The sequence below is a fragment of the Euprymna scolopes genome, chromosome 37 (genome assembly GCF_053919585.1).
Source record: "Euprymna scolopes isolate OS-2025 chromosome 37, ASM5391958v1, whole genome shotgun sequence".
In the NCBI taxonomy this organism is placed as follows: domain Eukaryota; kingdom Metazoa; phylum Mollusca; class Cephalopoda; order Sepiida; family Sepiolidae; genus Euprymna; species Euprymna scolopes.
Window position 1 is genome coordinate 36,307,256 of NC_136518.1, and position 72,089 is coordinate 36,379,344.

Below are 72,089 nucleotides of genomic sequence, written 5' to 3' on the forward strand. Positions count from 1 at the left end.
GGTTAAATAGAAACCGACTTGAAAACAACAAATATATTCTATTAAAATTTTTTTCTTCAAAATCTTTGGATTCGGCATTAAATAACCCGAAAAGGGTTGATATGCCGTAAAACAAAAACAACCAACCAACCTACATAACAAAACAAATTAGAAAGATATACTCGAACGCATAGTAGTTAAAAACGTAAAAACCAGGGTATAAAACATCAGTCAACTTTATATCTTTAAAGAGGTAAAACTTTAATTTTTAGCAGAGATGTGAAAAAATAAATACTCAAATATCGAACCTTGATAGAAATGATAATTTCGGAACATGAAAAAGTAGTTGAAAGCACTTCCCTAAATTCCCTAATCTGGACCTTAGTCCTGAATCTACTTTAATCTCATAATCATGACGGAAAAGAAAAGAATTAATACGGAGCAGAAACAAATATATTTTGACAAAGAATTATGAAGACATAGAAAGAAAAGATTGGAGATGATAGTGACGTACTGGAACAAGAAAGCCAAATTACAGAAAGGGAGAAAAAAATGAATATAGAAAGTTGAAAAAAGGGTGATGTTTGAAAAGAAAAAAAGAAAAAAATCAGAACGAGTAGAAGTAAAAAGAAGATAAGCGAACGGAAAGGAAGATAAGGAAAGATTAGAGCCCTAAAAATAAAGAATATATATATATATATATATATATATATATATATATATATATATATGTATGTGTGTGTGTGTGTGTGTGTGTGTGTGGCATCCGTCAGTCGAAACGACTATGGATCAGCGCCGTATTAAGATGTTGCCTGTTTGCATCCTTTTGTGTGACTGTAGAGACCAATTCTTGATTTGCATAGTCTGCCACAGCCTTGACATACGAAGGTTGTTATGCAATTTGCCGCTTCGTCCGGCTGTTCCGCCTGTACACTCGCTCTTCTCCTAGCTCTCTTTGCAGCATTTTCAACATGGAGGGTCCTCTCGCTGATGATAATCCCCTGGCGTATCATTTTCCTCCAGGCAGTTCTGTCAGCTGCAGAGGCTTCCCATGTATTCCTGTCCACCGAGAGAGCCTTCATGTCACGCTTGCAGACATCCCTGTAGCGAAGATGGGGTCGCCATATATATAATGTTTTATTTTTTATTACTGTTTAATCTGCTTAATTACATAGGTTTCGTGTACCAAATCGTATTAACGATCCAGTAACTTCATCAGACATTACAGAAATGGTTATTATGATTGGAAAAACTATGTTAGAAGAACCACAAAAAAAGGTAAAGAAAAAAAAGGGGGCGGAGATCACCAACAGTAAAGTTTTAAGGTTTAATAAACATTAGACGGTTGTAGGGGTTAGAGTTTAAGAAATTCAGCTAACACTGATTGTGGACCTAATTCTGAGACCATCCTGAGGATTGTATAACAAATTCCCACTACCCACTCGGGAATGCTGATCATGTTGTGATAATGATAGACATCATTCTAAATTCTCGATCTCAAGTTGAACAGCCATTACTTAAATAACAAGGTATTACAATATGGCTGACTGGAATGCAATCAGAGATCACATCAGAGATGGCCCATAGGGAAAATATTTTTTCTCTTCCTTCGGAACAGTGTGCAAATGAAACCACTGAATGGTTTAAAGCAGCAATTAAAGCACATGCTCCCACAAGGAACAAACACCACTCTCCCCAATGGTTTACTTCTACTTGCGCAGCTGTTATAGTTCAAAGGGAATATGAACGTTATAGATTTATTCGACATAAGTCTAGTACAAACAGACAAAAGTTTATAGAAGCTAGAAGTAATTGTAAGAAAGAAATAGCGACAACTAAGAGAGAATATACTGAAACTACCAGAAAACGTATTGAAGCCCAGAAATAAGGAACTCGTGATTTCTGGAAAATGTACAACAGTGTAGTAAATAATAGGCAATCAAAAATTTCTTCACTATCCAACAATCATGAGATTATTTGCACGGCAACTGAGAAAGCTTACATGTCTGTCCGTCAGTGTGCCTCAAACTATACTTTGGACCCTACAAACTACCCCCTCCCTTATTTTCCTTTGTGGACAGAAACCATAATAGATGATCTACTCCTGGCCGTACTATTAAAAAAATACTCAGCTGAGGTTGCTCCAGTTCTCTCCAAATTGTTAAATATGGAGAGTAGTTATTTAAATGCTGTTCACCTCAGCATTATGTGACACAAGGTCGAAATGTAGGGAAGCAACAAACTCCCCTAAAGAAGGGGCATTCTTGTAAATCAAATTGCTTCAGCATCCTTGTAGGCATTCCATGGGTAGCAAGGCCTGGGAGGGTGGACCTCCTGGGTATCACGCAGGCGGTTTACATCAGTCCGACAGGTACTGGGCCAATTTCCTCCTAGCACCTTTTAAGATGATTGTCAAGAACTGATTCTTAGTACTTTCTACCCAGTCTCCAAGCCGCCGCAGCCGCTAAGAGACTCATCTCCAAAATATGAGTATGGAGGGTAGATATTTGAATGCTAACCACCACAGCATTGTGTTACGTAAGCTCGGAAGGTGGAGAATCCGCAAGCTACCCTAAAGGAGAGGCACTCTTGCACCGCAAAAATTACCTGAGCATCCCTGTTGGAATTCCCTGGTCGGGGCGCCTCAGTCAGTAAGCAATGAACTTACTCCACCTGAAAGCCAGGTGGCAAGGACTGGGAGCGTAGACCTCCTGCATGTGTCGTACCTTCAGCATAAGTCAACAAGTACTGGGTCGGTTCCCAGACCCGCACCTGTCGAGCTGCGTGTCAAGAACGGGTTCTGTACTAGTACCAAGCCGCGGACGCCGCTGACGCCGCAAGGGGATTCATCCTTAATGTATGAATGTGGAGAGTATGACTCCCAGAATTTATACGATCTTATTTTTAATTACGCATTAGAACAACTAATTATGAAAAGCCTCCGACCTCATTATAAAAATATCGAATTTTGGATTCCAGTTAATTCGTTATCAGTTTCCGTCTTGACACAGCTGAACCACTGCTGATCAAGACTACATTAATTCTTCACCGACTAGATTTACTGCTGCTATTTTTGTTCTACCGAATCACTCGAGATCGTAACTGCATTGATTCTTCGCCGACTGAATTTACTACCGACATTTTTGTTCTACAGAATGGCTCAACACTTAATAGGTTATGCGCCTGGCCATCGACTTTGTTTTGACGGATCGGAATCTAAATTCGAATTGTGGCAGTTAAAATTTCTGGGGTATTTAAAGATACAAAAACAACTTCGGCTCGTGTCGTCTAAAATCCCCGAAAGGCGGTCACATAAAATTCCTGGTATGCTGAAAGCGAATATCGAAGCCGCATATGCCAGAAAGAAAAACAAATAATAGAAGTTCTATTCTACTAAACTTAAATTCACAAATATATTACAGACTTTTTTTTACAATATATTGTTCAGTTCTTAGTAAGTTTTAAAAGTCTCAAATCTCTCTTCTTTGCAGACGGCACAGACGGGTAGGAGTAGGGGGTGTGTTGGTCACATCTTCAGGGAACGGCGAGTTTCCGCACAATCTGTGCCCCTTAGAATCAGACGGGAATCTACTTAATCTCTGAGCGGGTTAACATTATATAGTGGGGAAGGGGTGTTGGAGTGGAAAGTCTCATAAGCAAATCAAATTACAGGACGCAGGTGCGGATTGCGTGTGTGTAGATCGACTTATAGTCGAGAGCTTTGAAATCTGGGGGCCAAAATCAACATTCAATTCCAATGACCTCGAAAGGTCACGTCCCATCATTCAGACAGCGATAGTCTGAAGGATCCTTTAGGTCGACAAGCACAGTCGATTATTCTAACATTCTCACATTTCCTGTTGTCCACCTCTCAAGCAACAATATATCTCCGATTTACAAACAATAAAGCAAAATATATCTATATATTTCAACTAAAATCTTGGGATATCCGCCGTTGCCAGGGATCTATTAAAGCTATATCAGCATAGTTATCCGGCCCTCCTCAGGCCCCTAGGAAGTCTGATCCCCCCCCCGAATGGGGAGCAAAACGCTCCCTTAGGTAAATCAGGTCACATTCGCCCCTCTTAGGCTCCGTTGCTTCGACAGAACCAATGGAGTCTAATTCCTCAATACACCGCTCTGTCCTTTCCACAGCTCACCCTCAGATTTTTTTTCACACCTCCCTCTCTCCTTCGTTGGTTTACCCGTCAAAAAAAGAAAAGATAACATACACAGGTTCTCCCCCTTCTTCCTTTTCTATACAAATGTTCATAAGCGAGCCAGTTCATAAGAAAGTCAGTTCATTGGTCTAAGAAAATGAAAAGTTCATAAGAAATGTAAAAGTTCACGGTTCATCAGGTAATGAAATTTCTTTTTTTTTTCTTCATAATTCGCATTAATAATTCAAAGGTAATCGCCATCTATAAATGTCACTCAATAAAATACAAAAATTCACATTATTGTTATTCTTTTTTTCAATTCATAAGAGTAATTTCCCTGTTTAACAAAAGTTTTGCCTCTATTTTTTCAACAAAAGAAGGTTACTCGATTTTTTTCAAGGGTTTTTATAAGAGTTATTCTCCTTTTCCATTTTTTTTTCTTCAGAAATTCAATCATGGTTCAAATTTTTGTCTCTCACACAGATTCAGTCATAATCACTGACTACAGGGCCTATGCAGGGCGAAGGCATCGCCATTGATATCAGGTCACTCCCGACCGGATCCCAAACCGAGAACCACCCGACAATCATTACAACGGCATACGCCCCCCTCCTCGCCGTCAGCCCCTACTTTTAAAAATGCATAATGTTTAGCGGCCCTCGCAAAGCCGAGTAAAAAAAAAATGAATTAAGTCGCTTTTCGTGTTGAGTACACTCCACATAATTTATTAGTTCGATTAGTGATACTTATAATTATTTTCAATCTCATTCAAATAGCGACCCTTTATCCTTTATTTCACAATTAAGACATCCTTCCTGACTGAGGTAAAATTCTATTTCTTCCCAAAAGTCCATTAATCGCCGTAATTAATGTTTTTAATTATTCTTCAACTGAACTCCCACTAAATCTGTTCAGGTTGAATACGAAATCCTTCCAGACTGAGGTAAAAAAATAAGTTTATTTAAAAAAAAATAATTCAACTCTCAAAAATGAATATTTCCAATTATTCTCGTTGAAAACATAAAAAATACAACTCTCAAAAGTTAATTCTCAACAGCAACAATTAATTCACTAATTAATTCAGCCAAAATGTTTCATTCAATTCACGAACTGATTAAAATGATATTCATTCCCCCTCTTCCTTTCCTTCAAACCTTTCTTCAATTAAAGTCTGTCCCATTTCATATAAAAAGTCTTTCTCGATTGAGGAAGAAGAGAAGAGAAAAGAAAAAAAATAGTTATTTTTCAAAAAATCAATTCAATTCTTAAATTAATGTCTCTACGAACTCTGTTAGGATAATACTGTTACAGAGAGAGAGAGAGAGAGAGAGAGAGAGAGAGAGAGAGAGAGAGAGAGAGAGAGAGAGAGATGGAGACAGAGAGAGAGAGAGATAGAGGTGAGTGAACGTGGAGTGTAGACACGTTTACAAGAACCGAAGGTCAGCTGACCAGATTACGTATGAGTGACGTGGTTGGCTAGATCTGTGAGATTTGATTTGGGCTTTGAAGAAGACGGACGGTTTTCCGTTGTCTCCCCTCTTAACTGGGGAGGGAGGAGACGAACGCTGACGTTTGTAGAAGAAGAACCCCCACACAGGCCGATTTCACTTCCACTTCTGCAGGACCTCTGGGGAAAGTGAAATAAAAACTATAAAACCCATTCATCGTCTTGGAGTGATAAATCTTCGTCAAACAGGTATCAAGTCTCCCTCCAGGATGAGAAATTTCCAGATGGTCCGACATCGAAGAAGCAGAGGTAGGTTCTGAAATTACATGTCACACACACGAGTCCCTTTATGATAATCAAACACACAACCATTTATATTAGAGACAATCATACGCACACGGAATCTTTTGATGTTATATACACATCCTTAAATGGTGCCCTCAAAGATAACTATATGTAACAAATGTTCAATTTGGCGCTCCTCAATGATAACCCTAGTGAGAAGACATCGATGATACCAATATATAACAATACTCTCATTCTTTTTCAATCTCTTTCCGTTCAATTATTATTAGATCTATCCATTTCCCCTCTCTTTTCACTTAGATTGACTCATCTAAACTTGGCATGTGTAATTTTACAATAAAAATGATCGTTTCATATCCTTAAAAAAAAACAAACGAAGTCGATCTAATTCATAATTCAAAATAAAATGTTAACAGTTCCCCCCCCCCCTTTCTCCCTAAACTTTACACCCTAGTCAATTTCTATGAGCGAACGGCAATTCGCTTCACTGGGGTATTACACGTGTTATTTTAGGGGTTCAACGTCTCCCTTTCGTTCTCTCTCCTTCTGGCCGCTCCCCCCTCAATCTGTCTTTTAGGGGCGTTTCTTTGCCTCCCTCCCTCGTTTGCGGTGTCAACCGTTCTTTCAATACGGATAGAGGTATTTGGTCTTCTTCCTCCCAGGTTCCACTCGAGCTCTCCGACAGGATTTCACTGTCCGCATTCGACTCCTCTCTAGGGTAATCTCCAATGCCGACACCCTCTGTAGTTCTCGGTTCGGAAATCCGCCCAGATTGGCGCCGATTTCCGGCCGCTTACAATTCCCGGGGGTTTGGGATCGCCATTTTATTATCCCGATTTCTCAGCGTTCTCATAACATCTACGTCGAGTTGAATGCACATTCCCTCTTCATTGGAAGTTTCCATTTCCTGGGGTGCAACCAAGGTAGCCTTACGTTGGCATCTCCCCGATTTTCGCGGGACAAGTTTTACATCATATTCCAAGACTGCCAACTTCAGATCATCGGCGTGTACCCTTTTTATTTTCCCCGCAACCTGGTCCCAGATTATAAAGGAAAAAGGGCCAGTCTGCTCCACTATTCGATAGTAAGGAGTCCAACATTTATCCAGCTTCCTCTCTCGAGTTTGTACCTTATAATAAACAGGGTCTCCTACCCTGAAATCCACTTCTCTTCTATCTTTATTCACTCGAACGTTCCGTTTCTTCTGTGCTCGTTTAATACGGTCCCTTGCCTGGAAAAATTTCTTATGTTGCTGTTCCAACAATAATTGGTGATGCTCCTCCCCCAAATATTTCCTACGCGGTCTCAAAAGATTATCAATCAGGAGAACCACATCCTTTCCAAACATTAATTCAAATGGTGAAAATTCCGATGTTTCATTCATCGTGAACTTTACCGCCGCTAAGGCTTGTGTGAGGAACCGATCCCATTCCACCAGATTATCAGTGACAAGCTTTCCCAGCGTCTTGTGGAATCGCTCGACCTTGGAGTTACTCTGGGGGTGATAAGGGGAGGTCAACACATGCTGGACACCAAGCTCGTCGAGCACCTCCTTCATAATCCTATTCACATTCTCTGCGCCATTGTCGGTAACTAATTGCTCTGGGGATCCATACCTCGGATAAATCTCACCAAAGATTATACCGGCCACCGACTGAGCGGTATTATCTGGAACTGCGTAAGCCTCTGGCCAGTTAGTGATCCAGTCCACTATGCCCACGATATATTGATTACCACGCTCTGTCAAGGGGAAGGGTCCGGAGATGTCCAAACTCACTTTCTGGAAGGGATATTGTGGAACATCTGTTTCCGCCAGTGGAGCAAGCGGGTCGTATCTAATGTGAGTCTGACATGTTACGCATCTATTTACCCATTCTACATCATCCTTGACCGGTCCCGGACAATAATAATTTCTAAATATCAACTGATACGTCTTTCCAATTCCCAAGGGTTCCCGCTTTCTTATGGGCTTGATCCAGGACTTCTCTCTGGAGTCGGGTTGGTACCACCATCTATATCCCGTTTCTCCGTCTCGACCAGCAATATAATACAGCCTGTCGTGGTGGAGAGTGTATTTTTGGGTTCGACCCTTCTTCACTCAAGCACTTGGCGCACGGTTTTCGGCTCAGGTAGAGACCTGATAACATCCACCTCGTCGGTGTCTGGTCTTATTCCAGCCTTATCAATCACAAACCCCAAATACTTGGTCTCCTTCTTAAGAAACTGACACTTGGGTAACTTTATTTTCAGTTGATGTTGGCGCAACCTCTCAAATACCTCCGTCAAATGTGCAAAGGGCTCCTCAGGCGTTCATGAGAAGATTAAAATATTGTCCAAGTATGCCACCGTAAACTCCTCCAACCTCCGTAAAAATATCGACATCAATTGAGAAAAGACCCCTGGTGTATTACAGAGGCGAAACGGCATAACTCTGAAATTAAACAGTCCTTCATGACATGCAACGCCGCTTTCTCTTGATCCTCCCCATCGAGGGCTACCTGCCAGTAATCTGATCTGAAGTCCAGGTTGGGAAAGCATCTCGCTTTACCCAACAAAGCCAGTATGTCATCTATTAGGGGCAGAGGCACCGCTAAGGGTTTGGTAATGGCATTCAGCTTCCGGAAATCCACACAAAATCTGTGCCCCCCGTCTTTCTTTTCCATGATCACCACGGGGAAACTCCACGGTGAGATGGAGTGTTCAATTATCTCCGCCTCCAACATCTCAGACACCGCCTCCTCTACAATTTTTCTTTTATGAATCGGGGTTCGGTAGGGTTTCAGCCTCACAGGTGGGTGGTCTCCTGCATAAATCTTCATCGTCACTGTGTCTGTGCATCCCAATTCCCGATCGCTGGAAGCGATAATATCGCGATTATGCTCCAGCAGTTTTATTACCTCCCTTTGTACTCAGGCGGTGCTATCACTTCCTCTGTCTTTATTCTGGATGATTCCCCCCATTTCCACGTCTCCTCTCTATCCCAGATCCCTATTCTTCGAACTCTCTTGACCGGGTGAGCTGTTCCCACCTGGGTTCCGAGTTTAACCCGTACCGTCTTACAGGAATTATTTGTTAAGACCACCGGGAAGCTTCCAGGTCCACTTACTATAGCATCACTAATCGCCACTTCAACATCCCCGTCTCCCTCTTCTTCTAGGGATGTCACTTGGTATCCATCAGGGCTTCCCTTCCTTCGCCCCTCGATCTTTCCCGTTGTGGACACTATTGTTTGGAGAGGAATTTCCGTATCCTCTGAGGTCACCACCCGGAGGTCCTTTAGCTGTGTTCGGACACATAGGGGAATACCTCTCCCCTTCAACCACAGGGTCGATGGAGCAAAGGTGACCGCTGCTCCCATTTTTTCTAATCAATCATATCTTAATATTAATTCCTCACACAAATCGGGTGCCACATAAGCCTGCAATTGCCCCCTTATTCTCTATACCTCATAGCGGAGCCTGGTCAGTCCTTCCAGGCGTAGTCCGCCTGTGTCAATTCCAGGTCAACCGTATACAACCGTCCTCGGCCGACCATTTTCCGATAAATACTGGATTTAATCAGTGTCACCGAGGCGCCTGTATCGATCAGGGCTGCCATCTTCACGCCCCCATCACCATCTGGCATTTAACATCTCGACTTTCTTTCAAGATACAGCGAGTTTCCACTCCCGTTGACCTTTTTCTTCCTCCTGGGTTAACCTTAGGCAGCTGCTTCTCTCTCTGCTTCTTCATCAAGGAGTCTCCCCCTTTTCGGGAGCACTCTCTTCTCGTACGGTCTGGCTCCTGACAACGCCAGCATTTCCTTTACGGGCAGCCTCGCGCCATATGACCGAACAGCAACTCAGACGCCCTCTCGCCCCTCGGCTGGCCTGGCTTCCTGGTCTATAAGAGTCATCAGGTCCTAAGCCGCTCCTGGGCAGGCGGGAGGCGATCTCCACTCTGGCCGCCTGACCTGCTATTTCTTTTGTCTGGTGGGGAAGGGGGTGGCCTTCCTTTATCCTTTCTTCTTCCTAACCTACAGTCCGCGGAATCCTTACATCGACCAGCCATATGGCTATAGTGACCCCGTTTCTCACAGATCGGTTTACTCTCTACCCTTTTTTTCCCATCTATAGGTCAAACGAGCCATTCCTCTCCTTCTCTGAGGGGGCATAGGGCCTCCCTGGCATTCTCTTCTTCTCTGATACCCGTTGGGGGCCCCTCCTCCCCGAAGGGGAGTTTTCTTGACCCACCTCGGTCGATACTCTCGGTTAGGACTACATCTCTCCGTATCATCTTCCTGTAACCGAGGATAACGAATTCGTGTCCATACCTGCTCCCTACTCCGGGATGATTCAACCGCTTCTTGCAGTCCGACCGAATCGTTCTTAATAACATCGGCTCGGAATCTCTATCCATTAAAGCCTCTTCCAATATAGCAGCCAATAGCATCTGCACTGTTCCGTTTTCTCTCAGCTTCTCATCCGGGAAGGCCCTTCCAGCCAAACCGGATATCCGGTCACCGAGGTCAGCTGTGCTCTCTCCGGGTTGATGTCGGATTTGAATCATCTTCCTCATTTCATCAAGGGGACTCCGCTCCCCGGAGTACTCCCCTTATAAAGCTGTTCACAATTGCTCCCATTTCAACTGGGGGTAATCGGTTATTTGCTTACAAATAAACCTCGACGCTGACCCTGTTGTGTGTTCGCATGCTAATGAGATCACCTCTGTGTCATCAAGACCATAAACTATCCTTTTTTCAAGAGAGCATGTATCCAATCATCCAATTCACCCGGATCCCCTCTAAACTCGGGCAATTCTAGCCTTCCCACCAGAGCTCGAGAAACTTCTGTTGACTCCCACCGTTCCCTGGTAACATCTTCTGACCGACCACGCCCCATGGCCCACTCAACTAGGGCTTCCGCCTCCCGTATGTCAGTAGCAGCCTTCCGTTCGCTATCTAAATTCTGATCGGTGTCAAACTCTCCTTGTTGCAGGAGCGATTCCCTCTTGACGTCATCAGTCGACATTCTCGCAATTCAGTTATTTATTTCATCAATATGATTGATTATCTCTCTACGCCCAAATGATACTCAAAACAGCTAAATATACACAATATCAATTAACTCCAACAAGAGAAACAAAAACACATCAACAGCAAAAAAATAAATAAAAACAAACATAATAATATGTACAGATCACAAAGAAAGATTTCGCAATTATAAGTTACGTTCACTTTTTCTCTTTGTTTTCTCTTCCTCCTCAGCCTTAAACTCAATATAAGCAAAAATATAGGATTCGTCTAAGCGTCAACAATTTGTCAGTTTACTTTCAGTTTAAAAAAAATAAGCCTTCGCTTCACGTCTGCAACAAAATCACCTCTCTTTCTCTCTTAAACGTACTGCTATGACTACTCGTGCTGATTATTCCGTTTGCACAGCCATTTGCACACACACTTATAACCTGTCTTACATTTTCTCTCTCTTTTGCTATAATGAGACTGATTTGCACAAATGACAAGCAGAGGGAAGAAAAATGTCAGCCTACCGTGATTTCTTCTTTTCTTCTTCTCTCCTCCGTCGTTGACGTCGCGCGCACTTGCAGCCCAAAGGAGAGAGAAAGGAAAAAAAGTTCGTTGTCTGTATATCAGACTCTTTCTTTCCTCTTTCTTTTTCCAAAGTTTTTTAAAAATGTGTTCTTCACGGGTATGGGGTTTCTTTTTTTTTTCTTAACGTTTTTTTTCAAACGGGCGTTTTTTTAAAATGTTTTTCACTCTTCTTTTCTCTCTTAAGGGTTTTCTTTCAAATGTCTCCGAGTTTTTTTTTTCTTTTTTTTTCTTTTCTTTGAGTTTGGCCTTCCTTTTTTCTTTTTTTTGTTTCTTTTTAAAGTTTTTTTTTGAGTTCGCTTTACGGTTTCCTTTTCTTACTTAAAGCTTTTTTTTTCACCCGTCACCGCGCATCTGTCTATCTGTTGACCTCTCTTATTACGTCTTTTCTTTTCCTGCTTCGTCGTGGAAATATTTTTTTGTTGTTTTCCGTGGTAACCGAACAGGGTCGCCAAGGTCAACGGCACTACCTGTAACACCCTTTTTGGTGAAGTTACGTAAGGACCCCTGAATTTTTACACTATTAAACCCCAAAGGACTTTTTCCTTATATCAAAAAATGTTTTTGCTGAATGTGGAGTGTATGACTTCAGAAATTAGACGATGTTATTTATAACTTCGCATTAGTACAATCGACCAATGAGAAGCATCCGACCTCATTATAAAAAATTCGACTTTTGAATTCCAGTCAGTTCGCTATCAGTCTCCGTCTTGATACACTGAACCACTGCTGATCGAGACTACATTGATTTTTTGCCAACTAGATCTACTGCCGCCATTTTGTTCTACAGAATCACTCAACATTTGAGATCGTAACTGCATTGATTTTTGCCGCCTTGATTTACTACCGCCATCTTTGTTCTAGAGAATGGTTAAACACTTAAGACTTTTCAACATATGCCTTAGCGAATCTTGCTTCTCTGACTGTTGGAAAACTGCTTCTGTAGTACCAGTTTACAAGAATTCTGGCGAAAGAACTGACACATTAAATTATCGTTCCATTAGCCTCCTCCCTCTTTTCGCAAAAATAATTGAGTCCATAATTAAACAAGGTCTAGTTCATCACCTTACAGTTACTAAACCCCTGCCCGACCATCAATATGGATTTAGGCAAGCCCGTTCTACTGCAGATATCCTAACTGTCATCATTTCTGACCGTATATACCATGCACTGGATAAGGCAGGGAAGGGGAGGGCAGCATCCCTAGATATATCTAAGGCGTTTGGCAGAGTATGTTACGATGGTCTTCTCATAAAAATCAGATCCTATAGTATTACTGGACGAATACCTACATACTTTGATTCTTCTTCAATAAGAGAAAAATCTAGGTTCTCCTCAACGGTCGTACATCCAAACAATATAATATAAATGCAGGTGTACATCAGGGGTCGATAATTGAATTTTATTATTCATGATATTCATAAATGTCCTTCCTGATAACATTGTCTTTGAGATGGAAGACGCCACGCTTATAACAGGCACGAATGAGCATATATCAAAGGCAATGGCGGAAACCGTAAAGTAAAACCCCCAGTCTGTCGTGGAATGGGGACAAAATGGATGGTAACGTTTAATGCTGCCAAGATTAAGCTGGTTTCTATTAATAATTGCAAGAAACCTTCTCAACCACCAATAGCTATTGCTAAAGATACATTACCTGAAAGTACTTCGTTCAAACTTCTCGGCTTAACGTCCACAGGGAACATGAATGCAAACAGATACATGGAGGGCACTTTTTTTTTACAAGGTGGTCACCACTTATCAAGGCACAGAAGCCACTCAGGGATAAGGGTTATTGTAAGTATAGCACGTTAGTGTGGAGATTTAATACAGTGTCTACTTAAGGGGACGGTTCATCAAGAATTTGTTTACGTTGGACTTGAAGACATCCAGGTTGTAGTAAGGTGGGAACAGGCAGATATAACAGAGTTCCACAGGTGTGCAGTTCTAAGAAAGAAGCTTTGTTCATGGAATCTACGTTTTGACTTAGGCATAGATAAAGAGTGGGGATAGTTTTAGACAGTATATTCAGCTAGACAAGTGTTTTTCGTAAAAGATTGGCGAGGGGGGACCAGAGATTGGAGTTCAGACGAGCACCTGCCATGGAAATAACGATAAAACAAAAATAGGCTTGCAACGTCTCTTCTGTGGGAGGGAGATTGCAGGGAAGAGTAAAGGGCATCACCCACTAAGCCACGAAGTCTATTTTGTTTTCTGTCAAGGCAGGATAGGCTGTTTTTAGCATCTCCTGTCCAGATATGGCAGCAGTATTCCATCCTTGAATGTACTTGGCTTTTTATAGATAGAGAATTGCATGAGATATCTTCTGAAGCGATGGAAGGATCCCACCATCTTTCCAGCGACCTTGGCAACAGACTTGATGTACGTGTTCCATTTCAGATCAGGAGTGAAGGTCAAGCCCAGAAGCTTGTCAAAACATGTGGCTTCTCCTAGACGAGAGCCATCCATTTCAATTGATTCCAGATGGGGATCAGAGCGTTAATGATGTAAAGATAGGAGTTTGGTTTTAGATGCATTAAAGGTAACCAGCCACGTCTTCCCCGACTGAACCACGCGCTCGAGATCAGAGGAGAGAGAATCAGAGAGAGCTTTGTCATTTACAGCCTTTGATGTGTTGCCGTAGATAGCCGTGTCATCAGCATAGATGTCAACGAATGATTTAAGTATGTGTTTAGGGAGATCATTGATGTATATCAGGAAGAGAGTTTGGCCCAGGATGGACCCTTGAGGGACTCCAGCATTAATACTGCAAGCCCCTGATTTTTGTCCATCAACCACTACTCTTATGAGCCTATCAGAGAGAAATGATTTAATGATAGAGAGAACATTTCCAGTTATACCGTAGCTGGAAATCTTGTGAAGTAGGCCTTTATGCCATACCTTGTCGGAGGCCTTTGATATGTCAAGAGCAATTGCCCTAGAAAGGAAGCCTTTGTCAAGAGATTCACTGATCTTATGAGATATAACCGTTATCACATCTGCTGTAGATCTTGCAGAACGGAAACCATATTGCGTGTCACTAAGAAGGTTATTTCTGCTGAGGTGGTTGACTATTTCTTTATTTAATATGGATTCCAGCAACTTACTTATTGGTCTGTACCGAGAGGGAGATGACTTATCACCTGAGTTCTTAAATACAGGGCATACTGATGAGGTTTTCTAGGGTGTTGGAAAGCACTTCTCCTTAAGGCAACGCTTAAACAGTTACTACGTATGGGAGCAAGTTCTGGTTGAAGCTTTTTTAACACTATAATTGGGGTGCCGTCAGGGCCAGTTGCTTTACTGGAATCAAGGTTCTTGATTAGCTTGGCGATCTCATGCACAGATATTTGTATGTTACCTAGCGTGTTCTGTGTTACAGGAGGAAATATGGTGAGTTGATGGCCTTCGTCGCATAGGGTAGAATTTGCTGCAAAGTTCTTTGCAAATAGTTTGGCCTTGTCTGAAGCTGACGAGATGACCTCTGGTCCATTGATAATGGTTGGGATAGAACGCACACTTCTGTTCAGGATCCTATTTGTTATTTGCCAAAACTGGTGGGAACCAAGCCGCTGATCAGCTACTTTGGATTTAACAGACTGGGCATATAGCTCTCTTGCATTTTTTTTATTACTGTTTTACAGTGGTTGCTGGCGTTCCTGAAAGCAGCTTTAGTCTCAGTGCATCTATTACGTTGGTAGCTATAGAAAAAGTGATTTCTGCTCGCGAACAATCTGAGTGAGGTCATAAGCAATGTCAAAATCATGACAGCACCTCCCCTCATCATCCGTCTTATTTGAGTAGGTCAGCCATTCCACGTTATTGACGTGGAAATCACCACAGATTTGGATGTTAGCCGAGGGATGTGCAGACAGGATGTGGTCTATTTTCTCAGATATGCTCTTAAAGATAGCAACTCCGCTGTTATGGGGGCGATAGAGGGCAAATATAAATGCAGTGGTGTAAGCAAGTGCAACCCGGAAGCACATATATGGTAAATTAGGATCTTCTCTAGAGATATCCCTGCCACATGGGAAGTCATCTTTAATGTAGGCACATATTCCATGCTCATGGCGATCTTGGGGGTCAGATTTAGATGTTAAGTTAGAGTATCTGTCAATTATGAACTCATCTAGGGAAGTGGTCGGTCCTATTCCAGTTTCGCTTAGAAAGAATATGTCCGGTTTTGTCTGCTGTAATTGGGTTCCAACCTCTGGAAGGTTGGAACGTAGACCCCTGATGTTGGAGAAGGAGACATGGTAGTAGGAGTCTACGTTAGAAGATGAGGTTCTAGGTTTATCCGAGTTTTTTTTCTGGAGATGTTTCATGTTGAGGTTTTGGGATTCGTGGAACAGGTCGGCATACTTGGTTAGAGCAGGATAAAGAGGGAAAATAAGAGAGAAAAAAACAGGATTTTTTTTTACTTACGCCTGAACGTATCATATACTTCTACAAGGCCAAAATTCGCCATGTATGAAGTATTGTTGTCACATTTGAGCTTGTGCATCTGTTACTAGTCTCACGCTTGGGATAGGGCTAAAAAAAGAGTCGCCAACCTGATAGGTCCTGAACTGTCATCTAAGCTTTCACCTCTGTTCCATCGACGAAATGCCTGTTCTACAAGTATTTTAATGGTGGATGCTCCAACGAACTACGAGCTCTTGTACCCCCTCGACTCACAAACCTTAGAAGCAGAAAAGTCCCACGCTTACACAGATGTCAGAAAGTGTTTCTTCCCCAGAACTGCTAAACTTTGGAATTTTCTTCCGGGTTGCGTCTTCCCCAACTGTACTGTCATGCAGAAGTTGTAAACAGACATTTTGCTGCTCAACTCTTTACATAGTATCCCTGCAAATGATAGTAACCCCCATTATCGAAATGGCACTGTGCCTTGTGTGAGGTGCAAATGTAATAAAAATGTATTTTTATTCTTATTGCCACGTCTTTTCGTCAATATAGATCAAGCGAGGAGAGAAAGAGAGAGAGAGAGAGAGAGAGATAAATAGATAGACAGAGAGATAAATATATATAGAAAGAGATAGATAGATAGATAGATAGAGGGAGAGAGAGAAAGATAGAGAGAGAGAGTAGGAGGCATAGCGTAAGCGACGACAAAAGGAGGACGATGGTTTCTGACTTTTAATAGCTATATATATGTAGAGAGATACAGAGAAAGAAGAAAGAGAATGAGAGAGATAGGGAGAGAGCTAGAGCAATAAAAAACGTATAAAATAAGAGCGTGTGTCAAGCATTCTCCCACTATAAGTCTAGCACTATCATTCTCTCCTACAGTGTCTATACACTGCGAGAGAGAATGATAGTGATAGACAAACATTTTATAAGAAATGAGTCACTTGCTTTCAAATTTTTGAGATGATGATTAATAATTTGTATTATTCAGATCATTGGGAATACTAGTCCTATCTTAGATATTATTTTCAGAAAGGATTTGAAGCTCAACAGATATGAGTGCTAAGTTATAATCAGTTTTCAGTGACAGTTTTATGGGTGTTGAATCGTCAATAGTGGCCATACTAAGAATATAATTATGAATTATTTAAGCTTTCTACGCGATCATGATTAACTGAAGTGGAGAAAGCTACTACGTGGATTAAATGGAGGTTTTCGTTCGAAATTCCATACAGATTCCCGACTTCGACATAAAAATTGCTAATTTCGACAATACATATCTGAAGCAGGTTGAAGGTTGCATCAACGGAAACATTATGAGAATGACATCCAAGATGAGACCAGTAGAAGAAATAATACGAATTAGACAGATGGATCGATTGATAATTTCAATTACGCCTAATTAGAACTAGTAAAATCTAAGTTTTGTCCCAAACTCGACTTTATAATTAAGGGATACTTTAACGTGTATCTTATGTGATTATAATGCATAAGAAAAACCCTCTAGGGAAACAAACGTTGATTAACCCAGCTTACTTGTATTAATAGATAAACTAAGCAGTTATAGAATAAGGAAGATAATCTTAACTTAATGGGTGGGCTTCCGGTTTGGCAATCAGTTAGACATAAAAGAGACCCAAGTTGATGGAATGGGAATGGAATGCTGAAGCTTGATAAGAAGATAAGTGACGGTCATGATGAACGACTATTTGATCGATAGGAAATTACCGTTGCTCAACTTGCCGAAGTAGGCAAATCGTTTTTGTCAGGCGAAAGTGCTTTGAACGGAGAGACTTGGACAGAAAGTAAATACCCTTTATTTGTTTCCAAAGACAAATGAGGCATCCGTACTTTATTTATATGTGTCCATAGAAGTCTCTATATCTCGGTAGATAGGTTGGAAGTTTGTCACACTTCAATTTGAAATAGCATTTTGATGGTGTCACTCTCAAATCTAGACCTTTAAGTGGAGTGTCACACTTACGTTTAAAATAGCATTTTCAGTGGCGTGTCATGTTCAAGTTTGAGGCTTTCGGTGGCGTGTCATGTTCAAGTTTGAGGCTTTCGGTGGTGTGTCACGCTTATGTTTGAAAAAAAAAGCAAGCTTCTCTTTTTTTAGTTGTTTCTCACGCCAAAGTTTGTTATTTTAGGTGGTGTGCTTCGCTAAAGCTTGACAAGGCATATTCGTTGGTGTATAACTTATTGAAATGTATTTTAGTCAGTCTCTCACGCTTAAATATAGATTGTTAAATAAATATACGAATCTTAACAAGAAAATATGACTGTCAATCGATTGGTGTGTTATACTCAAGCGTGAAATAGAATTATTACATAATGTATTTGAAAGGAATATTTTGAGTGAGACTTTTAAGAGTCAGAGGTGACCTTCGACGGAAGACGTGAAATCACGTGATTTCTTGACGGGGATTTTCTATCTTTTTGTTAGACCATACTTCTATCAAGAAAGACGTGTATAGGGCGTTGTCCCTAGTAGGACACAATGGGCACAGTGTGACTGGTATAGCAAAACGATATACCCATCTACCTATATAATAGCGTCCAAAACTAAGGGACACCATTTTAAAACCTTATATTTGTTAGAAATAACAACTGTGAAAAGCTGAAATTTTGATAACTGGTAATCGTTATCATCCATAAAAACATACTAAAATTTGAATCATTTGAAAAGGATGGAAAATAAAATTTTAACAATTATTTATTTATTTTCAAAATAGGAACGTCCAAAAGTAAGGGACAAAATTGAGAAAAACAATGTAAACAGAAAAAAAAAACAAAAATAAAAACAATAAAAATACATGTACAATCAATATTTAGTAAATGCACCCTTGCTCTCAATGACAGCTGCACATCTTCGACTACAAGAACGAATCAGTTCTTGACACTCCTCGATACTAATTTTAGACCATTCTTCTTGAAGCTTCACCCACAAACCCTCCGTGTTAGTATGATTTCTTTCCATAACTTTTACTCCTAAGGTTTTCCAAATATTTTCTTTGGATTTAAGTCAGGACTTTGCGGTGCCCAATTCATAATTTCGAAATCTTGAACGCTAAGGTAACTCATTACCACCTTCGTCTTGGGAAATGGCGCATTATCTTGCATAAAGGTAGCCCTATCGAAGCCTGAATTCTGTATTATTGGTACAACATGATCTTGAACAATATTTTTTATAGATCTGCGCGTTTACACGAGTTTGTAACTGGACAAGAGGCGTTGTACCTTGGCTAGAAAACATTCCAAATACCATGACGTTTCCGCCCCCAAACTCGACAGTTTTCTTAGTACACTTTGCACTTAATCTCTCACCAATACGTCTCTTTACATAGTTTTTTTCCAACATTTCCAAATAAATTAAACTTGCTTTCATCACTAAAAAATACTTTTGCCCAATTTTCATGTGTCCAAATTAGATACCTGTTTGCAAACTCAAATCTCTTCTTATTCTTCGAACTAACAAGTGGTTTCTTCTCTGGGGTTCGATTAAACATCCCTATTTCTTGCAGTCGTATAGAAACAGTCTGTCTTAACACATTAACACATGAGATACTATTCATAACCCTTTTAATTTCTGTTCAAGACTTAAAACGGTTCTTTTAATGACATATGCTGCATTATTCGATCTTCTCTCGCCGAAGTATTGCAGGGTTTACCGGTTTTAAAAGCACTAACTATTTTGCCAGTATCACTGTATGATTTAACAACCCTGCTTGCAACACTCTTGGAATGTTTCCCTTTCTCTGAAATCTCTCTAATTTTTGTTTTATTTTACTTCAGTCGAAGTTCTCAGAAATCAAGGGGCCCACAACCAGGGGCTAACACTTGAACTCTATATGAGATACATAGATATTCGAATGTTCCATTTAAGTTCTTTATCTCTCAAGCACTGAGTAAGTACAGAAATTGAGAAAAAGTTTCCTCTCCCCAATTAACAATTTTTATACGTTGAAGTATATCTTTCATGTTGGTCTCTTGGTCTTACTGGATTCCAGGACAAGAATTTATCTAGTCTGGTGGAGTATCCAACTTCGTGCTATTACTTGAGGTAATATCACTTGGAGAAGGTGCACCATTCCTCGGAAAAAGCTGTGGAGTAGCCGTAGGGAGGAGATCTTATTTGGGCTGCGAATACTATGTGATTTTGAATATTTGGTCAGGGTTTACTTCTATGGAAAAAGTATCGTCATGCCAGATTGTTCTGACAAACCCCTGTACAGAGAGACCTTAGACACTCGAGGACAGTGTCTAGTAGGCATTCAAGTTCTTGGTGTGCTTTTTCTTGTGTAACTTCACAATAGCTTGTCTCACAGAGTAATTAAGTTTTTGGCGTTTCGCCATGGTACCAGCTGATGCAACGTTTACAAATGACTAAGTAAGACTTATTCTTTAGAGGAAATCCAAAAATTTGAATATAGCACCCAGTTTACATTGCTTTTCTCAATTTTGTCCCTTACTTTTGAACGTTCCTATTTCGAAAATAAACAAATAATTTTGTCCCTTAGATTTGGACGCTACTGTATGCTTGTATGTCAGACTTTTTTTCTTACGCGTACTAATCTGACCAGTCCTATTGTTTAATATGACTGATATTCTCTGCATAATAGGCTTTTTTGATTGATCAATAAATTTAAGTTCGCCACAACGGCACGAATGTATAACGGTTTGTACACGCTTTGAGAAGAATTTTCGGCCTTATCTTACACTTAGTTTGATCCAACGTATTAAGACGAGTCTACGCACCGCTATAAGAGTCACTGTCCATCATTCTGTCATGCTTCACTTTATTATAGCATTTTTTTATCGCTAAACGTACAGATTGAATAGACGCATCTTAAGAATATGAATTTATGTTGAATGTTTTATTCCTATCTTGTTTCAATAATAATAGATAATAATTTGAAAATTGCGTAATGCAATTTAATGTTTATTATAGCGACGAACAACATGGATGTGGCTTGTAAAGTTTGGTTTGACGGCGTCTCTCCTTAAAAATCTAACACAAATCAGGTAATTTTCACCGAACGAACTTTATGAAGATATATTTTAATATTCGATATATATATATATATATATATATATATATATATATATATATATGTATATATATATATATATATATATATATATATATATATATATGTATATATATATGTACTTTTTTGCATGCTTCTTTATCTATTTAAAATAAAAAGTTGAACCTACACATATGCTTCCTACGGAGAGAGGAGGGAGAATGTAGAAAAAAAACAAAAAACAAATACAACAGCAAGCGTTAAAATTCTGAAAACGAAAACCTAAATTTTAATGTGTTTAATTTTTAAATTGTGAAATTTGTTTAACATGTTATAATTACGAGTATTTGTATCTTTCAGGTTGAAATTTAAAATATATATATATGTATGTTTATAATTTTCTTTTTGAAAGTACAATATTTTTGCTAATATACCATTAAATAGATACTGCCTTAACGAATCGATACCCCCTTCAAAAAAAAGAAAAAGAAAAACATTTACAACCATAGAAGTTTAAAATTACAATAATTGTTTAATATTTGTTTTTTTTATGAGATTCCCTGCAGTATCATGGCAAGTAGACGTTACAATTTTCTCGTCAACACTCATTAAAAGAAAAACCGCTCAAAGTCATAACATTGTCGTCTTCGTGTTTGTTGACATCAAGTAACTCGAATCAATCATGAAATGATAGTACGAAGGCAAGCATTCAAAGTTAAACAAAAGCGATTATTTCTTTTCTGGTGGCAACTGCATAAGCAATCTATTTTATTGATAAGCTCTATTTATTTCTTTATTTATTTTATTCCTAGCTAAAAATATCAATAAAATATAAAATAAAATATAAACATATAAAATATATATAAAAATAAAAATAAAATGTGTAAACAAATATAAAAATTAAATATAAAAAGCGAGAAATAAAATAAATCAATAGAGTTTATTGATAAAATAGATATATAATGAAGTTGCCATCAGAAAAGAAAAAAAAAACATAAAAACTTAAGATAGGGAAATAACGGCAAAAAGGGTATAATATTACTTCCAATCAAAGCGAAAACTTAGGCTAATAAACGACCGTCAAGTTAAAATAATACCAATACCTTCCCGCGTCTAAAGCTTTACACATAGGATCGTACTTTCCCCTCTCCCTTGACCCTCAACCTACTGCCTTTCTTTACCATACCTCCCTCCAAAACCATTACTGCTCACATTCAGAAAGTATATACCCCACTTTCTTCCAGAGCTTAAACAACACCCGAATATCTTATAAAAAACGAATGTAATCTTGATTCTCCTTTCAATATAGCTCATTTGTTGGTGTGATGAAATGGTCTCTTTGAATTGGGGGTTCACTGAAACATGTATGCACACATGTAACCAATAGTTTGTATAAATAACAGACTATATACCATGAGATTGTTTTTTTTTTAACTGTGCATAGCCCTATATATATATATAAAATACGCATCAAGTGCGTTTGAAAGACAAATCACAACAACGTAATATTAGGAAAATAAACAAATATTTTCCTTGTGTGAAATTTATAACATAAATATATTTCAAAGCTATACTCCATATTAATTACGTTGTTTAATTTCATTTTTTTCTTTTATTTTTACATATTTTCTTTTTCCTGACAATATAATTTTAATGGAAATACTTTTTAAAATTTTGCATTTGAATGTTGATTTCGTGATATGTCGTTTCTTTTATTTTATATAATTTTTACATTTTGTCGAAAAACATCGATAAAAACATAAGTCAAAAGTTAAGCATACAAGTGATAAATGTTTACATGAACTGCAATCTTTTGGATTTAATCTTTATTTTTCCTTATTGTTCTTAACGCCACTGGATGAGTGCAAAGAAAACTGGAACCTTGAGGAGGCTGTTGTTGCTCAAATTCACGTGAAAACCAATGGTTGCTACAAACGAGAAATCAATAATAAACGGTTGTTGTGATAACGCAAATTAATTTGTCAAATGGTATTGGAAGAGATGGAGAGTACTGGAAATCTGGGGAGTTTTCGTCACTCAAACTCTAGGGAACACCACAAGTTGTTCTCCAAGAAAATTCTTTGATGATGGCCTGTGTGAAAACTTCTAGTGAGTGTACAATAATAATAATAACAAACAAAACACAATATGTCAAGGTGTGAGTTATTTTGCCCGGGTTACGTTGATACGTTGATAGCTTAACAATACGTGTTGGGTCAATCTGACTGCTCGTCTAGTTGCTCTAGTTGACGTAAGTTGACATGGGTTCATGGCACGTAACTTACGTCCAACAACTATCAAAGGACTAGAATACTTATACCAATCAACCAAATTTTAACTGCGGCTATATACAATATACAGTCGGCCTGTCTGTCAGACTTCTGCTGATTGAATTAATATTTTTACAAATAAACTCATAGATGGACGAATGTTATCTTAGATTATTCCAAAAATCTCCATTAGAATATACGAATAACGTCAGGTTTGAAATTCTTTGTTTCAAATATAATTTTTGTCGGTCTGTCACACTTACGTTTGACGCTATTTTAATCGCTAAACACGCAGATTGAATGATGCGTCCACTCATCTTTATAAAATGCTATGGCCGTCACTTTTTCTACCACACTAGTTTAAAATAGAATTTTTGTCCATCTTTCACGCTTAAATAGGAAATAGCATTTTCATCGGTCGGTTACACAAGTTTAAAATAACGTTTTCTAAGTTTAAACTAACATCTTTGTTTATATTTCATGCTTAAGTTTTAAATAGTATTTCCTTTGGTTGATCACACTCAAGTTGGAGATAATATTTTCGTTGGTTTCTCACACGTTTTAATAGTATTTTTGTTAGTCTGTCAGTTTTAAATAATATTTCGTTGATCCGTTACGTTTAAGTTTTAAATTGTATTTCATTTATCTGTCACGCTTAAGTTTTAAATAGTATTATCGTTGGTCGACCACGCTTACATTTAAAATGCTATCTTTATTGATAAATGCCGAAATTGAATGGAAACATCTTACTATCGCATTCGATTTCTTCCAATAATTGCATTACTCAACATTTGTCAGTCCGTTCATTCTCAGTTCAAGTTCATCCTTATTGAGATGTCTGGCTCTTCTCAGAGTTGAAATCGACATTGTCTGCAAGATTTCAAAACAGGGCCGTGATTACAAAGAATGCACTTCCTCACTGATATAATCATCGAAATAGACATTTATAAGACAATGGCAAAGATATGATATTGTATATCTGATTATTCGGATATACAATAAAACTACGTCAATTTTTATATCTTCTTCATGTAAATTCGTCTGCAACAATTTCTCTTCAACGATTCATTAAATATATATTTCTTATTCCTTTTCCTCTTTATTTTGGTCATTTATTTATTTGCATAACTCTCAACACTCAAATTATTTCTCTCCGGTAGTTCTATTAAAGTAGTTCTTGACGGGCATGAGTGTGAAACTCATAATATCAATGCCGGCGAGTCTTAATGAAATGAATGAGCTTTTAGACATTTTGTTACGTGCAGTTCACTGTTATGTGTGTGTGTTCTTATCTTTACACCGTTTCTTGCCTTGGAAGATCTCGAGACATGTATGTGCCATGTATAATGCGTACATACCTGGTTGCTTTGGTCAGCGGATACTATCTTCTGGTCGCTGGTCTGTCATCTCGTTGGGTCACTGCAGACAGATGCATCGATAGACAACAAGATGGATTTGAAGCTTCAATCTTTTATTTCAAGGCAAGCCTATCATCTCGAACTCTGGTTGTCGGAGAGCCGAAATATCCCGTCTGCATTCTCTGCTGCACAAAACCTACTCCCAGCCTATGTGGTCGTCAACCGGAAGCCTACGACCACAATTCCCGTGTCCCCCCTAATTCCCGGTGCATGTCACCCCTAATTTCCGGTGCATTCTCTCGGGGTTGATACCTGTCAAACCTAACCTTTTTTGACCCTGCCAACTCGCTGATAGGAAACCCAAAATATGCTTATATAACTTCTATTTCTAAAACTACCTATATAGCAATTAAGCTGGGATTCCTAATACTACACTTAATTAAATGTGAGAAATCGGGAGACATATTACATGATAAACACAAGCAAAATAATGAGTAGAAATTTATAATAAGATAGTTTATATCTGCTTAAAATGGAAATTTACAGCAATATGAAAAGCATAGAATGTTCGTCAATATTTTAGAGTAAACCAAGAGATAATCTTTAGCTGAGATATCGAAGAAATCAAAATTTTAAGGGCCGTAAATCAAAACTTCTGTTTCATTATACAAATTATATTTGATTAATAGTTTTTAATGAGAGTCTATACAAATTTGTTTTCATATTAAAAAGTTCAATGAGATGGTTAGGAATATTGCAATGAATAAGTCAATTTAATTCTCTGTGTGTGTGTTCATTAATGTTTGCATGCGTGTGCTTATGACTGAATGCGTCAGTTGTGACATAGCAACACCCTTAATGCCCCCCCCCAAAGTGAAGTGGAATCGAAGCGATAACGACCTGTTATAGTTTTCAGTTCAACTAGATTGTTGAAGTAAAACCAGGAAAAGAAAAATCTGAAGTCGATGTGGCTTCAGAAGTGCCATTTCGAATAAATTCAAAAAGTCCTCTGATTGGTGCAAAATATTATTTATTTTTTTTTATTCAGATGAGTGTATACGTCAAGATGCATGCGCAGAAAGGAATTAAAACCTTTTCCATTTTAGACGCCAAAAGTAAAAAATGACCCCAGATGAAGCCGCCTGATTTTCTGTGCATGTTTCTTTGGTTGACGAGATTTCAAACAATAAAGTCGTGTACAGAGCTCTGTCTCTAATGGGAGGGCTGGGTGCACAGTTTGACTAGGGATAGCGTGACCAGCTAGTCACATATCCGTTACTCTGATGTTTTCTGCGACTGTTTCTTTTTTTTTTTTTTTAAATAAACCTTTCTATAAATCAACTTCTGCGTTCGAGTAGTCAAGCAAGACGCTGCATTAGACAACACGGGTGTATAAGACATATACATATAACACTATATGAAACATGCATAACAAAGCAGGATTATTAGGGCGTTAATATTATACTATACACTTTCAACTACCCGTAACTCTTCGAGTCTACGACGTAACAGGTCACAGGTCGTCTAGTCTATGCTTGCATTTACCTTCGATGATATCATCTATTTTCGAGTAATTTTATGTATTTCTTTCTGATAAGAAATAACTTATTTTTTATGCGCAGTCCTATTTCCATTTACTTCTATCGCTCACATCTCTTCATGCCATTATCTACTCTGAGTCAAAAGCAGATAATTTATGACGTCATAAATGTTCTCTTCATATATATATGTGCGTGTGTGTATGTGTGTGTGTGTGTGTGCGCGTCTGTGTGTGTGTGTGTGTGTGTGTGTGTGAATAAACATGAAACGAATGTTTTTGCATTTTTCTTATCATGTTTTTTTTTTTGCGGAACATTCATCCACTATTTCAAAGACTTCTGTAAAGGCCCGTGATGTGTAAAAGCGTATCTTCTTACGCGTCCATTCAAGCATGCATACACATTACTATGAAATCATATATATTTATCTAAATCTATAAACACCCATGTATGTAAACGAAATGAAAAGATTAATTTACGTTGTGAAATCTTACGCAATAAATCATTACAGATAAATGATTGGGCGTATGTTCATAACGAGCAAATAACACAAAAATATATGATTTTATTCTCGCAATAATTATATATAAATATGTATATATATGTATATATATATATAGATATGTATATATATATGCATACATTTTATATTTATATACAAGTGAACATGAAAGAATTAGATTTATTTTTGATGTCTCATAGTTTGTATATTCGTAAATGCGACTATGTACCCAAGTTTGCGTAAAACCAAAAATATATTAGTCCTCGCGCGAAAGAGCAGGACACAAAATGTTTTAAATAATAATAATAATAATAATAATAATAATAATAATAATAATAATAATAACAAAGACTTTCGCTGGCGAGGACTACTATTGACCGTAACCAGTTATACACTCCCTTTGAAATTTTCATCTCTATTTTTCTCGTTATGTACTGAATATTTGTTAATGAAACCTATATGAAATATGTTCCTTATTAAATTTGAAAGATTTTCTAATCTGAAAGAAGTTAAAAAAATTTAATCTAAAAAAAGTTATTTTAAAGTTTTTGTTAAAAACTTCAGATTTTCTCATGATTCAGACCTGTATTACAAAGAGGAGGTTGCAAAAACTGAGCTGTGGTGTGAGGAGAAATACAAACTGAAACAGAGAGAACATTCAGACCTGTAATAATACAAAGAAGGGGTTGCAAAAATGAGTTGTAATGTGAGGAGAAATACAAACTGAAATAGAGAGAAGGAGAGTTTTAAAATATAATCTTAAAAAGATAAGATACAAGTTAGAAAAACATTTCATCCAAGGCATGAGAATTGTTAAACAAAATGTTTTTACTATAGGCTTTAAAAATAAAGGTACAAGATTCAATTTGAAATTTATTTATCTTCAAAGTGCACTTTTATAAATTTTATATAAGGTATAAAAATTTAATTTAAATTGAATCAAAAAATTACCTTGGATTTATTTTATGTAATGTACAGTTTGGAGCACTTTAAAAACATTATCTTTCATCCAGAAATTAATGATATAGATATAAAATTTTCAAAGATTGAACTTTACAATCAAAATTTATTGTTCGACTGAATACTCCAAAAACAATTTACAACGTCATTATTCCGCGGAGTATCAAAGAATGCTATTCTTGCTATTCTTCTTATCAGAGGAGAGAAAGAAATCAAAAGACAGAAAGAAATTTTGATTGTATAGTTCAACTTACAGTTTTAATCTTCTTAATATATATATGTATATATTCAGGCAAACATTATTAAAAACAACAGAGATACCTTGCTTAATGATTCTTTTTTCATTTTTTCGACCTTTCGTAAGATTTTTTTAACTTCAAGATGGAAGGTATTTACAAATGTTCCATGGTTCACACGAGCGCTTTCGATTCTTTCTTGAATCATCATCAGGTGGAGATAAAATATTAAAAATAGAAGTGAAATATATAGTTACGAATGATAAAAAAAGTACTAGCTAAATATACCAGCATTTAACAAATCAACATAGTTGTCCCCCTTCTAATCTTAGAAAGGTCCTCGTGGACAACACAAGGATTTTGCAACGAGAAAGTAATTGTAAAAAATTAAAAATACTTGAAGCACTATATATAAAAACCCAGCACCCATCTATAAATAGCATTAATTTTGAAAGTAGCAATAATGTGCTGAAATGTTTAGCATAACCAATATATGACTGGTTTTACTAACATTGCCTTTTATCATCCTAATTTTTAATCGAGTTTTTTATCACTCGTAAATGTATATTTTAATCGACTTTTCATTGACTCTTTTTATCATTCGTAACTATATATTTCACTTCTATTTTTAATATTTTATCTCCACCTGATGATGATTCAAGAAAGAATCGAAAGCGCTCGTGTGAACCATGGAACATTTGTAAATACCTTCCATCTTGAAGTTAAAAAATCTTACGAAAGATCGAAAAAATGAAAAAAAAAAGAATCATTAAGCAAGGTATCTCTGTTGTTTTTAATACTGTTTGCCTGAATGAAGGAATGCTGCCTAAATGCACTAATATATATATATATATATATATATATATATATATATATTGCTATACATTTAAAAAAATATATAATAATAATTTTTATTGATTTTCAAACTGAGAGAAAATATATTTGCGCTATCTTTTATTTTTATTATTTTTGCTCTCCAAAAAGCCGATTGTCGTCTGCCCTTTCAGGAAGAAAAAAAGGAAAAGACCTGTGACCAGGAGGAGTAGGGAGAGAGAGAGAGAGAGAGAGAGAGAGAGAGAGAGAGAGAGAGAGAGAGAGAGAGAGAGAGAGAGAGAGACTATGAACGAAGAACGGAAGAGGAAAGACAAAATAAAGCTTATAGAGGGGGAGGAGAGAAACGATAGAGATCATCTATAAACCGTAGAGAGGAATAGAGAAAGATAGACCGTGTATATATATATATATGAGAGAGAGAGAGAGAGAAAGAGAGAGAGAGAGAGAGGGGAGGGACTACAAGAGTTGTCAACACTCCGTCGGAGCTTTGCGCTGAGAAGCGAAGGTTGGGATGGCGAAGACAGCGAAAAACGACAACGTCCTGAAACCGACTATAGGCGAAGACAGCGGCGGCGGCGAAAACTACAATAGCTAATGTGGGAGGACCAACTTTCGCGCGTGTGCGCCTAATGAAAACATGAGTGAGGAGGGGTGAAGACGATAGGAAAAGTGAGAGGAATCACAACGTACGTGCGCGTGTGATTGATGAAGTCTTGGATGGTGGGAAATACAAATCATTGAGCTATTAAGCAAGACAAAAATAAACCCAACGATGGTATAGCTGGGCGAAAATAGAAAGAATGCGAAATACAAACGACAGACCAGTGATTTCATATGACCTTCAGAAACAAGGATTTGGAGCAAACAACGTGTGCCGTAACGAATGTAAGCAACGAAGGAAGGCGATTAAATGTAAGCAAACTAAAGACAAGAAATCTGAAAACCAAAGAAAAGAAAAAATTTTAAAAGAAAATCAGTGAGTTAGCCATCCAAAACTTTTCGTCTATCTCTCTTGCATCTCTCTCATAAGTCTTATGATCCATCTCAAACAGAGAAGACGAACCTTTTCTTTGATTCATATCAATGGACTGTTTCATGTTGGCTATATATTTTTCTCTCGTTAAAATTTTAACGACATAAGACTATTTCACTTATATATATATATATATATATATATATATTTTTTTTTTTTTATTTTTTTAATTGAATTTTATTTATTTTTATATAAATAACATTTTTAAAAAAAATTATTTATCGGTATTTGTCTTCGTTCTTCCTATGTAGTTCGTTGTCCAGTTTATTTTATTTTATTGTTGTCTTGGAGACGGATTTCCCTTTTCCATGCCAACGCATTGCTAAGGAACCTAGGAATTTTTTGCTTATATTTTGTTACGTCATTCATATCTACCGCTTCCGGTAGGGCTGAGTTACGGCGTAACAATATATATTTAGTTATGAACAAATATATGACAGTTTTCATAACGTACTACTCACTCATCTCTCGTATAGAGAATTTTTGAAATGAATACTGAAAACTAATACATGTTGTGTCTCTATATACAATTTTATATGGATACAACAACAACAACAACAACAACAATAATAATAATAATAATGATAATAATAATAATTTCTATATATATGTACATGTAATTTCTCTCTCTCTCTCTCTCTCTCTCTATATATATATATATATATAGAGAGAGAGAGAGAGAGAGAGAGAGAATAATGTGTGTATGTATATATATATGTTTCATGGTATGATACATTTTCCTCTTACTATATGAAGAAATTATGATTTATTACACAAAAGATAATATTAATTATCCACGTAATAACATATAGTAAAAATAAAATATAATAAAAATAATTATTAATATAATTAATAATTATAACAAAAGTAACAATGCTTAAAATATTTTCCTTACTATTTTTAATTTTACTTTTCTTTTTCTTTGTAAATAAAAATTTGTTTTTCTTTTCAAATTATTATTTTAAGATATTTTATTTTTTAATGATATGTTTGCGGTGTCCGATACTCATAGACTAAGGATTAAACCGTACCAATATGTGTATGTCTTTTTCTTCAATAATTGCATATGCGAAGTGTCTTTAATAAGTTCCCAAACTTTTTTTGCATAGGCACCTTTATTTTTATTTTTTATTACATTTTCACCCCAAACAAGGCACATTGCCACTTTGATGTAGGAGGTTACTATCAGGGACATAAGCTACAGGGGTACTATGTGGCGAGTTGAGCAGCAAGGTGTCGGTTCACGTTACACTTGAACTTCTGCATGTCAGTACAGTTGGGGAAGCAGGAACCAAGAAGGGAATTCCAAAGTCTATCGGTTCTGGGGAAGAAACTGCTGGAGTAGAAGGCTCTCTTACATCTAGGGATCTCAACTGTGAAGGGGTGGGATTTTGCTGCTTGTCAGGTTTATCGGGGGTATTTACGTCGAGGGGGTACAAGTGCTTGCAGTTCGTCAGTACATTCACAGTTAAAGTACTTGTAGAACAGGCAGAGGGATGCTACATTTCGTCGATGGGACAGAGGCTGAAGCTGATATGACAGTTCAGGACCTATTAGGTTGGCGACTCTCTTTTGAACCTTGTGTAGGCGTGAGAGACTAGTAGCAGATGCACCAGCCCAAATATGACAACAATACTCCATACATGGGCGAATGGTGGCCTTCTAGAGGTACAGGATACTTTCGGGCGTTAGTAGCTTTCTAGCACGGTAGAGAGAGCCTACCTTTTTCGCAGCGCTCTCAATGTAATTTTTCCAACTCACGTTTCTTGTGAACGTTAGGCCGAGGAGTTTAAAAGATGTACTTACAAATAAAGAGTCTTTGGCCATTGTTGTTGATGGTAGAGAAGGTTTCTTGTAGTTATTGAAGGAAACAAGTTTAGTCTTGGCAGCATTGAATGCTACCATCCATTTTTGTCTACATTCCACTAAAGATTGGAGGTCGTCCTCTAGTGTTTCTGTCATTTCTTTAGATATGTGTTCATTTGTTTTCCTGTCCTGTCTGTTATAGAGCGTGGTGTCATCAGCATATATACTCATCTCACAGACAATTTTGTCAGGGAGGTCATTTATGAATATTAGGAATAATAGAGGTCTAAGGATAGACGCCTGAGGCACTCCCGCATTTGTATCATATTGTTTAGATGTACGACCATCGAGGACAACCTGGAATTTTCTCTTATCTAAGAAGGATTTAATTATGTTAAGTATTCTTCCAGTAATAACGTATGATCTGACTTTCTTGAGAAGACCTTCATGCCATACTCTGTCAAAAGCCTTAGATATATTTAAAGCTACCGCTCTACCCACCCCTGTTTTGTCAACTGAATAGTATATATGTTCAGAGATTACAGTTAGGATGTCTGTCGTGGAACGTGTTTGCTTAAATCCATATTGTTGGTCGGTCAGAAGTTTAGCATCTATAAGGTGATGGACTAGAGTTTGGTTAATTATAGACTCAAATATTTTAGCGAAAAGTGGGAGGAGGCTAATGGGTGGTAATTTTCTAGGTCAGTTTTTTCGCCAAAATTCTTGAAAACTGGTACCACAGAAGCAGTTTTCCAGCAGGCTGGAAAGCAAGCTTCATTAATGCATTTGTTGTAAAGTTTTTAGAGAACCGGAGCTACTTCGGCGGAGCACTTGTTTAATAGCACAGGCGTGATGAGATCAGGTCCACATCTTTTGAAGTGTCAAAATTTTTTATGATAGCATGCACCTGAGAAGGGGTGATTTTCAGATCGTCTAGTGTAGCGTCTGTCCGCAAAGGAAAATCCGGGAGGGGGTGGTTAGCAGGGTCCAGTGTGGAGTTTGAGGCAAACCGACTGGCAAGCATGTTAGCCTTCTCGGTTGCTGAGCAAACAACCTCATGATTGTTAGATAGTGGGAGGATTGTTGATTGCCCATTATTTACTTTACTGTTGTAGATTTTGCAGAAATCACGGGTTCCTAATCTCTGTGCTTCGATGTGTTTTTTTGGTGGTTTCAGTAAATTCTCTCTTAGCTGTTGCTATTTCTTTCTTACAGTTATTTCTGGCTTCTATATACTTCTGTCTGCTTGAACTGGACCTATATCGGTTAAATCTGCGGAACGCATGCTGCTTTTGCACGATGGCAGCTGCACAAGTAGAAGAAAACCATTGGGGAGAGTGAGGATTGCTAAAAAACTTCCGCGTGGGAACATGTGCTTATATTGCTGTCTTGAACCATTCAGGGGTGTAATTTGCGCACTGTTCGGCAGGAAGTGAAAAGATATTTCGTCATGGAGCGTCTCTGATGAGATCCCTGATGGCTTCTCAGTCAGCTTTTTTTTATGATATCTCGTTGTTTTGAGCAATGGCTCAAAACTTCATGTCAAAAAAACGACATTAGTTTTGCACCAACCTAATATTAACGAATTCTTTCTAGAAGTATATCAGGTACTTACAGGAAGGATCCTGTGAAGGTAACCGTCTTTAAGTGACAGTGTTCCTGCAGAATGAACTGGATTCAAATTTAGCACACTCAGGTTTCAATCCGTCATCTTCCTGCAGTTACCATTCTTACATCGTCATCATGGTTGCCTTTATTATTCTTCAATAATTGCATATATAAATATATCATACATATACGGAAATACTAACTTTATTTTAAAGCATCGTACACACACACACACATGTATGTATATACTTATTCCGTTGTAAAGTTTATCAATTCTATATTCTATCAATGTTATTCATTAGCAATTTTCCTCTTGTATGTTCTCATTGGAAAAATGCTTTTTGTTTTTTTTCGATAATCTTACGAGCGCGGATCGATAAACAGAATTTGTTTCTTAGCTTTAGTTGGTTCTGATCGATAATGTTTAATCGGATCTCGATAATTGAGGCGGGTGGGCGAGTAACGTCATATAAAAAGTCGCTTGCTAAATAAGGATTGAACTTGTGCATAGATTAAAAGTTACAAACTAATAAAATAATGAGAGATGAAAAAGGAGAATTTGTGGAAAGTGAAATTCATGAAAAAGCAAGGGAGGGAAAAAGATAGATAGATAGATAGATAGATAGAGAGAGAGAGAGAGAGAGAGAGAAAGAAAGTAACAACAAAAAGGGTGTGTGTGTAAGAAAGAGAGGTAATTGTGAGAAAAAGATGAGAACAAATACTATGTGCGTTTGATAAAAAAAAATAAGAGATAAAGCACGCGAAAGAAAGTTTCAGTGAGAGAAAGAGAGAGGAAGAGAGATGTAAAGAAAAAATGACAAATTATATATATATATATATATATATATATATATATATATATATATATATATATATATATATTAAGTTATGAAAATAAAAACTATTTTTGTGTTATATTTATTGGCACTTTTCTAACTCATTTTGTTATTATTTTTCTCCAATTGATATTTTCTTTTTTTTTTTTTAATTATCATCTTTAAGTTTCCACAGCAACTACAAAGTAGTTTTAAGTTGTTTTTATTGAAACCTTTCTGTTAGGGTTTTGTTACAGGAAAGTGATTTTCGATGAGATCTAGAAATTTCTTGCCAAGTTTAGTTGTTGGTATCTTATTATAAAGACGATGTATATCAAATTATGTTTATTTTTCTTCCATTTTAGTCTTATAACTATTGGTATTGTTTAAATTTAATTTCGATATCATAGAAACTTCTACTTTTTAGAGCTGTGCTGTAAATGTTGTGTAACTTATAAATACTTTTTTTGCTAGGATTATTGCTAAGTATACTTCCGATAGAGTTATGAATCTGTTTTATAATTTAGGAGGTTAATTAGACTTTGGATTCATCTAAATTATATTGATCTTATATTTAAAGTATGACGCGTAAATATTTTTATTGAAATTTACAGTGACATCTAACAAATTAGTTATTTTTATATTAGACGGTATGTCTACTCTTAGGCCTAACTTTTTATTTCCATGTATATAATTGTCCGAAAATATCACCCCTGACTTTGTTAGAATCTTTTATTATAGCTAATCCATCGAACTGATATCCAATATCTGTGATTCAAATATATTTGTGAGGATGAATAAATGAATAGCAGACAGAGTCAAGCCTTCCATAGCCAGATCAAAGGAGCTTTTCTCTTTTGGTCGTTATCATTGGTCTTTTGATTTTTTTTTAATGATGTGATTTAATATTTGGAGGTATCTCTGAAAACCCCACGACCGTGTTGAAGAGTTCTTCAGATATGGATGGATAAAAAATCACAATGTCAAATTTTAAGAAGGTTCATTAATTTTTGTTTTCGATGCTTCTAAGCCAATTAATTGCTTTAGCAATATTCGCCCACTAGTTAAATTCTAGGCTTCATTTGATTTGATTAATTTACCCTCAAATAGTTTTACTAATTCTACCTATCTCTAGAATAATCAGATTAATCAAGTGAATTCTAAGGTTATTTTTAACATTACATTTATGGTTTTTAAATAAAATGTAGGGTTCTATAGGTTTTAGCTTACTAATTTTGTCGCTAATTTTTAGTCTATCGGTGATTTGTTCAACATTTAGTATATCCATATTATTCTATTAATATTTATTGTTGTCTTCAGTAATGTTTTCTGCGATTAATTTGTTATACTCTTGTTTATTTACTATATGAAAATTATTAGATTTATCAGCTTTTACGAAAGCTCTCTTTCTCTCTCTCTTTCTCTCTTTCTCTCTCTATCTTTCTTTTTCTCTATCTCTCTCTATATATATAAAAAGAGAGAGAGACAGAGAGAAAGAGAGAGGGGAAATAGATGGTGGGCGAGCGAATAACAAAGATAGATAAAAGTAGACAGGTGAGTAGAGAAAACCGAGCCAAATATATATATATATATATATATATATATATATAGAAAGAGAGAGTGAGTGAGAGAGAGAGAGAGAGAGAGAGAGAGAGAGAGAGAGAGAGAGAGAGAGAGAGAGAGAAATAGACAGCATGACTGAGAGAGAAAGAGATACAGGAAAACAGAGCGAGAAAATGAAAACTACTCAATGATTCAAAATAACAGTTATATTATTTATACACTTCATTGCTGGACTTCTCTTGACTATTAAGAAAATGTTTCTGCGAACATTATTTTTTCTAACCAATTTTCCTGAAAAAATTTCTTTTCAACAAATAGTATCGATTCTATTAGTTACATTTTTCAACATTTTCAAACTTATGCAAACTTGTAATTGTAAACTGTTATTTTGCTAGTTGTTTCTTCTGTAGAGAATAATCAATTTTTGAAAGTAAGGAATAAAAAATATTATATTTCTGTTTGAACATTTGATAAACTAATAAACAATGTAAATTTTATTTTTCACCATTTGACTTTTTTTCATATCTATATCTGTATCCCTCTCTTTCTCTCTCTCTCTGTATATATATATATATATATATATATATATATATATATATATATATATATATATATATATATATCTGTCTTGTTGAATATAAGCTCTAAGCTCTTCATATTCTTTATTTGACCATTTTTTTTCAATATGACGGGCTAACATCTTCGCGTTTTCCATGAGAGAAGAAAAGAAATTTGCCGAACGTACTCACATTGGTCGTCTTTAGGAACTGTGTTATAGTGAATGTTCAGATAATGCGCCTATAAACATTTGAGTACGCCGTCTCCATCCCCAAACCCGGTCTGATATTTGATGTTCGTTTTCTATGGGGGAGGTCGAATGAGCAATGCTTTAAGGATAAGTCGGCACTAATAAAAATAACCCTATGTCGGGGGAAAAATTACTTTGCACTTGTAATGCCGTATATAAGTTTAAATGCTGATTAGGAGAACGTGTCTTCAAAGAAAGCACATATATCGTAATGATGCGTACCACTATTTTCCGCCGTGTCTCATGCCACCTGTTCTCTCCTCTAAGCGCAATCTATTAACACTTAACAACACACAAAAACCCAAGACGTAACCCTTTACAGAAAGCACGACCATCCTGTCCATCTCATATTGCAACCAGCGCCTACTCCCAAAACTTAGTCATCAAAACTTCTAAGATAAGATAAAAATTCATTCATCTTTTTATTTTTTTGTATTTTTATGGAGCGAAATTAATTTTTCATTGAATAGAAACAAATAGAACGAAAATGACGAGATTTTGTGCATCTATCAGATCATCCGATATGTTTGTCCGAATTTTTACGCCCCAACATTTAATAGTAAAGACCACCTTAAGTTCCGGCTGAAATACAATAAAATAACAATGTGATCTTGTTCTTAAATCTCCCAAATCTATTGTCTAGCAACGATAATGCTCACGTGGTTTTGTAGAGTCAAGAAAAAACGAACAAAAAACCGTTCATGAAGGAAATATAAAATACAATTGCTCCACGATTTTCCGAGTCTAAGGAAAGCGAGATGGCGCGAAAGAAAATCAAAACTGCGCGAAATAAAATCAAAACTGCACGTGGGCTCTATCTTCTCCGTCCAGTTAGCCAGAGCGAAACAATAGCGATTGATTGACACAATACTGTGTGATAACCGGTGGGATTTGGACCCAATAAATAAACATAAGAAATGGCTTTTGTTATTTATGAACTTTAGGCAAGATCATGAGAGTTCGTTTGATACAGGAAGCTTTGAGGAAAACAAAGCAAGAATAATTTGTCCATCCCAACTGCGCATTTACGTGATAAAAATTGTATTTAAAAAAGGAACTAATCTACGTACTATACTTCTTTTTATACTTAAGCGTGACAGACTGAGGAAAATGCGGTTTCGAAACCATATGACAGACACACATAAATATGCTTTTAAAATTAAGCATGAAAGGTTGACGTAAATGTAGTTTTAAAATTAAGTGTGTCAGGCAGACATAAATGTGATTTTATAATTAAACGTCACTGACTGATGATAATGTGATTTTGAAACTAAACGTCACTGACTGATGATAATGTGATTTTATAATTAAACGTCACTGACTGATGATAATGTGATTTTGAAACTAAACGTCACTGACTGATGATAATGTGATTTTATAATTAAACGTCACTGACTGATGATAATGTGATTTTGAAACTAAACGTCACTGACTGATGATAATGTGATTTTATAATTAAGCGTGACAAAATGATGTGTTTTTACACATGAACGTGTTAGAAAGATAAATATGCAAAAAGCGTTACATCGACTCCGGAAAACCTAGAGCAAACACCAAAAGGCAATAGTCGAAAACTTGTCATAGTGTGCACACCATATATAAAGGGTCTTTCCGAAAAAAAAAATGCGATCCAACAATATTCAGGAATGATTCGACTCTTAAAAAACACCTCGTACGAATGATGTCCCCGACCTAAAATCTCATGACAAAAACTGTGTATCTGAGATTTAAGGCAAAGCGGAAAACTCTACAAGGGTGAGACCGGTGACCCCCTAAAGATAAGGCTAGAAGAACACCGTAAAGCTGTGACAGGGGGAAAGGTCGAAAAGTCAAGACTAGCTGATCACATATGGAAAGAAAAAGGAATACTCTTCCCTTTGTGGAATGAGGTCAAAACAATACTAAACAGACCAAGCCTAGAGTTTAATAGCATTTGGGAGCCTCTAATTCTACAAAAAACAAAAATTGTATACTCTTAAAATTTTGACGATGCAAGGGACATAATCCCCTGTCGATCCTTATTAGAGTTTCCCTCCTCCTTGTCAACCAATTATTTCACACATACGAAACCATAATCATAAAAAAGAGACTAACTCAAGGAATACAAAACTATCTACGGAGCCAGTAACTTTTTTCCATTTTTTTCCAAACAACAACCAACATGTGTGAAGCCGGTGAAGACTAAACCAAATCAACACGTTGCACAAACAATACTCAAGATAAGAACAATAATCCAACCAATACAAGTAATATAAACAATCAGTCCTCATCTAAAAAAATCAGAACTTAAAGATAAATATGCAGTTTATAAATTAAATAAGAAACCGACGACATACATTTAAAATTTTACGTGGCATACCGACGAAAATGCAATTTCACAATCAAGCGCCCTAGACTTTCAAGTCATCTTTTCAGACTAGGGAATTGCCATATGTCATCAATTTTCTCATACGCCGAAACAGAACTAACTCAAGACAAGAGATTTACTGTTCTGGACCTTTTATTTCAAATCACTGATCTGTAGGGTTTCGATAGGCAGAGTGAGACTGGTAATAACAGAACATTTTTCAAACGTCATGTTCATAATTCTCGTGCTTTCAAGGAACAGACACAATCACTGGCTCACTCTCCCTCGTTCAGTAATTTGACGCCACATCTGTTTCTATCAATTCCAACAATCAATTAAAGCTAACCTCGATGTTACCAAGCTAACTCTAACTGAATTTCATTTCCTCTTATCTTTAACTAACCAAATTAGATATTAGCGGTTCTACTCGCCTCATATTTAACGGGAGATCCTTGACACATTGCTAAAACACACATAATGGATTACATCAAAACGGTATTCAAAAGATTCCTTAGCAAAGTATTCACCAAATACTGAACACCTCTAAGTGATATTAAATCGAAACCTTGGAAATAAGACTTAGAAATGATCTTTTAACGCAGAACTTTGGAGACTACAATATAAAAAAGGTATACACCACTTGAAATAATGTTCGTGAATTGACCGCCTGAAAGTCTAAATGGATTTTTACATTCAAACAATACGTAAGGGGGTATCGGCGAGTAGATATTAGTATTTTATCATATTGTAAGTCTATTTTGTATAAGACCAATAATATTGCTCTGGTTGTTCGATTATTGCCATCTTTTGTCTAAACTGAGTTATGCGAATGACGTAGCTGTAACTATTATCTTGGTTTGTAGTTATTTCTGAATAATCTTGTGAAGTGCTTGACATAGTTGATCTTGCTATCAACACGCTCAAAACTAAATGCATGAAAACTAAAAACCAAAACAAGCTGTCTTCATCTCATGACAGCAAACACCTGTAAATTACAGAATCGGTTTAGGTTATGCTGATTTCACAAGAAACCAAATTACCCGAATATCTAAATGCATATCATACGAAAATAAAAGCTAAAATCTACATACACAAATGTCCTTCCTGTAATCTTCATCTGACTCATAGTGAAAAAGGATGTTGTGTTTGTTCGCACGTGTTTTTCCACAACACGAAACGTCTACATTTATTGAAACGTATGCACGAAAACAAAATCTTACCGAAAAGATACAATACATGTTTCTTTACGGTTCATAAGTTTATTCATATTGTATCTCTGGCCAGAATATCGAAAAAGCGTATTTGTTAATCGGCATTTTAGCCAATAATAGCTTTTGTTGGGAATGATATATATATATATATATATATATATATATATATATATATATAGAGAGAGAGAGAGAGAGAGAGAGAGAAAGAGAGAAAGAGAGAAAGAGAGAATCGCTTCATCTTGACAAATAAACGTGTGCTTTAGAGACTCACTGACTGCTTGATAAAAAGGACGTTCCGGTACATGTCACTCTCACTGTGATGTTTCTTACGAGAAAGAAACGAAAAAAGAAAAGTTGTAACAATGCGGAAGCATACCTGATTGTACGAAACAAAAACTAAAGATTGAATAATCGATCTTAAGCAAAAACTAAGCTTTCTCCATCGATAATTAAATTTTAATATTACGCCGGAATTTCAACATGTTTTAGAGATCCTTTTGGCAAATATTTCCATTTCCCAGGTTTTCTCTGATATGCATGCTCCAAGAAAACTACAATACCCTTTTAAATAATTAATATTTTAAATGAATATGACGTTTAAATGGGTATCTTTTCATCTTTTCATGTTTATGTATATATACATATATATATATATATATATATATATATATATATATATATATATATATATATATATATATGTATATATATACATATATATGCACATCTATATCTTTCTATATGCATGTATATAAATTATGTGGTTGGCATTTTACTGCATAATATGCTTAGAAGCTGCACACGCAAGTTTAAATCGTGTAAGCAAAATGGTTTCTCCTTTTTGTGACGAAAGAAGAAAACATTGAACGTATATATCGAACGCGTCGACGAGATATGTTTAATCCCCCCGTCGCAACCACAAAATTATAGCTTCAAGATAAACAGTGATACTTGAGAAATCTCTAAATGAAACCTAACGCATTCTAAAGCAACAACGGCTAAAATACTCAAATCGAATTACATTTCGATTTCATTATTGTTTCTTTTTGTTGATTTCTTTTCTTTGATCTGTTTGTTTCATTTTTAGATCCTTCAAGTTTCTTCTTTGAGTATTTATCTCGTTCTTGTATTCTTCAGCTTCTAAGAAACACGTGCCTGTAAATAAACATTGCAAGCATATCTACATACATGCATACAAACACACAAACACACGCACATATGTATATCTGAATATACACTGGTGAGTAAATAGATATAGGTAATACACATTTTTGGAGTTATTGATTTATCAGAGATGCATATAGTTATGTATGATGGCATCATATATTTTATATTCTTCAGAATCAGCTACAGTATAACAACACCAACATGTAAGATCCCCGATGTTTAGCGACATTCAACATGGCCAGTACAAAGTGCTGTATATTGAAGGGCTCTGTGCTAATCTTGGAATTGTGTCTAGATATCTTTGACTTCTCTTTGCTACTAGATTCAAGTAATGCCAGTTCAGGAGAGGCGTGCTTTTTGTTGCGCAACCCATGCCTCAGAGTAGACACCTTTAAAGTCGTTATTACTGCTATCAAGATTTTATCTTCGATAAGCATACACACCTCATCTTCGTAAGTTGAGTACGCTAGTAAGGGAGATCATCGGTTGTCATTAGCGATAATGCAGTGCTCTTCGAAAAATCATAATAGCAATCCAGGCAGCTTGTAATGAGTATGTAATCGTTAAGTTTTTCCATGTTTAACTTGAAACAGTTTCTCGTCAAACCACGCTAGTCTTCTCAGTTTTGAGTAGGATTACTCACTTTATTTTATGTGCCCTTCCCCTTCTTTTACCCTCAAATTGCATGTGTTCGTAGGTGACTTTTCAGGTCAGTTAAACTGCGACAAATTTCGCAACAGAATTGGTTCACTCGATCAGTTTTGTTTGTAGTGAAATTAATGGCATGCAAGATAGGTTTTGCACATTTAAGCAAATGGCTTTTGAGGCCAGCAAGTGATAGGCACGCTTTTCTATGTGTGTCACAGCGTGGTGACTTTGCGAACTCAGTGCTGGACCCTGTTTGACTTTGCGAATCAAACATTTGTAGGTGCTGTACTGCATACGGCTATTTTCACCATTTACTTTTATCTAAAGCCATTTTTCCTATTTGTCCACGGATAATCCAGATTGTTACAAATAAGAACGTGTCCTTTAGCCTCTTCGGTTTTGATGCACTTGCCACATTTTCCCATAGAATAATTGCCTTGACAGATGACCGTCATTCATACGCACAATGTGACCAACCCATCAAAGGCAACTTTTTGTTACCATCGACCGAATGCTTGGTAGTCTTGCTTTCCCTAATACTTCTGTATCTGAGACATAAAACTGCAATTGGTAATATAATATATATATATATATATATATATTGGTATAGTTTAATGGTATTAAACACAGTTGATAGAAACCCTCAAGTTTTAGTTGGCGTTTATAGAGTGTCCATGTTTTGTTTATTTACAGGAGGGTTGTCAAAACAATGATTTTCGTAACTTAATACCATGCTGGGACCAAACACATTTTATGTGCTGAAGGAAACCAATGAGCCCTTTCAATGCGAACGAAGTTTTCTCTGTCGAATCTGGATCATTCAGAGAAGACACTGCCTAGATACAGAGTGCACTGCATCTAACTTATTACATTCATCGAAGATTGTTGGTTTCGTATAAGGGATCCGGGTGCTGGGTCATACATGACGTCTGTCTATTTTAGGTTAGTCATTAAACTGAACGAGTTAGATGCAGGTAGCAAATGGTTCATTAAGCATTGCAACTAATCTTTAGAATATAAAATGATATAATATTCATCCGCAGAGAGCAGCTCCCTCATCAATACAAAAGAGGCCTTTGTTTAAGAAAGTAGTCTACAGACATTATATACATATAAATGTCCGATATCTGATATAAATACTGTTGAGTGTCCATAGAAGGCCACCAGAAAGACAATAGCAAAGTAAATACTTAAAAAATGAGGGGAGAAATGTAACTGTTTGACCCAATTGGTGATAGGCATTTCCTACGATGGAGCACAGTTGTAACTAGCCTTCATTACATCGCAAAGACAACGAATCAGAACCACAAATCTCTCAGGGCAGCCCAATTCAGTAAGATCTTCCAAAGAGTTGATCTGTTTATGGAATCAAAAGCTTTTGATAAGTCAATAAAACATTGATACAACGGAGATTTTGTTATTTGCACTCCTGCAATTGCCGAGCACTGAAAATCATGTCCACAGTGCCACAGTTTGCACGAAAACGTAGTATGCCATTGACAATTGTGTAGACTTATCTATTTAGAATAATTTTTGAAAATACCCCTCGAAAAAAAGACAGCTAAGATATGCCCCTAAAACTCCGCAGTCCGACTGCAACACGACTGGTAAGAGTTCGCTATAATGTTAAGACCATTGCTTCTTTATATCTTCTGGTTGTCTTAAGGTATTACCGTCTTTTCATTTGAGAGGAGCAGAAGTTAATTGCCGCGGTCAACAGAGCTCTTTGATTATTTTAGAAAACAATCTCCAGTTTTTGCTGCTTGTTGCGAGTTGTGCTTCTTTTGCTTTTCTGGGCCCACACAGATTTTGAATTTCGCACATACTCGTTTGTGCAACTTTTTGGAAATCATTGTATGCTTTTGTAGCTTCCATTTTTGCTCTGATGAAGCCTTTTGTATGACAAGGTTTTTCGAAAAAGATTGCATTTTGTTTCAAAGAATGCATCAATTTGCTAATAATTTTCAGCAAACCTGTCTTGGAACTTCTTTTTTCAGAAAGTGTTATCACTTGAAAATCATTCCATGCATTTATTTCATCCAGTTCAGTAGAAGTACGTACGTTTTAAAAGATCTTTTTTAAAGAAGATCAACAGATTTTGAGACATCAAGCGTTTTTGCACGTGGTGTGGTGTCATTCGCCAAAAATTGAGCGCCTCTCATAACTAAACCATGGTGCAGATCTTGTTGATCACGGCGGCGAACAATAACATATCATATACCACTATCTAGAGCCTGGTTGCTACCATGTGCCTTCGTATTTGTTTTTTTTACGTGTTTACAACCACGAGATTGTGCCCTTTGCGAAATTATAAAAGGCCATTGCTGTTTGCAGTTTCTAATCTATATGAACGTAAACATTTCTAAATTTTAAAATTCCTCCTCACACTCGCATTCAAATCGCCAAGTAGAATACTCTTATAATCATCAGGGATATTGAGAAATGGTTGTCTTACTTCATCATAAAAAGAGAGTATGTTTGTTCATGATTGGGGCATAAACATACACGATTGTGAAAAATGTTTTTGTCTCGAAGAGAGACGTAAAAAATAATACGTTCTGATTTACCACTGGCAGTTCTGTCGAGATTTTAAGAGAAAGGATTTGATCGCAAAACCTACACAGTGTTCTTTCGCTTCATCAGCAGGTGGTCCCTTCTAAAATAAAGTATAACCACAGCTTTTTTCTTGAGTTGATAGTGATAAGCAAGACATGTGTTAGAAAGACCAGAAATGTCATTGTCATACAGAGAAAGTTCATTGGCTAACAGAGCAGTTCTGTGGTGTAGGCATTTCAAAAAACTCATTTTCAAATAATGTTCGTACATTCCAGCATGCAACATCCATGCTGACGGAGGTGGAAAACCGATTTATATAATCATCATTTTTGATAAAGCTGGTTTATTGCCATTAATGTTATTACTATTAAATGAACATTTCGTCAGTCGCGGTTACTTGCTAGATTTTGAGGTAAAGCATTTTTTGGAACCCCTTTTCTAATCTCCACTCGAAGCAAACAATGCTCTCCTAGAAAGCCCCTAACTCCACCGAATCATGACTTTCGTGTCGATTGGACAATTGAAACGATGTAAAGATAAGTTAAAGGGACAGTACTGTGCATAGTTCGAACTACATACTTCTAGTTTATTAAACTTGTATGCGTCGTCAAAACGTAAATCGCCAGTGGACTTTAAGTTGAGAGATGCATGTAAAAATTCATTACAAGTAAAACAAGTAAAGAAAGATCAAGGAGGTACTTGTGCGTGGATTTAAGTATAGTGAGTTGAACTTGCACAGGCAGTTCTATATATATATATATATATATATATATATATATATATATATATATATATATATATATAGTAATTTATAAAATATATATGGCGATAAACTACACTGAATATTCCGCGTTTCATCCACTCTAGGACTCCCCAGGCTTATGCGCCTAAGGAGTCCTAGAGTGGATGAAACGCGGAATATTCAGTGTAGCTTTATAAATTACTAACTAGCTCTACCTACGTATTGAGCACTTTTGAAGTAAATACTTAAAGTTTACACATAAATCTATACTTTCGTATATTAATTTTATGTGAGTAAATTAAGTAGTTATATATGTATGTATATATATATAAAATCGGACAGCTCATTTTTTACCCAGATTTTCTGATTATCAATTTTCGATACTTATCAGATGCACTCCGGTGCAAAACCTATCCAATAACACTTCCGGCCTCATAAAATACCCATACGTGAAATCTAAAAACAATCGTCTGTTTCGGAGACCATAGAGAAGAAATTCACACACACAGAAACAATGCACACATAGAGATAACGTGCTTTATATATATATATATATATATATATATATATATATATATATATATATATATATATATATATATATATATATATAGTGTGTGCGGTAAATAGTTCGGTTGGTAGATTCGATTGATTCCTGACAGCCGGTCACCCCAATGAGACGTAGTATGGCGAAACATTTATGCGTAGATAACTATTGTATATATATTGATGAATCGGTAGGTGATCGGTAATCAACCCTATCGGCTATTTTAGGCTCAATCTATTGGGTTGGAGCATATAAACGCTATTGCTTCCTCGGTATTTCGCTTCCTCGGCATTTTGCATCAGGAGAGTAGAAAGCAGTTTCTGATGAAATATATTACGCTGCGAAATGCCTAGGTAAAAAAAGTGTTACAACTCTTTTGTTGATGTTTCTTCTCATAGAACTCACAAATAAAATCTTATATACTTGTATTTACTTTATCTTGAAGGAATAACAAGGTTTTTTCTTTATTTTGATATTGGAATCTTAAACTTTTCTTTACTTTACTGTTTGGCTGGTTGAGAGTAGAAGGAGATTTTTTATTTTTAAAAATCAACAACAAGAACAGCTACGTTGGTCAGAAAGAACAGGGCTTGTTTTTGATTTTATTCATTTAGATATTGGGTCTTGGACTTTTCTAAACTTTACTGTTTGCCGATTGAGAGTAGAACCATCTGTCCATGGTTTGGTTGCCGGCGACTAAACCGGCATCGCCATTAAGCTTGTTGATGAGGAGGGTGGCTAGACACCCAGCAGGACTAAAAATAAATCCTATTTTAGGACGGATGAGCACCAAGTGCCATCTAGAAAACTCCACGAGGTATGTGTTAAATACCCTTGACAACCGGCAGGCCAAGCGTGGCGAATATGGCAAACCCCCAGGAATATGATGTACAAGAATAAGAAACGACCCTCAGTCCCCAGCAGTTCTAGAGCCAACGTTTCCGGCAGCAAGCGGCAGAGCAACAGGAAAGAGGGTGCTAAAAATCTCTGGAGTCAGGCTGCTATTGGAAATTGGACATTGGAACGTACAACACGAGGTCACTGTCTATTGATGTTAGAGCCACCGAATTAGAGGATGAACTACTGAAGATCAAATGTGATGTTATAGGAGTGTGTGAAACCAGACGCAATGGTGTTTCAAACAGTGGCAAAGCTCACCATACAGATCAACAAGGGATACCTCATTAACGTCATCCAGGTTTACCTTCCAACAACAGGCTATACTGATGAAGAGGTGTAGATTCTCTATGAAGATGTTGATAAACTTCTTTTTACCAGCAAATCCAATCACACCAACTTAATGGGGGATTTCAATTCCAAAGTTGGAATAGAAATACATTTGAATCAAATACTGGTCCATACGGTTATGGAACAACGAATAGCAGAGGTGACATCCTTGTTAATTTTGCAGAACACCACCAGTAAAAGATCATAGACATGTTCTTCAAGAAAAAAAACAAACAGACGCTGGGCTTGGATATCCCCTAATGGCACCATAAAGAATGAAATTGACTTCTTCCTTACCAACAGGCCACACAATGTGACTGATGTTTCTGTCATAAAAAGGTTAAACACAGGGAGTAACCACCAAATGATCAGAATGTCTCTAACCATAGACAACAAGCCAGAGAGGACAAAGCTTATCAAGTGACACAAGAAACCAAACACCCAGGGTCTATCAGACAGGTCATCACATTTCCAGCTGCTACTATCCAACATATTTGAGGCGCTGACAACACCAGAAGGTCCAACACTGACTACAACAAAGTGATATCAGAGATCAGCTTGGCCGCACTGGAAACAGCTGGTTAATACAAACTACAGAAACCAGACAAACTGTCTACAATTACAAAACAGCTGAGAGAGAAACGACAACAGATGAAAAGAGATGATACAAGTGTACATCGAATACATTGAGATAGGCAAGACTTTGAAACACATAATTGTAAAAGAAATTTGAAACTTTAATGAACAACAAATACTACAAGCCCATGAAATAAACAAAAACATTAAGTCCATCAAAAAAAGGCAGCGTCTCAGCAGAAACATCACCTATCTCAAAGAAGATGGCACTCTCATTCATAACCTAGACAGAATTGTTTCAAGGTGCGACGAGTTCTATGCTTACCTCTATGCCACCAGACTGCCAGGACACACTCCAACTCTTCATACACTGAACAAATCTGAGGAACATCCTCCACCCATCCCCCATCGGAAGTGAGAGCAGTTATTAAGCAGCTGAAGTCAAGCAAGCCTGCAGGAGAGGATGGTTTTGCTAAACCCATCGTTGAGATGTTTACAAGACTACCTCTCTAGTGGAAAAGTTCCAGATGAATGTAGGAATGCATCAGTGGTCATCATTCATAAGAAAGGAGCCACTGCAGATATTAAGAACTATCGGCTAATCAGCCTTCTCCCAGTGACATACAAGATATTCTCTCAAGTCTTGCTACGGACACTAGACAACGAGAACAAGCAGGTTTCAGAACAATTTCACTCCACCATCGACTATATCAAGGCCGTCAGTCAACCGCAAGAGAAAACCAACGAATACAAAGTTCCACTGTGCTTTGCCCTGATGGGTTATGAAAAGGCTTTCGACTTAATAGAGTTTGATCCATTGTTCAATGCCTTAAGAATCAAGAAGTTTACTATATATACATCACTTTGTTGAAAGACCTGTATAGTGATGCAACAAGATCAAGTTGAAGAGTGAAGCAAGACAAGGTGACAACATCTTACCAAAACTCTTCACAGCCTGTCTTCAGGATACGATAATCAGTCGGATTAAGTGGGAGGGCAGGGGAGTCAGCATTGATGGCGAATACCTGTCCCATGTCATCTTTCCTAATGATATAGTACTTATGGCACACTCTCCTCATGAACTAATTGACATTCTAAACGATATCCACTCTAAGAGCAAATAGGTTGGCCTCATCATGCATCTTGGGAAGATCAAGGTGATGTTAAACCAACACGCTGCCAAGTCGTCAATAAATGTTGATGGAAAGACCATTGAGGAAGTTGAAAGCTACATCTAATGGAAAATATTGAAGCATTAATTTATCAGTATATACGTCTTGCAAACACTTCTGACCCGCACAGTATATATATATATATATATATATATATATATATATATATATATATATATTATATATATATATATTTTTTCCACAAAAGCTGTCTACGCTCCATATGTGGTCTTAGCCTCCGCGACAAGGTATCAAATGCCGAATTATTCACAAAATGCAAAATATCTGGCATTGAATTATTCTTATTCAATCGCAATTGCGGTGAGCTGGTCATGTATTGAGGATTCCCGATGACAGAATTCCAAAAATTGCGATGTACAGTCAATTTGAGGGTGGTAAAAGAATTGTCGGACGTCCTTGGCTTAGGTACAAGGACAAGTTGAAGAGTAACTTGTCTGCAGTGAACATACCATACAGGAGTCTTGAAGATGAGGTGAATCTCTATGAGGTGAAAAGGATGGAGATCAAGGTGTTTTAAAGGTCTCCAGAGGTTTCAATCTGAAAGCTTAAGGCAACTGAAAGAAAACAGAGTAAGAGCAAAACGACTACCAGCCGAACCAATATCTGCAGCATTAAATCCACATTAATGTTCTATTTGTGGCCTTGTCTGCAAGTCCCTTGCTGGACTAAAAAGTCATCAGAGGCAAAAGCATAAATGAGTTTTAGAAATATGGGGTGTCTGAACCTCATACGTCGAAATCGACGGGAAAGTCCATCATATATATATTGTTTTTATAAACAAAAATATCTGACACATTTGCCAAAATTAACCAAAAAATATTTTAAACAAATTCTAGTAAACACAAAATCTCATCGTCAGAGTATTGTGGTCATCAGATAAACATACATTAAGTGAAAATCGACTAAAACTATATAAAATAACTGTTCTTTATATTATCACACATACACACATATGGGTGTGTGTGTTTGTATGTGTGTGTAATTTTTGGTTACGGTTACGCAAGAACATTTATCGAGGTATTTATCACAACTATATGAAATAACTTTTCTTTATATAATTACATACACCACACACACACACACACACACACACACAATATATATATATATATATATATATATATATATATATATATATATATATATATATATAATGTTCAATGCCGATTACACAAAAGCGTATATCGAGGTACCTAATATTTGATAACATATACATAAGGATTTTATATCATTTATGGTTTGCGTGATTGCAAGCAATACTATTTGAAGCTTTTCGACGGTCGTTTCAAATGTCGATTGAAATCAATCTTCCTGCTGGTTCCATTCTCGATAATATGCGTAGCATCAAATAAATCCGTAGCGAAAACAAATATGCCTTTCAATGTGTCTTTGTAGGAACTTTAAAATCCTCGGACTACGAACAATTGGATTTATTCTTGACCTTGGACAGGAAGGCTCCTAAAGAGGGAGATAAGGAATTCAAATGGATGCTCTAAATAATGGATTTGGCTTTTACCCTGAAAAACTGAAGCGGATAACATTTCTGCGGGGTATCAGGAATATCCATTATTAAACAGAATTGAAGGCAAAAGTAAAAATATAAACAGCTAGCATTTCAGCCCGGTGTTGCCCGGGTGTTTGGAGGTGTATGTTGAGCAAAAAAAAAGCGGTCACTTTTTTTTAATTTGACCCTATTATGTCCCCTTAACATTTATTATTTTGGGCTCAAATCAAGTTATTAAGGTAGATCCATGTCCACGGAACCTATATCTAAAATTTCAAGTGTTAAGAACCTTATTTTACATAAAACTGATATTTCTTTCAGATATAGTTTGTATGTCATACATGCAAAAATCCAACATATTATATGCGTATAATATCTAACTGTTAGATGCAGCATATTATATGCATAGAATATCTAATCGTTACATGAACATAAAGGTTCAGAAATTGTAGTCATCGTTTTATATCTAGAAATTATCCTTGTGCGTGTCCATGTGTGATCTTTCTCGACTGAGACCTTGTGTCTCATAAATTTAAACATATTTCTATTTTCAAAAAGCTTAATCAAGATCAAAGGAGATGGAACACACGGGAGGATTATTCGACGAGTTCTTTTTCAAATCACTGACCAAAGAGAGAAACTCACATAGAGAGAGAGAGAGAGAGAGAGAGAGAGAGAGAGAGAGAGAGAGAGAGAGAGAGAGAGGGGAGATATAGAGAAAAACAGAGACAGAGACAGAAACAGAGACAGAGAGAAAAAGAGGGGGAAAGAAAGAGAGAAAGACCACTGTTTAACTATATCTCGCTTTCCATGTCTTTTTTACATGAAGGTCACCACTTATCAAGGCCCAGAAGCTATTCGTGGATAAGGGTTATTTTGTGTACAGTAATCAATGAGATAGTGTTGCAGTATTCATTAGTATTAGAGATTTGATAAAGTGTCATTAATTAGGAGGGCGGTTCATTAGGAATTTGTTTATGTTGGATTTGAAGACATCCATGTTGAAGTCAGGAGGGAAACAGACAAGCAGTAAAGAGTTCCACAGGCGTAAAGTTCTAAGAAAGAAGCTTTGTTCATGGAATCTACGTTTTGATTTAGCAATAGATAAAGAGTGGGGAAATTTTTTGACAGTGGTTTCAGCTAGACGGGTGTTTATCGTGAAAGATTGGCGAGGGGGACCAGAGACTGGAGCTCAGACGAGCACCTGCCATGGTAATAACGATAAAACAATGATGGGCTCGCAACGTCTCTTCTGTGGGAGAGAGGTTGCATGGAAGAGAAAAGGGCATTCCCCACTAAGCCACGAAGTCTATTTTGTACTCGGTCAATGCAGGATAGGCTGTTTTTAGCAGCTCCTGCCCATATGTGGCAGCAGTATTCCATCCTTGGACGTACTTGGCTTTTATATAGATAGAGAATTGCATCAGTAATGAGATATCTTCTGGAGCGGTAGAAGGATCCTACCATCTTTCCAGCGACCAGGAGTAAAGGACAAGCCTAGAAGCTTGTAAAAACACGGGGCCTCCCCTAGACGAGAGTCATCCATTTCAATTGATGCCAAATGGAGATCAGAGCGTTGATGATGTAAGGATAGGTGCTTGGTTTTAGATGCATTAAAGGTAACCAGCCACCCCTTCCCCCACTGTACCACGCGCTCAAGATCAGAGGAGAGAGAATCAGAGAGAACTTTGTCATTTACAGCCTTTGATGTGTTGTCGTAGATGGTCGTGTCATCAGGATAGATGTCAACGAATGATTTAAGTATGTGTTTTGGGAGAGCACACTCCTTCTTTGAGCCATGTAATGTCACGCTCGTGTAAGTAATTATCATCGCAATATAGTTGCTGGGGGAAGGGGTGGCTGGTTACCTTTAATGCATCTAAAACCAATAATATAAAAAGTATTACTTAAGAATTTGAATGTAACACTTTTTTTTTGGAGATGTTCAAAACATGGAACAAAAAAAAAACATTCTAAAACGTTTGTTCCAGAACCTTATCTAGCGATAACTATACATAGCGAACGATCGTTATTTTTAACTCAGTTATAACACGAGGTTGGGACGCAATGAGAGCCGACCACCTATTATAACTCCGACCGAAGAAAAACACAAAAAACTCGAGTCATTAAACTAACAGATTAACCAAACAAGATACAGAGAAAAATCATTCATCAAAAATTGGTAAATATAGATTTTTCTGAATTATATTTGACCAAAAAGCATTTATGTCTAAAAAGATAAAAACAAACATTGCTATAAAAACATTTGCTCCTAATAAAAGAGAAATAACTAAAAAACAGTTATCTCCCTTACACTATGGATTATAAACAGCTTATTAGACATTTCATTTTCTTTACTATTTTGATTTTGTTTTTCTTTTTCTGTGTTAATAAAAATTTGTTTTTCTTTTCAAATTATCTTTTTTTACTCTTTATTTTTTCATTGATATGTTTGCGGTGTTTCGATATCCCTAGACTAGGAACAAATCCGTGACATTTACACAAACAGACAACAAAACAAAAATGAAACATAGTTACAAACTAGACTAAAATCTTTAGCGTATGTAAAAATGTTTTCATGATTAGAAATGGATGGTGTTTCTTTGAAAACATGTTTAATGAATGTTTCTTTTAAAGTCATAACAATATTACGAATTAGTCATATTCATTATAAAAAAGTATTGGATATTTAATTTTTCTCTATTATTTTAACGTAAAACGACAATATCTTAGTCATATGATTCAATGATGAGATATATATCAAATGTTTGCATTGTCAATTGTTAGGAGCTCAAACTGTGTCGAAATCCACGATTTATTTTTTACAAATAGTAATTTACTAGTCAACAGTCTTCCTTTGAATTGGTCCATGAAATCGTTCCATTGGTGTACGGATAGGCCTATTCTTTGTGTTGTTTCCTTCTTATGATATGAGCAAGCAATACTAAAATGACAAGGCATTTACATCTTTAAAATATCTTAACTCGTAGGGGTGGGGGGTGAGCGGACGCTCGGCGTTGCCCGGTCGTAAAATACGCTTAAATATACGAGTACAGCAACTTCATTTTAATTTATCCAGATTTCGTATATGTTATAATAGAGTAAATTCTCTATCGATTATTTCATGCTATTAAAACCAATATATTGTCCCGATTTCAAAAGTAAAAAAAAATGTGACTTGTGTGCCATTAGCCAAAATCAAAGCCGAAAGCAAAATTTTAAAGCAAAAATGGAAACAGACATAGTGATATTTATAAATGATTACAATAAATTAATTTGCTATATTGCCATTTTCATTGTATATATTATTAATGTTTATACTCTAATTTACGTGACTAAAGTATTTTTAAATGTGTTTATATTTTTATGTTTATTAAAATATCTTAGCTCCGTAAAATAGTGTGTTATCCCCCTCCAAAAATATGGCTTTTAAATCGTAAACTGCTTCGAGAGGGTTCGGATTTTTTTAGTGAGTTAAAATATATTAATAAATATGTAAAAATATAAAAAATATTTGAAAGTATTTTACTAATGCAAATTGGAGTACAAACAAATGAATATACTTAGATATTTGTACAACCAGTTTACAAAGAATCTTGTTTAAGAAGTTCTCATAAAAAAATTGGAAAATCTTATGAATTGTAACTTTAAAGTGTTTTACGATCGAACGATACTTTTGCAGAAATTAATTCCTATTTGAATCACATAAATTCTTCCGAGTTGAGAACAAATGGCGTCTAAGTTCTGTTTTCGTTTTTCCCACCAAGAAACAAATAAGTTTTCGTGATCGAACGATATTTTTTAGGAATTTATTTTCTATTTTAGTCACGTAAATTCTTTCCAGTTGAGATTGTATCCAATTTATAGAAGTAATTAAAAAAAATATATAAATAAATTTATAGAAGTGATTTAAAAAATATATAAATACATTTATAGAAGTGATTTCAAAAATATATAAATAAACTTATAGAAGTGATTTCAAAAATATATAAATAAATTTATAGAAGTGATTAAAAAAATTTATAAATACATTTATAGAAGTGATTAAAAATATATAAATAAACTTATAGAAGTGATTAAAAATATATAAATAAACTTATAGAAGTGATTTGAACAATATATACATGAATTTATAGAAATGATTTCAAAAATATATAAATACATTTATAGAAGTGATTAAAAAATATAGAAATAAATTTATAGAAGTGATTTAAAAATATATAAATAAATTTATAGAAGTGATTTCAAAAATATATAAATAAATTTATAGAAGTGATTAAAAAAATATATAAATAAACTTATAGAAGTGATTTCAAAAATATATAAATAAATTTATAGAAGTGATTTCATAAATATATAAATAAATTTATAGAAGTGATTAAAAAATATATGAATAAATTTATAGAAGTGATTAAAAATATATATAAATAAACTTATAGAAGTGATTTCAAAAATATATAAATAAATTTATAGAAGTGATTTCAAAAATATATAAATAAACTTATAGAAGTGATTAAACAAATATATAAATAAATTTATAGAAGTGATTAAAAAATATATAAATAAATTTATAGAAGTGATTTCAAAAATATATAAATAAACTTATAGAAGTGATTTCAAAAATATATAAATAAACTTATAGAAGTGATTTCAAAAATATATAAAAAAATTAATAGAAGTGATTTAAAAAATATATAAATAAACTTATAGAAGTGATTAAAAATATATAAATAAACTTATAGAAGTCATTTCAAAAATATATAAATAAATTTATAGAAGTGATTTAAAAATATATAAATAAATTTATAGAAGTGATTCAAAAATATATAAACAAACTTATAGAAGTGATTAAAAAATATATAAATAAATTTATAGAAGTGATTAAAAAATATATAAATAAATTTATAGAAATGATTAAAAAAATATATAAATAAATTTATAGAAGTGATTTCAAAAATATATAAATAAACTTATAGAAGTGATTTCAAAAATATATAAATAAATTTATAGAAGTGATTAACAAAATATATATATAAATAAATTTATAAAAGTGATTTAAACAATATATAAATAAATTTATAGAAGTGATTTCAAAAAATATATAAATACATTTATAGAAGTGATTTCAAAAATATATAAATAAATTTATAGAAGTGATTTAAAAAATATATAAATAAATTTATGGAAGTGATTTAAAAAATATATAAATAAATTCATAGAAGTGATTAAAAAATATATAAATAAACTAACAGAAGTTATTTAAAAATATATAAATAAATTAATAGAAGTGATTAAAAATATATAAATAAATTTATAGAAGTGATTAAAAAATATATAAATAAATTTATAGAAGTGATTAAAAAAATATATAAATGAACTTATAGGACTGATTTAAAAAAATATATAAATAAATTTATAGAAGTGATTAAAAAATATATAAATAAACTTATAGACGTGATTTAAAAATATATAAATACATTTATAGAAGTGATTTAAAAAAATTATAAATAAATTTATAGAAGTGATTAAAAAAATATATAAATAAATTTATAGAAGTGATTTCAAAAATATATAAATAAATTTATAGAAGTGATTTCAAAAATATATAAATAAATTTATTGAAGTGATTAAAAAATATATATAAATAAATTTATAGAAGTGATTAAAGAATATATAAATAAATTTATAGAAGTGATTTCAAAAATATATAAATAAATTTATAGAAGTGATTAAAAAAATATACAAATAAATTTATAGAAGTGATTTAAAAAATATATAAATGAATTTATAGAAGTGATTTCCAAAAAATATATAAATAAATTTATTAAAGTGATTTAAAAAAATATATAAATAAACTTATAGAAGTGATTTAAAAAAATATACAAATAAATTTATAAAAGTGATTTCAAAAAATATATTAATAAATTTATAGAAGTGATTTAAAAAATATATAAATACACTTATAGAAATTATTTCCAAAAATATATAAATAAATCGATGCAGGTTTCATTACAAAATTAGATCGGCCCGGGGTTGTTAAGTCGTAAAATATGCTTAAATATGATATTTTAATTTATCAAGATTCCGTATATATCATTATAGTCAATTCTCTATCGATTATTTCATATGATATTGTACCCAATATATAGTCGTCATTTTAAAAGTAAAAGAAAATGATAACTTGGGTTCCATCAGCTAGAATCGGAACCGAAACCGATAGCAAAACTGTAGCATTAGAAGCTGAAGACCTTACCAGTATTGTCACTTATAAATAGACTGATGTATATATACAAAACGTATAACGATTTGCGCATACGTATACAAGTATTTTTAATCGACACACGCTTTACAAGTTCTGGTTTATTTCAATTTTGACCCCTTTTTTGATTTCTTAAAACTATTTTAACCTGGTAAAGAGCCAACTGTTAAACTATCGGGTTTCTACTTATCTCTTATCCAAATTAAACCCATGTCACATGATCAATGCAATGAACTAAAGATTTGCCACGACTCGCAGTTATCCGTTTGAAATTTATGATTAAAAATGACCATTCAACATTGTTTTTTTATAACTCAGCCTAAATTATCAGTCAATTATTAGGAGTCAATTTTAGCACTCATAATGCATGAAAGATTTGGCAAAATTCTGAAAACAAAACTAATATTGGAAGTTACCGTTCGAGACAAAAAAATGGAATAATACTTACATTTTCCCGACTAATCTCAAGTAAAAATCTTCACAAACGTATTTCCAGTATTTCAGAAAGGAAGGGGTTATTCTGTTTTAAATATACACACACCCTTCTAAAAATTGGATAGTAAAGTATTTCGAATAAATGCTTTAAGACGGTTCAAATTCCTTTAAAAATTTAAATAACGTTGATAAAATCACTGAGAAGAAAATTGTTTAAAATAGAATAATTTTTCATACAATTCTTGACAAATTAAAGTTTCAAGGTTTAAAAAATTAGGCAAAAATTGTAGCCGGCAAAAAGAAAACTAATAATAATGTAAAAATAATATTCTACACAGAAATTGTAAAAATAAAAAAAAAATCATAGAAAATATTTTTATTAATAAATTCACTGGAAAAATTAGAAAGTCGAAAATGAAATTTGCATAAAAGGAAAGCGAAAAAAATAAGCGTTATGTAAATCAGAAAATCATGGTGGAATTCAAAACATTCCAGAATCAGATAATGTAATGGAAATTTATAGAAATAACAAAAACGATATCCTCAAGATGTGTCCATTCAAACTACACGTTTAGCCGTGAAAAATTAATTCGTAACCAAAGCGTGACAGACCAACGGAAACGCTATTTAACTTCAGAGTGAAAAATTGGCAGAATGATAGATTCAAAATGTTTTATAAATATTGTCAAAGAATGTCTTTTAAATCTTAAGCGTAACAGACAAACGTGAAATTATTTAACACGTAAGTGCGATAGATCAATACAAAAACTATTTAACACTTAAGCATGAAAAGATTAACCAAAAACCTATTTTAAATTTAATCATGTCTGATTTAATAAAAAAGCTATTTCGAACATAGGTGTGACTGACCGACGGAAACCTATTTAAAACTAAAGCGTGACAGACAAAAAGCTATCTCCAAATTGAGTGTGATTCACCTAAGCAAACGTTGATTCAAGCATCATGGACTAACCGTAGACAAAATGTTTAAGAGAATTGACTGGACTGAATGGACAATATTATTATTATTATTATTATTATAATGAAGATGGTTCCGTTAAAACTTTGTAATGAAAATGTTATTTCGAACTTGAGCGTGATGGACCAACTTACACCGCCTTCTTGAATATACCAAGACGCACCGATCAAAACAAAAGAGGAAAAATTGAATGAAAAATGAAAAAAAGAAGTTGGCTTGATTAGAATTGTGTAAAATGACAAATTAATTCGAGTTTGAAGTGATAATTGTTAAAATTGAAATAATTAGGCGCGAAATTAATTGCTTTAATTTTTCCCAGCATGGAATAAATTTATTGCCGAACAAATTAGAGACAAGTAAAGAGGAACGTAAGGAAAAGTGTGAATTCTGTACGAATATTATTGGATTCTATAAAACATTATATAGCTTAATTTGGTTTGGTTGGGTTTATTTTAAAAAAAATTGCCTTGTTTTGGTTTAGTTTGGTTTAGTTTAGCTTTATTGGGTTTGGTATGATTTTGTACGATTTGGTTTGTTCTAGTTTGGTTTGGTTTTGATTGATTTACTTTAGCTTGGTTTGTTTTCTTTTGCTTTGATTTGACTAGTTTTGCTTTGTTTTGTTTACGTTGGTTTGGTATATTTTGGTGTGATTTGGTTTGTTTTAGTTTGATTTGGTTTGTTTTAGTTTGATTTGGTTTGTTTTAGTTTGATTTGGTTTGTTTTAGTTTGATTTGGTTTGCTTTAGTTTGATTTGGTTTGTTTTAGTTTGATTTCGTTTGTTTTAGTTTGATTTGGTTTGTTTTAGTTTGATTTGGTTTGTTTTAGTTTGATTTGTTTTTTTTTAGTTTGACTTTGATTTGTCTGTTCAATGCCACCTCCTCATGCTTTAGTCATTTAATGTAAAAATAATATTTTATTTATTGCAACATTAGTAGCGTTATCATTTCGTAACAAAACCGCATAAAAGTGTCTTAAATCGCAAAAAATAAGACCCTATCACCCCACTCACCGTAAGGGCAAATCTTGACACAGTTATTAATTCTGATATAAATAGGTAAAGCTTTCCAAAAATTGACCAAGTATAAAACTAGACGGAAAGTTCCTTTTGTAACTCAACGTAGTTAGGGAACCTCGCCCGACAGATAATACATCCATTCCTATACACAGGGTGTAACGCTTGGTGTATTAGTCTTAAATAAAACGTGTTTACAAACTGTTCTGTTAAAGGGATTGATTAAAAGAACGTTTGCTTAAATGAAATAATGTTGCCTAAACACACACACACACGCATATATATGTATATATATATATATATATATATATATATGTATATATACACACGAGGTATATTAAACAAATCTAAACATTGCATTATAAGGTTTCACCAATTAGTTCATGCTCTTCCAATAGATAGGAGCAGATCGATCGTCACCACATTTCAGTATGTAAAAACTCGGAGATAAAAAAAGGCAGGCAAGAATTACCGGATGAAGTCTCGTGGTGTTAATTTTCTTTCCGTGTCTCTATAACAAATATTACTTATTTGTAACAAAGCTCTATCTTACTATTGCAGAAGAGAGAATATTTTTAATATTTTATTCATTTACTAGCGGGGACGTCCGGCCTTGCCCCGTCGCAAAATATTTTAATTAATAAAGATTTTTGCTTATTACCGGGTTATATATATATATATATATATATATATATATATATATATATATATATATATATATATATATTTATGTATGTGCGTGTGTGTGTTTTTGTGTGTGTATAGTACTGATTTCAAAAATTAAAGAAATGACTTGAGTGCCATTAACTAGAATCGAAACCAAAACATTTAGCACGCCAGCCGCATTCCCTACCGTTTAAGCTGTCAATAGAAAGATCAGAAAGATTTCAAATGAAATCACTTCAAGCTATAAATGAATTTGCGCATGTGCAAAAGTAAGAGAAATATACGGAAAGTTGAAATTTTGCATTTCAACTTTCTCACATATTTCTCTACGCGTTATTCATCCATTCAAACAAAAAATTTACTCATTATAAACCATCCTTGATGTATAAGTACTATTTCTTGTTAATTCCAATGTTATGAGATCAGTAGTTTAAGAGTTTAAGCGTTAAATATTTTCACACAGGCACACACATATTTACATCTACTGTTTTATTTATATGGATTAAATTTAAAGACATCTTTATTAGGGTAACTTTGTGATATATTCTATGGAATAAAAACGCTTTATATTTAAAAACGCTTTGAAATAATCTTTGAAATAGATTTGATTTATTGAGAAACGTAGAATGATCTATACTCAAACAGTTAATTATCTAGTTTTATTCTAAAAGTCGGACCAAAATAGCGTTTAAACTGACATATCAAACTTTGATTCTAGGTTAGCGTTTACTTTCATCATTCTGTTATTGAACCTATAATAAATGGCTTCCACGCATCTGATTTGAACAGTTATATAGTAATGGCTAGCAACCTTGTCAAATAGAAAACACTTAAAAGTTATGAGTGAAAAATTATAATTGGCAAAGGGATTAATTACTATTTTTAATTGAAACATATCCAAAGAGATCTCTACCTACAACTAAAACTTTGTTTTTTTTTTAAGTTTAAAACATATACACAAAATATAAATGAAAAGTAAAATGACTTCTTCGAATCCCGGGCAACGTCGAATCAATACACCATATACAAACTTTGTTAATTTGAAAAGGCAAATAACGTCTCTGTGCAGACGACTGTCTTTATCATCCGGTGCAAGGTGAGGGGCCTTTAAGCTTCTCGCCACGTACCACCGCCATACTCGCCTTTGCACGGTTGAGCAGGTTTCTCCACAAAGAGGCCAAACGTAATGAAACAATGGCGAAAGCTGAAGAGTCATCAAGTCAAGCATTTCTGATTTATAGAGACTGGTTTTAGTTTTGGCATTAATAATAATGGCTGAATAAACAAGTGGACAAAAAAATAATGCTTGAATAAATAAGTAGATGACAAAAAAGAATAAAAGGAAACGCAGCAAATTCACAGAAAATAAATTTCCATTTTAGCATTACTCTAAGAACATAATTTATGAGGAAAAAAACGATTGATGAAGTTGTTGGGTTTTTATACGGCGTATCAACATTTTTAGGTTATGTTTCGAATTTCTTTGATTTTTTTTTTCATTATTCGGACACTTTTCACCCCTTGAATCTTACTTTTAGGCTGATCTTACCTACAATTGAATAATGCTACCACATATGCGGTAGCAGTATTCCATTGGAGAGACACCCTTTTTTGTATACACAGGGGACAAAACCAGCTTCGAAATCTAGTAAGAGATAATCCCTGCTCTTCTCTGCACCCATCTCTCACAAAAAGTTTTTTCCTACTGTAGCGAAATAGTTTGTGTTTTCCTGAGCTTCAGACTCTGGTCTTCCTCCGTAAGATACCTACAGCAAGAACATTTCTTGCTACCACCACTGCAAATAACTATCATTTCTTCTTCTGTGTACCTAAAATCAAGCGGAACTTTAATGAACGGACTTCCTGTCCAGATATTTCCCATTTGTGAACACGTTACTGTGAGAATGCTTCTTTATAGACTACAACACGAATAGTTTCAAGTCTAATGTTAACAAATATTCGTCGAGTAGTCGTGTGAATTAATCATTATTCTCAATTCTTTCATAATTTTTTTAATAATAGGTAATCGTTCATCAAGACACGGAAGTGACTCGAGAATAAAGGTTAAAGTATTGTCTTAACTTCCAATTGAAATTCTTATTAATCTCATTATGTTGAAGTGACTTTCGGCCTTGTAAAGTGGTAAATTATTACTATACAAACATTTTCTTCAGGTGTGCGTCTTCGAACCTGGCAATATTTCTGCCGAATTCGAGAATCTGTACGAAATTCCGAAAAGTCGTCAGAATAAGATCTAAGATACGAAGCCTAGCCAGAAGAATGCAAATAACAAAATTTTATTTTATTTTTTCAAGACAGAAATTTAATTAAAAAGACTTACTGTTAGAATATTAATAAAATCCGACATCTTTTTATAATTTCTGAAAATTGCTTTTTTAAACAGAAAACAAAATTTAATCCGTCTAATGGAAAACAAAATTATTCAAGATAGCTGCCACTCGGAAAACATGTCAACGGGGACAATGCAATTTTAAAAAAAGTATTTTAGATATTTATCGAAATATATCGCATGAAAATATTTTAAATGATTTCATTGAATTACTTTGAAAATTATATAAATTGATACTTTACGAAATCTTTATCATAACTTCTATTTATACAGAATAATACATTTTCACTATAAATGTTTATATCTTTCTTTCTCCATAAAGTAGGTGTATCGATAGATACATGTGAACAAAAGTAAATCTAGCTAACAGATAATAATGATTTTCGAACACATCTGATAGGCATTAATTATACCATTATTTCCGTTTCTGTTGAATATTTAAAAGGTTATACGGAGGAATAGTATAATAGAATAATTACAAAAATAATTTAGAATTCAGATATTTCGGGTTAGCATGGAATTTGGTCCAAAGTTATTGAACATTAATTAAAAATTATTTCGGGTTAGCATGGAATTTGGTCCAAAGTTATTGAACATTAATTAAAAATTATTTCGGGTTAGCATGGAATTTGGTCCAAAGTTATTGAACATTAATTAAAAATTATTTCGGGTTAGCATGGAATTTGGTCCAAAGTTATTGAACATTAATTAAAAATTATTTCGGGTTAGCATGGAATTTGGTCCAAAGTTATTGAACATTAATTAAAAATTATTTCGGGTTAGCATGGAATTTGGTCCAAAGTTATTGAACATTAATTAAAAATTATTTCGGGTTAGCATGGAATTTGGTCCAAAGTTATTGAACATTAATTAAAAATTATTTCCCGAATTCCTTTGTTCAACTTTCTTAATTTGCAGATGTTTTTCTAGAATGAAAATCATTATCATTTGTATATAAAATCTAGGCACACACACACACACACACACACACACACACACACACACACACACACACACACACACACACACACACACACACACACACACACACACACACACACACACACACACACACACACACACACACACACACACACACACACACACACACACACACACACACACACACACACACACACACACACACACACACACACACACACACACACACACACACACACACACACACACACACACACACACACACACACACACACACACACACACACACACACACACACACACACACACACACACACACACACACACACACACACACACACACACACACACACACACACACACACACACACACACACACACACACACACACACACACACACACACACACACACACACACACACACACACACACACACACACACACACACACACACACACACACACACACACACACACACACACACACACACACACACACACACACACACACACACACACACACACACACACACACACACACACACACACACACACACACACACACACACACACACACACACACACACACACACACACACACACACACACACACACACACACACACACACACACACACACACACACACACACACACACACACACACACACACACACACACACACACACACACACACACACACACACACACACACACACACACACACACACACACACACACACACACACACACACACACACACACACACACACACACACACACACACACACACACACACACACACACACACACACACACACACACACACACACACACACACACACACACACACACACACACACACACACACACACACACACACACACACACACACACACACACACACACACACACACACACACACACACACACACACACACACACACACACACACACACACACACACACACACACACACACACACACACACACACACACACACACACACACACACACACACACACACACACACACACACACACACACACACACACACACACACACACACACACACACACACACACACACACACACACACACACACACACACACACACACACACACACACACACACACACACACACACACACACACACACACACACACACACACACACACACACACACACACACACACACACACACACACACACACACACACACACACACACACACACACACACACACACACACACACACACACACACACACACACACACACACACACACACACACACACACACACACACACACACACACACACACACACACACACACACACACACACACACACACACACACACACACACACACACACACACACACACACACACACACACACACACACACACACACACACACACACACACACACACACACACACACACACACACACACACACACACACACACACACACACACACACACACACACACACACACACACACACACACACACACACACACACATATATATATTCCAGGTTAATAATTTCCACAGGTGAAGCAACCAATGAATTTAAACGAGGTTCATACCAAAGTGCTCAATACCGAAATAGGATAAGACATACTTTTTATTTGTTTTACATAAACAGTTATATATCGCTACACGTAGACTTTTGTATAAGTAATATGGCTGTAAGAAGTTTCTAGTTACTTGTTACTGACTGATCAAAACATGCTCATGAATAGGTAGAGACATGTAAATTCTCATGTAAAACAACTAAATAACGATTTGCTACCTATATCTATCTATCTATCTATCTATCTATCTATCTTTCTATCTATACACACATATGCATATATATATATATATATATATATTCATCTATATATATGATATATATATATATTCATCCAAAGACAGACTATTTTTCTCTATCACGACTCTTTAGCTTGACTAAACAGGCGCCTGATTAAAGTCGAGATTTAATCTATGACGATTAAGTGGACAGTCTGCGATTGTATCATATTAGGCAGGTCCCGTTATCAAGCGGCATATAAACTGACATAGGGGGCTAATATCGGGGACATAAGTTGCAGGGATATTATGAAGGGAGATGAATAGAAAGATGTCTGTTCACATTACACTTGAACTTCTGCATGTCAGTACAGTTGGGAAAGCAGAAACCTGGAAGGGAGTTTCAAAGCCTAGCAGTTCTGGGGAAGAAACTCTTGTAGTAGAAAGGGTGGGATTTAGCTGCTTGTTGGGTTTGTCGGGGGTATTCACGTCGAGGGGGTACAAGTGTTTGTAGTTTGTCAGAGCATTCGCCAATAAAGTACTTGTAGAACAGGCAGAGAGATGCAACATTTCGTCGATGGGACAGACGCTGAAGCTTAAATGACAGTTCAGGACCTATCAGGTTGGCGATTCTCTTTTGAACCCTGTCAAGGAGTGAGAGACTAGTAGTAGATGCACCAGCCCAAATTGACAACAGTACTCCATACATGGGCGAATGGTGGCCTTATAGAGGTAAAGGATACTTTCAGGTGTAAGTAGCTTTTTAGCACAGTAGAGAGAGTCCACCTTCTACGCAGCAGCCTTGGCAATGCTCTCAATGTATCTATTCCAGTTCATGTTCCCTGTAAACATTAGGCCTAGGAGTTTAAAAGGAAGTACTTTCGGGTAATGTGCTCAAGTTGTGACTACAAATAACTTTAAATTGTAGCTAATAGTAGCTTTTCAATATCATTTAATTATATCATTTATATTATACACTACGTTTCTAAGAAAATATTAGAGTTAATCAGGTGAAGCTGCACTGATGAGTTTTTAACATCCGATCAACGTGTCTGCTCTCTGACCCACAAAAATGTCTAAGTGATTATTTATCGGTAGAGACATCTCAGGTAAAAAAAAAGAAGACGTAAACGCAAATCCTGGACAGATGAACCTCATAGGACTGAACAGAACAATATTTAAGCCAGACAGCAACAAAGTCACCATCAGACTGATTGTCAAGGACGTGTCATCAACTGGCACGAACACATATTTTTCTGTAGACATAAAAGTGGTTGTAAATTTTCCTACTTGGCGAATTAATTTTATTTGTTGCCAAAAGAACACACACGCATACCCACATATTTCTCTCTCTCTCTCTCTCTCTCTCTCTCTCTCTATATATATATATATATATATATATATATATATACTCCTATAAACTTTATATATAGGGTATTCGAACCCATGCGAAACTTTATATTTGGGTTTTAGCCGAGGAAAATCGGTGCAAAAGTGTGATACTTAGAAAAAATGGAATTTGCCTGGTGAACGATTACATTACGAATATGCATGCGTAACGTAATAGCTACTGGTTCATAGGTTTTAATTTTTTTAGCTTTGCAGCAAACATGTCTTCATAGCTCAGGCATTAACGCCAAAGGAAAAAGTAAATCGTAAGCTAAACGTTTTGTTTTTGATTCTCGGTCGTGCGCACGAGTCATTTTAAAAAAAAAAACATTTTAAATTATTACTTTATATTGCGTCTAATATAATATACGAAATGTGCATTAATATTTAAGCGTATTTTACGACCGGGCAATGCCGGGCGGCCTGCTAGTATATGTATATATGCGACTTTACATATATAGATTATTTTACTCTTAATGTTTGAACGTTAAGTGTACAATATATTATTCTTTACCCTTTATCTTAAGTCTCTCTTTCTCTCTCTCTCTCTCCCTCTCTCTCTCTCTCTCTCTATATATATATATATATATATATATATATATATATATATATAGTTAAAACACGCCAATACGGTGACACTGAAATTACTACAAAGGGAAATTTGACAGCTCCACAGAATAATGATCTCGAATGTTCTACACAAACGACGCCATAAAAAGTTGTGTGCTACAACGATGACGAACAATAATAAAAAAAACGATGATTTTGTAAAAGATCAATACGCTGATTTCTGCCCTCAACAGATAATATTTTCGTCTGCTCTGACCGGCCTATAGTTATGAACTAGAACGATATTGACATCCAAATATTTATATGTGTGTCGAATTTGTACAATGAGTATGAAACGCTGTGAAATTACCTATTACTTAGCTGTGATGTTTTTTTCATGTTTACTGTGTAATGATTGTAGAAGTAGGAAATGTCACTGAGGTGGAGCTAACAAATTCTAACCGTTGCTTTATTAAAGAACTAGCAGGTCGTGTGGCAATGCCCGGTCGTAAAATAGACTTAAATATGAAATTTTGGTTAATGCAGATTTCATATTTATTATTATATTCTATTGAACCCAATATATAGTAATGATTTAAAACGTTTTTAAAAAAAGGTCATGCGCCACCACCGAGAATCGAAACCAAGACGTTTAGGTTACGATTTTTTTGCCTCCGCCTTTAATGACTGAGCTATGAAGACATGTTTGCTGCAAGGCTAAAAATTCGAACATAAACCGATAGTTACTACGTTATGTATGCATATTCGTAATGCGAGCGTTCGACATTCACCTGGCAAATTTCATTAAAATTTTTTTTCACGCATTTGCACAGATTTTCCTCGGCTAAAACCCAAATATAAAGTTTCCCATTGATTCAAATACCCAATATATGAAGTTTCCTGTCTTTAGACCAAAATCTCTAGGAGGAGTTTTGTAAGGAAAGTTTTTAAACAAAAATATATGCGTATACATTAATATATATAGAACGAGTTTTGTGTTTACTATACACTTTTTACGCAAATATTATGCAAGTATAAATAATGTAGAATATCACCTAATAGTCAACTAAAGATATCCATCCCATAAGAAAACCGAAAAAAAATAAAAGGGAATTAATTAAAATAAATGTTTAAAAGAATATGCAAATTAGTTAGATCATTTGCAGATGAATGTAATTCCACGACTCATATATAAGAAAGTTGTATTATCTTTTTAAATAAATAGAAATAAAAAGTTTTAATATGAATACCAATACACGAAAAACAACAACGACGAAAACAACAGATTTATAGGAGTAAAGAAGATAGATATTTAAATAATGATGTGAAGTTGAGGTATGATTCTCTTCAGTTCTAGAAAATCCACCCTTGTCTCTAAGAAAAGGGTTGCTTATTTTTAATCATCTGAAGCGCACCACCGGGGAATGTTGACGGGCCGTTCAGGCATATTTTGGTGGCAAGAGCGAGTTTATTAAAGCACACTGGCTTCTCAAAACTACACCTGACTTTGCATTATTTGGATTATTTGGACAGCTGTTCCCATTTTGAATGTTATTTTTAGAACATTTAAGTCGATGTATCCTTCGACCTTCTTTAGGTGTATCCTGTTGAACTCGGGAATCTTCATTGGTGAGGAGAATCCTTTATTTAATCCACGGTGGTAACATGCTTTGATTTTATCAATCCTGAGTGAGTAGAAGTCTTAATTCATAATTTTATTGTTAGTATCGCATGTAGTGAGGACTTACACTTCAACCTCCAAATGAGTTTCACTTAGAACCAAATTTTATCTAGTACATAATCTGTTTTGCCACGGTCTAACTTCCTGGCAAGTAGGTAAATATTATTTCAAGGGTAGATATTTGATATGCCGATAAACGGCGAACTAAAGGAAACCAACAATTTATTTGGTTCACGTAGCCTCCCCCCCTCCCATTGTGCATTTACCAATTGTTCTGTTCATAGCATGAAACAGATATAACATTCTTGATGTTGTTGAGGAATACGAAAGATATCTGAAGCAGATTGACCTTAGTTTTACTTGGTGCTATGTAAATGGTAAGAAAAGCGAAAAAAAGCAATGTAATTATGCAACACAATACTAACAAACACAAAATTGTGTCAAAGTGTCTTTTAGTCTTGCAAAATTGGAGAACTACTGATTGTAAATTCTTGATATAAAGTAGTACATAACAAGACGTTTGAATGTTAACATGGATTTCGTTGTAAGCTTGGTAATGAACGGCTGTGCTTAATCAGCTTTCAATTGGAAATCGATGAATTCATTCGAGATAGTTGATTCAACTGACCCAGAATGAATGACCACAAGCACATTGCAAATTTCTATTAGTATTTATGTTATACCATGGAGATAATTATTTGTGAAACAAAAATTATTTGGAAGAATTGGAAGCAATTAATTAATGAGTCTAATAATACAACGTAAGCATATTCAGAAGGCATTTGTATTGGTATGAACTGTTACTCGCCAAAAGGGTTGATATGCCGTAAAACAGACAAACCCAACCCAACCATATATTTAGTATCATCTAATTGCTTTTGTATCATCTAATTGCTTTCCCATTTTTATCTTCCAAATCTTTCCCTTGTTTGAAGCACGTGTGTAACACTACGTGGCGTTACACTTTAATTCAGTAATTCATAAAAATAAAACTGAAATGAAATAAATCAAAATCCGGGTTGGCAGTTTTCCTTTTTAACAAAAGTTTTTTTTTACTGTTACTCTCCCGTCTCGACACAACTTAAAAGGTCCCTCACTTCCACATGTCCATCTAGCCTGATTACGTTTTTCCTTCCTCGGACGGCATGCCGACCACGGTCGGACCATTCCCGTCTTCGACTTTTTACGTCCATTTTCTTCGACGCGAACTTTTTTTTCCTCGACCACATGGTGCATTTTTCTCCTTGCTTTCCTTTTTTCTCGCGTACACTTTCTAATTTGCATATGCGCTTTTTATTACTGCTGCTGCTAATCTCTTTGTAAACAAACTATCCTTCGCTGCTGCTGCTGCTGCTATTTTACCACGCGCCCATATGAACTGTATTACATTGTAGAATGCAGTCGTTAACGCAACACCGTGTGCTAATTTCGTATTCAGTTTTTGAGATCGTGTCTGCTTTTTTGGTATGTAAAAAATTGAAGAATGAAAGGTTAAAGGTAGATATCTGAAAAACGTAGAGTGGATGATAGACACTAAGATGAAGGAAATATACCATCTGATAAAAGGGAAAAACAGTAACCATTTCACGAAGCCGGGAAATAATAATAATAATAATAATAATAATAATAATAATAATAATAATAATAATAATAAAAATGATACAACGAATAACAATAATGAAAACAGCTGAAATATTAAGAAGAACCCTTGAATGCGGGGACTAATACATATGAGCAACATGCGCGGGCCAGATAAACTGTTGCAGAGGCAAAACGTGAAGAAGCGTTACATGGAACCAAGAACATTGAAGCTGCATATCTATCCCTCCCCACCTCTTCGCTTTGCCTTATCACCGTCCCTCCCTAAGAATGATGTCAAATAATCGAGAAGGGTCAAGGGGGTGGAAAGACCTAGGAAAGAGAGCGCTGACCAGACCTCCGCTGGACAAGCGTGAAGAGAACTGGGACCTTGGGAAGACTTATTGGAACTCAAATTCCAGTGGAGACCAATGGCCACTGTCAGCGAGAAATGAATGATAAACGGCTGTTGCGATAACGTAGAGTAATTTACAGATGTTATCGAAAGAGATGGAGAGTACTGGAAACCTGGGGAGACTTGTTGTCACTCAGCTTCCGGGAGACACTACAGGTTGTCTTCAAGGAGAGATCCTTGATGACCTGTGTGAAAGCTCCTAGTGAGCCGCCAATAATAATAATAATAATAATAATAATAATAATAATAATAATAATAATAATAATAATAATAATAATAATTAGTAGTAGTAGTAGTAGAAGAAGAAGAAGAAGAAGAAGAAGAAAAAGAAGAAAAAAAGAAGATAATGAAGCTTGTAAATAAAAGAAAGGGAGAGTACATTCCGACGCATCTTATAACATATTTCGTTCATTTTCAGTGTCTTTCAATCGAACAACATTTTTAAATGTCTACGTCTAACCTTTTTTTCTCTTCATTTTATTTTCTTCTAATTCTTTTTAAGTTTGAAATAGCACATTCTATGCGTCTCTCACGCTTAAGTCTAAAATGTTATTTAATTGGGGTTTTAATGCCTAAATTTATAACGCCGAGGTTTTAAATATCATTTGACTAGGTTACTATTTACTTAAGTTCATAATAGTATCAACATTTGTCTGTCACGCTTAAGTTCAATACGTTATTTTCACTGGTATCTTAATGCTTAAGTTTAAAATAGCATTTTCATTGTCTGTCGTGCTTAAGAAAAGAAGGGAACTTTTACTAAGTTTGAATTGACATTTTTATTTGGTATTTAAACATTAAAGCAGCATTTAATTTGATTGTCACGCTTAAGTATAATATTTTATTTTACTAAGTTTTCTATGATTCAGTTTGAAATAATATTTCTTTGGTCTGTCACGCATTAGTCTGACAGAGATGGCATTTTACTCAATCATTCAAGCTTCGCATTGATATAACATTTTCATTCGTCTGTCATGCTTAAGTTTGAAATTGTATTTTATGCCTAAATTTTAAATGACATTTTAAGAATCTGCCAAGCTGAGTTTGAAATAATACTTATAGATGTGCTTCTACGTCGGTTTATCAAGTCTAAGTTTCTAATAACATATTCATTTATCTGTCAAGCTTAAGTTTGAAATTCATTTTCCTTTTTTTTTTGAACCGTAAATTCGAACTAAAATTTAGGGTTCTGTCAAGTTTAAGTTAGAAATAGATTTTCCGCATTAAGCGCACAGACTGAACATATGCATCTTAAGACTATCGGTTCTATTTTGGAACCTCTCTCGATGAATTGTCTCATCTCGAATGGAAGGGAAGTACGGGGATGATTCAACTAATTCATTCTAATCGCTCGGGCCATTCTAGGCACTTCATACATTTCGTTTATTTTCCACAGACAAAGACAAAGCGCAGATAATATGAAAATGGCCGACAAAAACCAGCGGACGAACCACTTCATGTCAATTTTGCCATTTTCATATTCATAGTTGTGCAGTCAACATTTGCCTACAGCTTTACTTGCTGAATTATAACAGAACACCACACACACACACACACACACACACACACAAACACACACACACACACACACACACACACACACACATGTATAGCATATATAGTATACATATTATAAAATACACACGTTTATCTTTATTCAAACATTACATACAATCCATAGAAATATTATATATAAACATTACATATATTGCATATAATGTACATAATGTTGATGCATATATATACATATATATATATGTATATATGTACATACATATATGCATGTATATTGTGTGTAAAGTGTGTTTGTGTGATAGACGTGTGTTTTTATGTAAAAGATGCAACTATGTATACATGTATATTTACTCATTTCTTTTCCGCATCACTCTACTTTTTCGACCTCTATTTCTCTCTCCGTTTTACGTCTTCCTTTGTCTTTCACTATCTTGTTCTCTGTCCACCCCCCTCTCACTCACTCACTCTCTCTCTCTCTGTATATATATATATATATATATATATATATAAATATGATAGGTATGCAATAATAAGCTAATGTAATGGAAAATTAAGTAA

The 72,089-nt window shown here is 35.3% G+C and overlaps 1 protein-coding gene across 1 annotated transcript; it reads left to right on the forward strand.

Moving 5' to 3' along the window:
* The first annotated feature begins 47,730 nt into the window (after positions 1-47,730).
* On the forward strand, positions 47,731-48,138 carry LOC145261170 (uncharacterized). Its single transcript, XM_080119492.1, has one exon. It carries the CDS (start codon positions 47,731-47,733, stop codon positions 48,136-48,138), a length of 408 nt encoding a protein of 135 aa, XP_079975618.1.
* The last annotated feature ends 23,951 nt before the right edge of the window (positions 48,139-72,089 follow it).

What these genes read in the sequence shown, in the direction of transcription:
- LOC145261170 (XM_080119492.1), top strand. Translation starts at nt 47,731, where the DNA reads ATGGTTTTGCTAAACCCATCGTTGAGATGTTTACAAGACTACCTCTCT.